A 60,948-nucleotide genomic window follows, 5' to 3' on the forward strand; every position below is an offset into this window, starting at 1 on the left:
CTGCAGATAAAGACATTTTTTCAAAAAGTGAATGCTGAAGCCATGAAACCGGGTAGAACTGTTTACGCAAAAAATGAAAACACATACAAAGGTTATTATATTCAACTAAAACTAAACTTAAAAACTAAAACTAGATGTGAAAAAAAAATTAAAAATACTTTTTAACAACCTAGTTTTTAAAACTGTTGTTCGGAGTCGTGGATCTGGAAATAAATCTACCGAGCCCAACTCTTACTTGAAAATGGAAAAACTATGCTTTCAATATGGACATATAGAAATATGTCTCATGAGGTTCGCATACAGATACGATATGATCCACAAGCAATGCTTTGTATGCATTTGTTTCACACTGAGAGTTGAACGCAGAAGGTGGAAGCATTAAATATGCCTCGAAACTGCACTTGGCCATGCCACATGATCTATACATGTCAGGCGATTTGTCCATATGTATTTAAGGTTTTGTGAGTGTGCGGGAGAGATGTCACAGGTATTTTTAGACATTTGTACAAACAGAAAGATTATTGAAAGTCAAAATGGTCAGATTCATGAAGCTGAAACTTTTTAAATTACATGTGGTCGGATTGCTTGGTATTTTTTTGTATATTGAAGCATGCCTGAGTTCTCAACGGTTTCACATAAATCATTGTACACATTTGAAAAGCTCAGTTTAAGCTTGTGGATCATATTGTATGAATTTTTATTTAAAAGTAGGCCTGCACGTAACACCTCAGCTCTGCTTTTCAAAATGTTCGTTGAACAGCTCTTAAAAAGTAAAAAAGCTCTTCTCCTTATTAAGACATCTTATTATTCTTGTATTAAGTAAATGTATTGTCCTTTCTGAATTGCATCATTTCTTACTCCCATCTGCACCACACAAACCACAGACACACACATGCACGTGTAGGTCTTTTTCTTCCAGTGTTCGGTCAGAGGGTCTGAAATGGCACTTTTGATGTTGAAGGTTCATGTATGTACGCCTGATCTAGACAGTGATAACCACATTATAATATCTGGCACACTATACCAAACTTTGTGACCTGTTATCAGTCTACAGCAATCCAAAAATGCACCTATTGTAATTTTATCACCACAGTGTGTTAAACTGTGCTGATAACTATAACTATAACTACATCAGATAACTATGTATTGTTTTTATCTGTGAAAACATTAAAGTGTAATCATAACCCATAAATCAGACTGTACGGCCACAAAGAATGAAAAAAAAAAAAGCATTAAACAACCTACCGTTACAGAAGAGATCTGTCTGTCTAACCTTTTCTGCTTCTGCACTACTAGCAGTAAGATTGTTTTCCTGTTTCTGCAGATAAGTCACTTCCTGTAGTGCAGAGGGGATTCTGAACACCCCTTTTATATGGTTAGATGAACACTTTCATTTCAACCTGGATCATGTGACTTCTTGTAAAGTGGTTTAGTGCCTCACTTACTTTCAGGGGATTCTAACTGCCTCTTCAATAAAGAACTACTATAACTTTATGTTCCACACAAATATGTGTAGGGTTTTTTTGTAAGAGAGAAGGCAAATAGCTCCAGTTATAGGTTTTCACAATTTATTATCAAAATGGTTAGAATTTCTAATTTTTTTACATGGCACCATGGACCTCGTCTCTGGTTCAGAGACAAAAGGCTGCCGTGTCTCTCTGCTCACTCAGGAGACACAAACAAACAAACAGCACCACACCAGGCAGCAAATAATTATCGGTGATAAACAGGATTTAAGGAGATTGGTCAAAAGTTGGAGAAGAGCCACAGTTCTCCTTATTTGACTGAGATCCAGCACTTTGGCTCATGTTTCTTCTTCTGATGCTTTGTTGGTATGTCTTTATGTGGAGATGCTCCTGTTACCATGAAAACCACCTCTTGTCTTCCTGTCAGGCCTGTAGAGTTAGAAGGGAGGGGGGGGGGGGGGGGGGGGGGATAGTGCATACTATCTCCTAACGCCTGATTTATGGCTGTAACAAACCCACAGCAGACCCGTGTGCATGTTCATGCTTTGCGGCATTCTTTATTTATATGCAAACACACACAGAGCTGCAGCTCTCTCCTGCTGCCAGCTCAACATTACCACCGCCAACACCACAGGACCCAGTGCCCTATTTAAGTCGGCGGGGGTGATTGCGGATGCCGTGCAGGTGCGTCCGCCTTCCCTGCACGGCACCGCAGGCCACGTCCCGCCACAATGGCCTTGGCTAACTTCCACAGACAAGAATGCTTCTCTCTGTTTATGTCTGTTAGTATCAGAGTAAGAGCCCCCCTTCAAGACATACTCACAGTACACTGTATGTAGCAAAGTATAAAACACACATATGTGATGCTAATTATGAGGTATTAGCCTTACAGATAAAAATAATTTGCAACACATGCAAACACAAAAATACTGCTGCTCAACTGTGTAATGTGCTTCAAAGGTGTAGTTTAAACAGTGTGCAGTAAGACTACAATTACTGTTTCTGTGTGGCCTAACCTACTTTCTTCTTAGGGGAAGGTTAAGGTTTTAGCTTTTGAGGTGTTTAGTTTTTGTGGTGTATAGAGGTTGAAGTGTCTCTAAACTGTGTGCTCTACAATAATTTGGAAGAAATGCTACTATGTTTTCCTTACGCTTGGTCTAGGACTGTGTCAGCAACTGCAATTAAGGTTCATAAACCCATTTTTGTGTGATAGTTTTAATGTACTTAGAGACAGTTTATACATATTAATGTGTTGGCTTACCAGGACATTTGCACTTGTGGTAACCACCTTTTTTCTTGGTTATACTGGAAATTTAAAATGGGTAAGTTTAATGAAACTACAAATATGGAGCAGCTTTTTTGCTATGCTAAAGCCCAACCAGTGGCCATCCAGTGGACTAACAAATTGAAATTGGTCCTATTCTTGTAAAAAAAAATAAAAATAAAAAAATAAATAAATAAATATATATATATATATATATATATATATATATATATATATATATATATATATATATATATATACTAAGAACTAAAGTATCCACTGCACTTGTTGAGGTCCTGTTAAAACAGTTCCTTTTGGAGGTGGATCCCTCTGATTCAGGAGTTGGTGCCATGCTCTCAAAGCAAAGAGATTTAATGTATCCTTGTGTCTTTTTCTCCTGTTGTCTCTACCACAGAATGTAATTATGACACTGGAGGAATGGAGACATTTGCTGGAGGATGCTGAGGAACCTTTTGTTATTTGGACAAAACTGTAAAAACCGTTTAGTGCAAAACTGTTTTCTGCAGATTAAAGACAGTTTGTTACAAAGTAAATGGTTGAAGGAATGTTATATCTAGTGTATAACAGCTAGATAATCTTGAAAATTGTAAATAAAAATATAAACAAGGGCGAATGTGAGAATAATAACTTTTTATATCCTACACACATACAGCCACACACACACACACACACAGACTTTGTGCTCTCTTAGGTGGACAAATTCCCTTTTACAGTTATCATCCTTTAAAATTGTCTAACATTTGAAGAGACAGAAAAAGCAACTATTGCTTTTAATTCTCTTTAGTTTCGTTTACTTTGCAGATTGGATTTCTTGTTTCAGTTTAGCTTTTATTGTTTGAAAATGTCATTTCACAATTTTTTTCTGCTTCTGTTCAACTGGCAGTGAGATTGTTTTCCTGTTTCCTACTACATATAACAGGAAAACCCCTTTGATACGGTTAGATGAACACTTTCATTTTCACTCAGCATCTTTACATTTTATTTTTTTGTGAAGGTTTTTAGTGCCTTTCAATATGTATTTACATGTAAATCTGTTAATAGTGTCTGTTTAAATGCTTTCCTGTGGTTATTTTCAGTAAGACTGCTGTCCTGTTACTGTAGATAAATCACTTTCTTTCCATATCTGAGCCAGTGTAGAGCAGGGCGGATTCTGGCCTCGCCCTTTTTATACCGTTAGATCAACACTTCATGGAACTTCCTGTAGAGTTTGTGAGAGCAAACTGCATCAGGTGATTTACTGCACAAATGCTTTCTGCAGATCTTGGTATCTGTTCTTCCCTATGTTTTGTTTCCAGCTTAACATCCTCCTTAGTCATTAGGTTAGTTATCTCTACCTGTTTCCATCCTCTTGTTATCCTGTGTATGATTATATATTGTCTCAGTCTTATCTTGCTCTTTGTCACATTCTCCTTCATGGCTGTGTTCCTCCTTGTTATGTCTTTCCCATGAGGAATAGAAGATTGATTATTTGCTCCTCACTTGCTTTAGTTAGTATTTGGTTAAAGCTCAGCCATAAACTGGTTTTAAGGTTATTTCCTCCTGCAGTCCTGCAATTTTGGTCCCACTCCTGCCTGTTACTGGCATTTCCAACTGGACCATTGTGCAGATACCTGACCAGGTACTGGGCAGGAAAAAATGTTTTTTTGAGGAATTTGCCTATAAAGGGACATTCATGATTTTGTTACCCCAGTCAGGGCTTACCTCTCCCACTTTTTTAAGCTTCTTCCACATCAGACATATGTAATTACCCTCCTTTAGCGTGGAAACTGGCGGTGTGGTCAAGTTAGGTGCAATAGGAAACAAAAGCTCAGGACAGAACAGTTATTAGGCATGTGTTGCATGTGCAAAGCTAGCATACATTTAAATTCATCTTGATAGTCTGGGTGGGACTAAAATTTTTATATTCAGAAACTTAAAGTATGTATGTATCAGCAGCAGAATGTACATGAAAATAAATGTCCATTTATTTTTCAGTTATATTAAGCATTGGAGTATTTTGGATTGGTAGTTCTGCTGTGTTTGTTGCATCATATTGCTGTAAATATTTATATGCTGTGTATATTTTGAGGTAAGTTGGTCTATAGTGTTGCATCACATTTTATAAGGATTTATGTGTTTCTGCCCAGTTTGACCCATTTAGCAGAAGTCAGCCTGTTTAAGGCTCTGATATCTATTCTGTATGATTTAAAGCAGTTATGATATGGTATGATTTTCTCTTGAGGGCCAGTGTCCTGCAGGTTTTAGATCTCACCCTGGGTCAACACACTTGAATCAAATGATTAGTTCATTACCAGGCCTCTGGAGAACTTCAACACATGTTGAGGAGGTAATTTAGCCATTTAAATCAGCTGTGTTGGATCAAGGACACATCTAAAACCTGCAGGACACCGACCCTCGAGGCCTGGAGTTGCCCACCCCTGTAATGAAGGAATATTTATTAGATCAGTCTACTCTTTGTTTTATCAAAAACATACTGTTATCACAGCTTGTAGAGTTTCTTTTTATGCTTATAAGTAAGCTTTCAGGCATATTCAGTAATGCTAACATATCTTAAAAGAACAACATTTGTCTATCATATATACAATACATCTATATATATCAGAGTGAAAATAATAAAAATTTTCACCTTTATTTATGCCAAAAAAATGCTGTATAAAATGTTTCTAGTGGCTAGTATCCAGATCCAGCAACACTGCCAGAGACTTCCTGTAATCTATTACAGTTGTAAAAGAAATGGTCCAGGAACAGGTCACGCAGGTTAATCCTGTGTGAACAATTGTAAATATTGTTTTTTGATCTTTAAATACTGTTGGTGTATTAGAAATATTCTTGTTTAGTTGTTATTGTTATTTACTTTATTGTCATCAAATAAAGCATTATGTTCATACATGTTTAAAATAGTTGTAAATAAAATGAGTTCAGTGACAATTACTGTTTGTTGTAATCAATTTATTCATAACATAAAACTTTTAAACTAATGCAACACATATAACAATGTGTGACGCTTCGTTAGTGGAGGCGGACCATATTAATAGCTGCAATATGGGTCCGAAAACACAAGCCAGAGCTCAGAAGATGGAGGTGGCAGAGGACTCTCTGGAGGAGGGCGCTGTAGGGGGAGTGCCCCTGATCTCGAAGCCTCAGGAGGAGCAGCTGCATCCTGAGACTACAGATTTGGTTTCTATTGCGGGGCTGCTGCAAGAGTGTGTACGCTTCCAGCGGGACATGAGTGACAGGTGGGAGAAAGAATCAATAAAGCTGGCGCCAGATGCAGATCCAAATGAATAACCTTCGAGATGAGTTGGAGCAGCAACAAAGTGCAGCGGACCAGCCCCAAGAGCCGTCCCCGCCCCAGCAGCAATTAAGAGAGGAAATGGTGATCCTGCCGAGTGTGCGAGAGACCAAGAAGGTCGGAGCTGGGGGAAAGCAGTGATACCAAAACTGGAGGTGGGCGATGACATTGAGCAGTACTTGATAACCTTTGAGAGGCTGGCGGTGGCGTATCAGTGGCCTGAAGTGGAGTGATCGGTGAGGCTGGTTCCTTACCAGTCAGGAAGAGCTCGAGCAGCTTATGTGGCCATGGCAGCAGAGGACACTGGGGATTACCAAAAGGTTAAGGAAGCAATTTTTTCAAAGTATGACATTAATGAAGAGGTGTACCGACAGCGGTTCCGAGACCCTGACATCCGGCCCGGCGAAAGTCCGAAAGAGTTTTGCAATCGTCTGAAAGACCTGTATGGCAAATGGATCCAACCAGAAAAGAAAACCAAGGAGCAGGTTGGAGACGCCATTATCCTTGAACAGTTTTATCGCTCGTTGACTCCAGAACTCCAGGTGTGGGTGAAAGAAAGGGGTCCAAAGTCAGCGCAGGAAGCTGCTCAGCTGGTGGAAACATTTCAAGCAGCAAGGCGAGGAGCTAGAAGCTTTCGATTTGGGGCTTTGGCCAAATCTTTCACTTCACATGGTAAGTCATCTGGGGTTGGGGTGGTCCTAAGGAGTTAGAGCCTTTGAAGTCGGGAGATGGGTTTGTAAAAACAAAGTTAACCACTAAACCTGTTTGTTTCTACACAGTGGTGTTGGGTGCCATCTCCAACAACGATGAGGCGGCCTACATGGATGAAGTGAAGAATCTGGCATCGTGGTGCCAGGACAACCACCTCCAGCTGAACGTCTGCAAGACCAAGGAGCTGGTGGTGGACTTCAGAAGGGGTCAGCACAGAGACTACAAGCCCATTATCATCAATGGAGCTCCAGTGGAGAGGGTGCAGTCCTTCAAGTATCTTGGTGTCCACATCTCCTCAGACCTGACATGGGCTGCCCACATTCAGGTCCAGACCAAAAAGGCTAGGCAGCGCCTGTCTCACCTACGACAACTGAGGAAGTTCAGGGTCTCTCCAAAGATCCTCAGGATTTTCTATACAGGCGCTGTGGAGAGCATCCTCACACAGAACATGACATCGTGGTTCGGGAACAGCTGTGTGAAGGACCAAAAAGCTCTCCAGAGAGTGATCCGTACAGCAGAACGCTGCTGCAGGATTGCTCTCCCCCCGCTTCAGGACACCTACACCAGGAGATGCCGGACTAGAGCAGCGCAGATACTGAAGGACCCGTCCCATCCTGGCAACAAACTGTTCCAACTTCTGCAATCTGGTAGAAGGTTCCGCATCTTCCGGGCAAGGACAGAGAGACTCAAGAGGAGCTTCTATCCCCAAGCCATCCGTGCCCTAAACACACACACCCGCCCTCTCACATCATCTATAATTGACTGAGACAGGACTCTTCCAGACACTAAACCAAGGCACAATGTACATTCCAAATTCCTTTAATTTTAAATATGTTTATATTGTCTATCCTGTAAAATAGTCAGATGTCTATTCATATTAATGTACAGAATTCACCTGCTTGCTGCTACTACTGCACATTCACCCAGTGTATATACTATATATATATATATATATATATATATATATATATATATAATGTTCTTCCTCTACACCCCCCCTCCCCCCCCAATTTTTTGCACATGTCGAGGAGCGTGTCAGGCTACATTTCACTGTGTGTTATACTTGTATAACTATGCATGTGACAAATAAAGAACCTTGAACCTTGAACCTTGAACCTTCTATTGTGGGGGGAGGGTCACATTAAGCCAGAGTGTCCTGTCAGAAAGGCTAGGGCAGCATATGTGTGTACCCTTCCAAGGCCCTGTGAGAATAAAGTTTGGGAAGGGAAGCAGCAAACCACCACTGTGAAAATAAATGGTAGGAAAGCCCAAGCCCTTCTGGACACTGGTATTGTGCAAACATTGATACACCCAACACTAGTCCAGCAAGAGTTGCCTCTGGATAAGCCTGTCCTTAATATTTCATGTGTACATGGTGATTGTAAGGCCTACCCCGTAACAGTAGTTTATCTAGAAGTTTCTGGGCAGAAGTACCTTATCTCAGTTGGGGTGGTGGAAAGCTTGTCATTTCCTGTAATTTTAGGTCAGGATGTGCCTATTCTGCAGGAGCTGGTACAAACTTGTAAACCTGTAAATATTGTCACAAGGTCACAGGGACAAAAGCAGAAGGAGGAGGAACAATGCAATGAGCAGGTGCCAAAGGCTGAGAGTGGTGTCAGTGCAGTCCCGAAGCTAATTAGTGAGCACATGTATGAGAATCAAAATGGGGCGGAGGACCAGAGCAAGCCATCTGACATTTTCTCGGAATTGCCATTTTTTGCGGAGGTGTTGCCAGAAGTTGCCATTAAAGCTAGGAAAAGCAAAAGACAAAGAAGAATAGACAAAATGACGGGGACGATTAAAAATATTGTTGAGCTGCCAGTTCCAGGTAGTGGAGAAACTGTCCAAGAAGACTATTCAGAGCTGCAGAAACAGGATGTGACATTGGAAGGCCCTTTTAAACAGGCAGCAGAAGTGCAGCCCAGTCAGTTGATAGAAGAGGATTAATACCTCAAAGGACAAATGTTGTACTACAAAGGCAGCAGGGATGACAAAGGGAAGTTAGTAGTCCCCCAGCAGTGGCGGGAGCAAGTTTTGAGACTGGGGCATAGTATTCCCTGGGCGGGTCATCTGGGAACGCAGAAAACAAGGGACTGAATAGCCAGCAGGTTCTTTTGGCCAGGTATGAACAGAGAGGTTGAGGAGTTTTGCCAGTCTTGCTCAATCTGTCAGCCAGCTAGGGATAAAAAAGTCCCAGTTTCCTTTATAGCCTTTACCTGTTATTGAGGTTCCATTTAGTCGTATTGCAATGGATATAGTGGGGCCGCTAGAGCGAACCCAGCCAGGTAATCGCTATATATTGGTGGTTTGTGATTACAGTACCAGATACCCAGAAGCTTTTCCCCTTAGGAATATTACAGCTAAACCGATAGCTTATGCCCTTTTGCAGCTTTTTTCCCGAGTGGGTATTCCGTCTGAGATTTTGACAGATCATGGAACAAACTTCCTTTCACATACCCTGAGGCAGGTTTATAAGCTTTTAGGTATTAGAAGTATCCAGACCACCCCAAACAGATGGCTTGGTGGAGAGATACAATCGAACTCTGAAAGCAATGTTGAAGAAGTTCATCTCAGCTAATACCAAAGACTGGGACAAGTGGCTTCCCTATTTGCTGTTTGCTTATAGGGAGGTGCCTCAAGCCTCAACTGGCTTTTCACCTTTTGAGCTCCTTTATGGCAGGCAGGTGAGAGGTCCATTGGATGTTCTGCAGGAATCCTGGGTGAAGCCGAGGAGAGAGGTGCACATTCTGCAATGCACAGTCTGAATTTGATGCTTTTCCTCTACCCAGGCTGGAAGATCTGATCGATCGTGTGGGACAAGCAAAGTTCCTCACTACGTTAGATCTATGTAAAGGATATTGGCAGGTGCCATTGTCGGATGCTGCAAAGCCTTTAACTGCGTTCAGAACAGGATGCTGTTTGGCCTGCATGGAGCGCCTGCGACCTTCCAAAGGTTAATGAATAAAGTGTTTGGCAGGTATGGAAAAATTTGCTGCGGCCTACCTGGATGACATTTTCATTCACAGTTCTTCGTGGGAGGAACATCTGACTCACTTGGAGGCAGTGTTTGGAAGAATCAAGGAAGCCGGCATGACAGTACACCCCAAAAAGTATATCCTGGCAAAGCAGGAGCTTGAGTATCTGGGTTACAACATTGGAAACGGTGAAATCAAGCCAGTCAAGGATAAAGTGGAGGCCATCCGGATGAGGGAGAGACCTCACACCCACAAACAGGTAAAGTCTTTCCTTGGACTATTGAGCTGGTACCGACGCTTCATTCCAAACTTTTCAGAGAGGGCGGCACCCTTGTCAGATCTCACCAGTACAGTAAAATCTAAACTGGTGAGGGGAGAGGAGCAAGAGAAGGCCTTCAAAGATTTGAAGGAGGCCCTGTGTTGTGAACCTGTGCTTCAGAGTCTCAACTTTGACTTGCCTTTTACGGTACAAACTGATGCTTCTAATCGAGGAATTGGAGCTGTCCTGTTGCAGGGCGTGGGAGAGAACCAGAGACCAGTGGCCTTTATTAGCAGAAAGCTCTTTCCATGGGAGACCCTGTATTCAGAAGTAGAGTTTGAGTGTTTGGCCGTGAAGTGGGCTATTGACACGCTGAAGTATTACCTGCTCGTGAGGAAGTTTGTCTTGGAGACAGATCATAAGGCGTTTCAGTGGTTGGAGCGGATGAAGGACACAAACAGCCGGATTACACGCTGGTTCCTGTCTCTACAACCATACCGGTTTATCATCCAATATCGACCGGGAAGGCATAATAAGGTGGCTGACTTTTTGTCTCGCGTGACAAAATGTGAGGGTGCTGGGGAGCATCTCCCTCACTAAATGATGTACGCACTCACGGTGTCTAATAGGAAGTTTTGATTTTGTTATGCTTTTGTTTTGAAGTCCATTAACCTCTCTCTCTCTCTCTCCCTTGAAGTCAACTTCCTGAAGGCCTTAGTCATGGAGTGCACACATGATTATGGCCTAATGATGTTCACCTGAAAGGAGTTCTCCAATCACCCACTGATAGTGGGTTGAACCATCTGATGAGAGCTGAGGGGGGAGTGGGTTGAATTTTCAGTTTGATTTGATTTAGTTAGTTGGGATATTGTTTAGCTGGGGGGTGTTTTGTAATCAGATATTTGTGAGGTGTGTCAAAATAACTGCAATGTTTCACTGTATAGGTTTTTGTAGCTGGGCTGTGTCGGGGTGGGAAGACCTTTTACATTTTATTGGTTGACCAGCATCTATTTAAGGAGGGGTTTGTTGAGAGGCTCGGGTGGTTATTTCTAGATGTGTTGCTGGTGGGCATGACAAAAAACCTCTGTACCAGAAATAAGAGAGAATATATTCAAAGCTTTGAAAACAATCGAAGGCTCGTGTGGTTGTTTTTTTCCATTTGGCCCCTTCACATTGCCTTGCCACCGCCACACAATGTAACAAATATATTCAAATAAATACATATTTTAATGCATAGCTTATTTTGGAACTAATCTTTCAGCAATTGAAATTAGTCTGTCCATCCTCTGCTCTCCTGCGCTCTCCCCTCCTCAGCCTCTCTTTGCTGCCTCGTGTCCTCTCTGATGAGGTCTTGCAGCTCATCAGCTGTCTCTTCACCTCTGTCTCCCTGTTGTGGGTGGCTGACTCCCTCATCGCTTTCGTTTTGGTCACCCACTGCTGCGCTTGGCCCTGGAGTGTCCTCAGGGAGAGAGGAAATTAGGACAGGAGCCTAATTGAAGGCATCTGTCCTATCACCTCATGCATGAGGGCAAACCAGGCCAAGCACAGCAGTGGGCTTCCCACTGACTCCCTCTCCTGAGCCTGGATACTTGCAATTCCAGTGTGTGAATGTGAGAGTGAATGAATAATGGAATTGTAAAGCGCTTTGGGTGCCTTGAAAAGCGCTATATAAATCCAATCCATTATTAATTCTAAAGGCAGAGGAAATCAAAAATGACGGTAGACAAATAAAAAAAAACACAACTCTTAGTAATTGTACATTTATTAACTTGTGTTCTTAAGAAGTATCTTTTTGATAACACACATATGTACTTTGTATTTGTTTTAGTTATTCTATTTCTTTCTAGCCTGCATGGGGGTGACTTTCCCCTGCAGGCCCATCTTCTCCAGAATTGTCCTGATCACGCACAAAAAATAAGAGAAGAGAGAAAACCATGGCAACTATGTTAATGCCTAAACCCAAACGTTTTCACAGCAGAACACCAGAGGACATCACAGGTTCTTTGCATCAGAAGGGTTAACAAAATCGTAGTCATATGAATATGATGTGTAAATTGATTTATTCCTGTACCTCCATGCCACAGTGGCCAAATTCTTCACCCCAGTGAAAACAGGATCATTTTTCCTCATTTCAACAACAAATCACAAAAAGGTTCATTTGAAAAAAAAAATCAAAATTCGAAGGATAAACCCGATCCATCCTTGAAATTCGTGGAAAACAGGGACACATTTGTCGCCACATTTGGAGGACTCTTCGAATTTGAATTCTTTCATTTATCTGTAAGTAGATTTCCCTGAACCAGTTCCCGAGTTTCCTGGATGACTGAGCATGTGTGTATGCCGAGGAGTGTAACCACCAGTCTGCGTGGAGAGTATCGGAGTACGGGAGTGGAGCGACTGAGCGAAAGAGTGGAACTTGTGGCGCGAACGGATCGAGGAGCGAGTGTGGAGTGTGTTTTTTCCCTCCCATCTGCCGTGGATCCCGTCCTCCCCTTTGTTATCCTGTCAAATGGCTGTGATGGGGTTGAACTAATTGAAGGCAGGTGTATTTGATTGCACTGATACTCTAGTCTACTTATAGCCCACACTATAAACACTGCTGTGATAGTTTGTCTCTCTGTGCAGGCCAGGGTCTACTACATGCTGCAGCCTAAAGGCAGAGTTGAGTTGCTGAGGCTGGAGTGATTACTGGCCTTCTAGTTACAGGGTGGTGTGTAGCGATGCCCAAACAAAGCTTTCTGTATTGAAATATTGAAGCTTGTGTTTAAAAATGGTTCATTACTTGAGGCTTTTCAACACAGTCATCTTTGGTGACATCCGGTGGCCAAAAATATGAAGACCAGCGTGAATCTACAAGTTAAAATGTACTGCTTCATTATAACTGCTCACTCTACAGAGTGGAGTTCACAATTCTGTCTGATACTGGGCTACCCCTGTATTGCTTTGAACATGTATTTTTGGGGTGAAAATTATCTATTTGTTTAATAAATTTGATCAATAAACTTTGCTTATTTAAACATGTGCCATGATAAGTATAAGTTTATTGAAACAAATACACATAACATAATTTTTTCACCCCCCCAAATACAAAAATGTTATTAAAGGTATAGTTTGTGACAAAAAAAACAGGTATTTTAAAACTTTACTTACAGTGTAGACACCACCACCACCATTGTCGCTTGTGTTTTGAAATGCATTCTGGGATACATGGCTGCCACAAGAGCCCTAAGTCCACGTGTGGCGGGCTGGGGGAGGGTTTGTGCTGGTGGACGTGGGTCACTGGCCTGGTAGCCAAGCTGCCCCTGGGTGTTCCGGGGCGGGCTTGGGTTTCTGGGGGTGCTCCACTTCCGGGCTGGGGCTCTGGCTGGCCCCTGGGGGCTCGGGTCCTGGTTGGTGTGTCGCTGGGGTTGTGGGTGGGTGGATGCACGGGGGCCCAGCCCTGGCGCAGGGGGATTCTAATGCGCCGGTGGAAATGGGGGCCTCTTCAACTGGCGGGTAAGATGTCACATCCTTGCAGGAGGTCTCTGCTTTCCAGGAATCAACTCTGCACGTAGGGGAGAGGTACAGGAAAGGTGGAGAATGAACTCAACCTGGGTGTCTATTGTCTTATGTAGTCTGGTACCTGATTGGATGTTGGGGTGGGTGTAGATTCCTCTGCGGTGGGGTTGGGTGGGCTCTGCTGGGCTTAGCGGTGCTGCTGCTGTGGGCCCCTGTCCAGATGGGCCAGATTCCCCCAGCCTTGGTGGATTCCTGGGAGAGGGGGTGCCTACTGGGGTCAGTAGGCACTGGACCCAGGGCACTGGGCCCAGTGCCCCACCCCCATTCCTTCCCTCTCCATTCCCAACTGCCTCCCTCTTCCTGCTCCATCACAACCACACATGCAGGGCCTTGGGGTACAGGTGTGTCACTGAGGTGCAGGGGAGGCATTCCTCCTCAGTCCTCTTCTGGTCATCTGTGCCTCAATTTTATTCCGCAATCTAGACATCCACATTACTCCTAGTGTCATAACACATACATATAGAGATTGACAGACTTTCGCGCATTGCATGCCGGGAACCTGTGGTAAAACAATCCAAGTACCGCATCAAATGCAAGCATTTGCAGCACCGCAAAACGTTCATTCTCCCGTTCCAATACCTTCTTGGTTTTTCTTTGCCCCTCAAAAAAGTAATGTACAAAACGAAGGAGAACAATGCCGGTCCATACAAAGACAGACTCGACGAAAAGGCAAAGAAAAGATATGAGGAAAAAATCAAAGGAGTGAAAGGGTTAGACCCTTACAAGCACACAGAGTGAACAAAATACGTTAGCGTGCTACCCAACTTTCACCACGCTAATATTTATAATTATACGGTTCTTGGAGTGAGTACATACACATACACAAGCCCGGGTACAGTTTACCGACGAATGGGTACAGGACCTTGAAATGCACCGTGCAGAACTAAAGACCATCGTACGAACAAAGGTAAGTTTACCTCACAAATCGTCTTCATAAATACAGATTCGTTAACCGTTTATTAATAGGACCTTTGAGCTCAACGGTAATTAATTAGTAGTGGAAATAATTTCTGGTAGCATTACAGAAATGTAGCAGTGACAATAATATTGTATGCTGTAATCGTACTGGGCAATTAGTGATACAAAAAACCTGTTTTATCCTGTGAATAAAAGTATATGTTTTTGTCAATGTACCATGGTAATAACAGAAGCGAAACGCAATATTCTGTCAGGACAATTTACTATTTATGCACAATAAATAAAGGAGCATAGCGCGACAATTTCTGTTCAGCGCCAGACTTGTTTGTAACCTATATCACCAATTATGTTATGAAGAATGATGTATTAACTACTACAAAACACTGACCTTTGTGGGAATGCTTGGAGCAGACTGGGAAGTTATATTTGGTCTTTGAATGGCTGCAATCCAGGCCATCCGTCGCCTCTTTGTTACTTCGGACTACATGGCTCGAACAATTTCTCTTCAACGACGTAATCCGATAACAACCGATCTCTTTACCCCTCGGCTTCCCGTGGCTGTCATGCGACCGGCTATTGCAGTTAATAATACAACAGCTTCTTGCCATTTTTTGTGTTTCTTTTTATTGCTGTGTAACTGATTTCAATTGAAAGCCTGGGTACGCTAGTACCTCTTTCCACGGGTTCCCAGAATCCTTTGCGGTTTTACCCCTGAATGACGTCACATTTTCAATCTCTATAGGGCTTTGGGAGTGGGCATGATATACGGCATCGAGAGTACAGTTTGTATATCCAATTTAACCTCTGGGACCGGTGTCCACCTCTCAATTTTAAATGCATGTAGACATTGAGGGTTTTTGGGAGGGGCCGTGCTGACACCTGCTGCTTTCTGGCAGGAAACACCATGCCCCTCCCATGGTTTAAATGCACTTTAGAACAGCACGCAGCAACATGACATATGAGCAGGCGGAGTGAGGATGTGGTCGTCACACCCCCGTTCTCTGTACACCATCGGGGCAGGGGACTGGGTGGAGTTGGCAGTCTGGCTGGGGTGTGGGATGCTGGGCCTCTCTGCGGCTGTCGGGCCAAGGGCGGTCTGCTTCCCTCCACCCCAAGTGTAGCATCTCGTGGGTCTGGGGTTGATTGCCCCCCTGTGGGAGTATAGAGTATGTTTGGGATGTGTGAATGGGTGTATAGTGTTCATATCTGTTCTGTCTCTAGGTTGGGTGAGTGCTGAGTAGGGATGGGTATCGTTTAGGTTTTATCCGATACCGGTGCCAAATCGGTACTTTTGAAACGGTGCCGGTGCTCAAACGGTGCTCAAACCGGTGCTTAAAGAATGGAGAACACAAAATTGGTCCAAAAACCTCTCATTTTCAGCTAGTTTTTTGTAAAAAGATAACAATGTTAGCCTTTTCTGCAGCTATGGGGCATATATGGTATCACTCTTGGCTGGAAGCAGTGCTTAACCAATGAAAAAACACAAACTTTGTCCAAAAACCTCTCATGTTTAACTGTTTTCCACTTTTTCTTTGGGCATTTTAGCCTTTTTGGCCACGGTGAAGGGAGTATCTGCCATCAAATAAGAAGACAGCCGCATGTAGCTATGATGATGTTTGCTAGTTCACCTTACATGCATTAATGTAATAACGTGGTTAGCCTACTCAATGTAAATTACACACGAACAACATTAAGCTACTCACGCAGAGAAGAACGGCGGCTGCTGCCATCATCATCCATCATCATTTCTGCTACACTGGCAGGGCTAGGGGCCAGGACTCTACTCTTCGGGTTTTTGGGGGATGTTGCTCCGGGTCCGATAACAGGCAACCCACCCGCAGTAGATGTGCACGGTGTGAGTTCTCGCAGCAAGCTATCATACGGCGCATTTCTGGGCTTTTAAAAAAAACGCTATGCGTCGCCAGGTGTTTCATCGGATTTGAGGTGTTACCTCCTTTGACAGTATCAGCTTAAAGCACTTGTTGCTGCTGAGTTTGCATCTTTTGCTGTGAAGTACAGCCAGACTTTGACTGGTCCTCCTTGGTCATTTTTAATCTCTAGCTCTGCTCTAAAAGAACGTACGTACCTGGCCCCGCCTACTATCCTCGGAAACGTAAAATGATTGGCTAGAAGTGTATCACAGCTCAGGAAAAAAAAGCACCGAAATAAAGCACCGAAATGTGCGCTGCTTTTCGGTCTGGTTACTACCGTTTATGTCAGAACCGGTGCCATCATGGCACCGGACACTGGTACCCATCCCTAGTGCTGAGTATTTGTATTTGTATGCATGAGGGTGGGAATGTATGCTTGTGTCTGTGTGTGCCAGTTTGTGTTTGTCTATATGTCAGGTCGAGTCTCCATCTCCTCCTCTCAGGCCCCCCAGGTGTGGAGGCCTGTCTCCACCCACCACACTTCCTGCCGGTGGCTGATGCCCTCAGTCGTCAGTGCGTTGGTGGTTCTCGGCGTTCGGGTTGGGCACACAGGTATGTACCTAGCTCACTCCCGGCGGCAGCCCTGGCGCCCATGGCCAGATGGGGTCCCTCGGATCTCAGGCCTTTGGGACCAGGGCTCAGTCCGCTCTGGGACGACTGGCTGCTGACAGGGCCTGCGGGCTTGTCACCACAGCCCCTTGTGGCTTCTGCACCATGGCTGCTCCTCAGCTGGGGCTCTCCTCAACTCTTCCAGGGAAATCGGCGCAGTTGCCTCTCCGATGGTCTTCCTTGGGCTTTCACGCTCTGGGAGGCCTGTCGATGTCCGGGCCTGGGTCTTGTCAAAATCCCAGTTCTTTGAATCTTTGGGCTGAAGGAAGGACAATACTCGGTGTATAAATGTTCAATCAACAATCATTTATTTCCATACAATTCAACACATAAGAGCATTACAACGTCCGGACGGGAGAGATGCCTGCAGAGGGTCAGCAGCATGTCTCAAAATGGTGACGGGTTGCTCAGCTTTTTATAGTCTCTAGTGGCCCCCCTCCTAGTCATAAAAGTCTAAACATTCACATTCTTTCTCTCTTACGGCGCCTAAATTATGACCTCGGCTCCTTGCTCCTTCTGCTCCCTGCAAAGGTGGGGGTATGGAATGTTGTCTATCTCCCTAGACACCAAGTCTCCTGCTTACAACCTTCTTTTGATGATTCAGCAGTAAAGCATGTCAAGAAAACAGTATAAGACATTCACAGCCGATCAAGGATACAGAATGATGCATACTTATCTAATGAACTACAAAATGATTATGTTCTTTTAACTCAAAAGTATAATGAGGACTAAACTACATACTGATCACACACTCTATATTAAAGGGTATAATATGATCTACAGCAGTATCATAATTCAACTACTTTGATTACATATATAAGGTAACATATGATAACAGAATAATCTCAACATTCCCCCTTTGATCTCTTTTCTCAAAGAGATCACTTACAACATACACTCTAATGTTGCAATGTCCATGTCTCCTTGGTCCTGAGGCCCTCTGTCCCCCTTTAACGGGTGGACCATATGTGGGATGACCTCTGTGTTCACGCGGTTCAGATGCAAGCAAAGTTAGATTTACAACCATGACATCAGTTACAGATGACACTCCCATCACTCCCCAATTTTCCCACAGCTTTATTTTTTATTGCTGCAGCTACCAATATCTTCCAGTTGGGTGATTCTCAGCTTCTTTCTTTGACCTCCGGGGTTAGACCACCCTTTAGTCGTTGCACAGTTCTGGGGATTATTCTGCCCCGATTTCAAACAAAGATCTATGTGTTTGGGGTCACCGCCGTGTCCCCTTTTTGCCCAGAGCCTCTCGAACCTTGTTGGTCTGGTGTTCCTGGTTTCCGCCAACCCCTTCATGTTTATTGCTGTGTTCATGGGATCCATCTTCTCAAGGAGCCCAAACGTCATGACACTTGACCCCAGTTGCTGTCTCGGCCGTCCCTACATCTGTCTCTGCTGTTAGGGGTCCTCATATCTCCGTGTCCCCGTCTGGTGTCTGTTCCTTTCTCTGCAAGAGACAGAAAACCAAAACACCTCTCTCCCTAGCCTTGATAATCTAATATTGTTATCCATTGTTCTTCTAATGATTCAAATTTGGTTTAAAATGTTATTCCGGACTTATTCTAATCATAATCTATGTGTGTGTAGAAGAAATCAAAAATTAATGAACCATTTCTAAGTCTAACACATTATAAGCTTAAGTTTTACCATAGCTAAATTATTAAACACACAAATAAACTCATGGAAATTTTCATATCACCAGTGTTTGATGTTCAAACTCAAATTCCACTTTTATTAGTATTCCTCCCTCCAATATTTGCAATTCCCCTCCTTTCGTGTGAAAACTGTTGGTGTGGTCAAGTGGGTGCTATAAAAAACAAAAGCTCAGGACAGAACAGTTATCAGTCATGTGCTTCATACAAAATTGGCATATCTCTATTTTGAATATGGCAAGTCTACCATTCCCCTGTTATTCATAAACATTGTTAAGGTTTTGGCGATTTTCCTCTATAAACTTTAACTGACTTTTTTACAGTGACCTTCTATGGTCAACAGTAACATATTCCAGTCATGAGTGATATCAAAAAATTTTTCCACTGTAGCATTTGGCATTCCCAATAATATAACATGATACCTTAATCAAAACAAAGCTAATATAGCACAGTTTTTCTTAATGCAAACATCAGTAACTCAAAATTAACAGCCAACGGTTTAAATCTGCAGTTCCACACTCGTCTGTGAAGCTACAGTCTCCTCCTCCAGTCTCTCTTATCCTCCTGCTCCTGCAAAAACAAAACAAAACAAAGCGAAGCATCCACCCTTCTCTTGCCGCCTGGGTGAATTGTTTGTTGGCATTTACTAATCCTAAAGTTGGTCCAGTCATTGTCTCAGTATCAAGTCAGTCAAAACTTTTAGTCCGTCCCTCACAGTCCAGTCACATGCATTCATTCACACACATTCATACCAGATGTTGCTGATAATCGAGTGTCACGCGCGACCTATTCGAGCATCCATCACCAGCAAGATGACGTCATCATTTTAAAAGGAAAACAATTCCTTGTTTTTTCTTTTTGGACCGGATTGACTCGCTGCAATCCTTTTAGACTGAGGACTTCTCATGTGATCAGTGTCCCCTATAAGTGAATTTCTCTCAAGCCAATTACAATCATGGAGAAGCACACTTTGCAACTGTTTACAGTAATAATATTTTATAGCGCTTTAAATCTCAATCTTTCAGGCCTGGTTTAAAGAGCTGATTGTTAAATCATGAACTCACAAAATATCACCACATCACCACCGGTGGATCACACCTCTCATTTGTTTTACCTCAGTGCACTGTAACAGAAACGAAAACAGACGTAACCAACAAAACACTAATAACAATAACACAAACTAGGGCCCGTTGCAGACATGTCCAAGCATAAAACTATCCCTCTCTCACTTACGAGAAAGAACACAAGCCAAAGCTCACTGATAAAATCAAGCTAGCGCTGAGCAAAACCAAACAATCAACCAGAAATTCACAGGAACGTTTTGCTTCCTGCCGGGACAATATTGTGTGGGAATGAGAACTTCAGGTGCCGTAACACCTTTTGTTCCTCTTTGAATTAAATCTCAATCACAGAAAATGCCGTACTCCTAAAACTTGCACCACTAATTCATCATCTTCACTCTGTGCCACTGTTCCTCCTCAGTGCTGTGTGAAGCACAGCAAAGAATTCAGTCAAGGCCTTGAGCCATAAACAGACATCACGCACAGACATTGTTTTCATAACCAAACCGTTTTAGACCTTATTAACTCTACATAAATGCCCTCTAGGTAACATATAACACATTCTAAGTAATCAATGGTAATCAATGGCTCCTCATAAAAATTATGTATTGGGATGTTTGTGTGCAGCATTTTGCATATCAGCATAAGCAAAGCATAAGCATTCTTCATTGCTTCAGCGTGTATGTGTGTGTGTGTGGATCACTTCTCAGTGAATCAGCATTCCAATGTGTGTGTGTGTGTGTGTGTGTGTGTGTGTGTGTGTGTGTGTGTGTGTGTGTGTGTGTGCGTGTGTGTCATTTCTCACTCAATCAACGAGTGCACATGTGTTCATGTGTGTATTTCACTTCATTCTGAATCTGTGTGTGTGTGTGTGTGTGTGTGTGTGTGTGTGTGTGTGTGTGTGTGTGTGTGTGTGTGTGTGTGTGTGTGTGTTCATCACTTCCCTGTTCTGGTGTTCTGGGTAAACCACGGCCTGAAGCGTGCCCTGGGGTCCTGCCCTCCTCCTTTTCAGTCTGTTTGCGACCATTGTTGCTGCTGCTGCTCAAAGTTCTGTCCGTCCTGGTTCTGACCCCAATTAAGGCAGTCCATTTCTCCAGTGTCGATGCTCACCGCAGGTGAAACCTGCATCTTCTTCTGTGTTTTTTGTCCATTCTGAGGTGCCTTCTGACCTCAGTTACTCCTCCTGTCTCGGTCACGCCCTTTTTGCTGCCCGATCATCCGTGTTGGTCCATCACTGTCCTGCACAGTGTAAATGCAGAGTTATCAAGGTCAGCATTCTTTTGCTCGGCCTTACTTTTCATTCGGGCTTGGCGGGCGTCTCGTCACAGCTCTGTCAGCTGAAGCTGACTGAGAATTTTCCCCCGTGTAGTGAAACGGGCCTTGGGTTTAGTGCTCTCCGTCTCTGCTGCATGAGATCACATTCCTGCAGCACTGTTGACATTTTCCGGTCGTTGTTGTGGGTCCAGCTGTTGCAGCATTTGGTCAGGGTCACGTAGAGGGGAGAGCAGGAGTCCAGTTCAGCCTCGGCTTTCAGGGCCGCAAAGCAGCCTGTTAATTAAGCATAAAGAGAAAAAACAAAAACAAAACAAAACAAAAACAAACGAAAAACAAAAACAAACGAACAGGAAAATGATGTTGTGTTGGCTGTGTTATTCAGAGGGGGAAACAACGGGGCCAGGCCCTGTGTCAGCCTTCTCTCCCCCTTTTTTTGTTTTGTTTTTTCTCACCATATAATCCACTCATGACCCACCAAGCTGACAGGACAACACAGGTACATATTAAAATTCTTAAGATCATGTTCAAAAGCCCAAAAATGGACTTTTCTTTCATTCAGAAATCACTTGTATTAATCAATCAGCAGAAAACATGTCACAATTTGACTCTTTTTACCACTAAATTTGTTGTGTCTTCACTGGTTGGTTAGACCAGTGTTTCTTTTTTTTTTTAGTTAAATTGTTGTCCTGCAACCCAGAGAGTTTCTTTGTCAGTAATATATAAACTTTATTATTTAACAACAGAAGTATGTTAAGTTTCGCTGCTTTAACCTTGTTGTAAAATCTTCACGTGTTCATGAGTGTAAGCTGTTTCTTCATTGCGTGTATGTGCGTTTGTAGGTGGGTTAATTTAACTTTTTCTCAAACTAGGCGTTACCTTAAAAGGAGCCTTTCTCTCACAGTTCTCTGCTTGTGTGTGTTTTTGTTTCACCTTTTGTTGTGATGCTCCGGACGCCTTCCCAACCTCCACAAGTCCGTTGGCCCCAAAATTCAACCCAATTTCATGTGCTCTTAAAACCTTCATTTCTCCTCTAATTCTCTCCTCGCTGCTGTCTGTTTCCCAGCTGCTAATTCGTGCTGGGTGTGGTTCCCATTACCTATAATTTTGCTTCGGCCGCTGTGCTTGTGGGGGCAGTTGGTCCAGGTCCGCAGCTTCCTGTGTTAACACACTAAGAGGTTTATTTAATTTCATTTTCATCACATGTTAAACAGATAAGCAGGCAACACGCCTACCTTGACAGCGTAAACTGCACGCCAGTCTCCCAACACATTCCTCTCTCTATCTCTCTTTTTTATTTTATTACACCACAGAGTAATACACCCAATTAGGCCCGTCTATCTCTATGTGGCTCCTAATTCCCTCTTTACTTAATTTCACACTCGTCAGGGGACAGGCACACAACAATTTCTCTCACCCCCGTTCTCTGCGACCTGCTGGAGCAGGGGGGCTAGGACTAGGAGGAGGAGTTGACCGTCCGACTGCGGTCTGGAGTGTGGAGCCTTCCTGCTGCTGCGGAGTCGGGGCGGTCTGCCTCCCCCCACCGCAGGGAAAAGGGAAACACCACCTGGGTCTGGGTGCAGTTCCCCCCTCCAGGGGCGGGGGCACCTAGACCCGGTTTGTAGAGTACGCTTGGGGAGTGTGATCGTGTGTACAACGTCTCTTTATGTCTGTCTCCACGTTGGTTGAGTGTGGAGTAAGTGCATATGAGAGCATGAGGGTGGGAATGGATGTTTGTATCTGTGTGTGCCTGTATGTCTGTGTCTATATGTCAGGTTGGGTGTCAGGCGCCACCTCTCTGGGGACATCTCAGGCCCTCCAAGGTTTGGAGGCCTATCTCCCCCTACCACCACTTTCCCTGCCAGTGGCGGACCCCCTCAGACATCGGTGCGTTGGTGGTTCTTTGTGTCCGGGGATGGGCGTCCAGGTACACACCGGCTCACTCCTTGGCGGCCGCTTATCGGGGCCTGGAGCCTGGGGCTCGCTCGGGCCACTTCGGAGGTGGGGTGCCCCCGGCCTCTCGGCCTGGGGCTCGGTCACTCAGGCGCAGCTGGCTGCCGGCGGAGCTCACGGGCGCGTCACTGCAACTCCCCCTGGCTTCTGCTCCGCGGCTGCTGAGTGAGCCCTCATCTGGGACTCTCCTCAGCTCTTTCCGGGACAGTGGCGCGGCTGCCCCTCTGTTGGTCTTCCTTGGTCTCTTGTGTTCTGGGGGCCTCTGGATGTCTGGAGTTTTGATCTCCTCCACACCTGCTTCACGCCCTGGAGGACGGGGCTGTGGCCCCCCCACACCCTCTAGCAGATTATTACATGAAGGAACCTTTTAAAAAAACAAAAAACAAGCGCGTCCATGCTCACAGGTGTACACACGGGTGATCACACCCACAAACTACACCCTTTTTGGCTCCTACCTCAAAGCACACTGTGTTCTGTTGATCTTATGTGCTGCACAATAATGTTTAACATTTAGTATTTACTGTCATATTCCCATATATCATTGTGATGTTGTTTATTCTATTACTCTTGTTCTCTTCTGCTTGCTTTCTTTTTTCTTTCTCAGCAGGTGATCCAGGTGATTGATAGATGCATTTTTTTTTCTCTGCCCGTTCTGTTGGTTTTTGTCTTTTGCCCTTCTCCCCCGTCCCTCTTCTCAGCTGTTTCTCTTTCCCTCTTTCTTTCTCCCCTTCTTTCCCCCAGTCAAGTCTGTCCCGTATTCAGTAAGTGAAAATAAAATAAACAATAAAAGGTGAATCAAATGGACCATTACGGCAAGGCTGGGATGGTCAGTTTGGTAAAGTAAATCCGTTGGGCATCTTTCTTTGCCTTTAGACAACAATTCTGATGGCAAAAGAGCCAAACGGGACAGGCCAAAAAAAAAAAAAAAAAAAAAAGTAATGTATAAACTTTATTATTTAACAACAGAAGTATGTTAAGTTTCGCTGCTTTAACCTTGTTGTAAAATCTTCACGTGTTCATGAGTGTAAGCTGTTTCTTCATTGCGTGTATGTGCGTTTGTAGGTGGGTTAATTTAACTTTTTCTCAAACTAGGCGTTACCTTAAAAGGAGCCTTTCTCTCACAGTTCTCTGCTTGTGTGTGTTTTTGTTTCACCTTTTGTTGTGATGCTCCGGACGCCTTCCCAACCTCCACAAGTCCGTTGGCCCCAAAATTCAACCCAATTTCATGTGCTCTTAAAACCTTCATTTCTCCTCTAATTCTCTCCTCGCTGCTGTCTGTTTCCCAGCTGCTAATTCGTGCTGGGTGTGGTTCCCATTACCTATAATTTTGCTTCGGCCGCTGTGCTTGTGGGGGCAGTTGGTCCAGGTCCGCAGCTTCCTGTATTAACACACTAAGAGATTTATTTAATTTCATTTTCATCACATGTTAAACAGATAAGCAGGCAACACGCCTACCTTGACAGCGTAAACTGCACGCCAGTCTCCCAACACATTCCTCTCTCTATCTCTCTTTTTTATTTTATTACACCACAGAGTAATACACCCAATTAGGCCCGTCTATCTCTATGTGGCTCCTAATTCCCTCTTTACTTAATTTCACACTCGTCAGGGGACAGGCACACAACAATTTCAACCACTGAAACGAGGAATTCAACCTTTTTATTTCTTTACTAATCTAGACGCAAATGTGTCTTGTTCTAGTCCGGAATAAATGTGAACCCGTGATTACGCTGCGGTTCCAGTGTTACTCCGGGGCTCTGCGGGAGTCCTCAGTTCCCAAGTTGCCACCTTAGCATCCAGACGCCGCTGGTCCTGGCCACGCGTCCACGACCAGGAGGGTCGCCACACCTTGAACAAAATTTCCACAGGTACACTAGGCATCAACCTTTGATCCTAAAATGTGTCTTTGCTCTAATGTCCTCCTATTCTAACACATCAACCGTCACTGTCACTGTGTTCACACTTCACACTCACAAAAACACACTCAGAGCGCGCCTCACTCCCACTCAAAACAGCACCCAGAGCGCGCTTTACACACAAAACAGCACCCAGAGCGCGCCTTGCAGCTTCGCACACACTCACCCACAGTGAGACACACAGAGAGCGCTCCTCATCAGCGGAAATTTGCACAGAAACCTGTGAGCTCAACTGTTAGAATTCTTTTGAAACACAACAACCAAAGACCAAATACCCCTGTCTCTGCGTTATGACCGCCACAACGGGGCAAAGTCGCATCATAAAAGTGATGCCTGCGTCCCCTGAAGTTATACCCGACACCATAAACCAGGTTTTGCTCTATGTACTTCTTGGCAAGTAAAATTTTACTTTATTTTACGGCCGTAGCCCTTAAAACTCGACAGACACCATAAACCACCGTCAAACCTCTATTCAATGTACTGAAACCAGCACCAACCACTACTGCACTTCACGGCCGTACCACCGGAACACGGCCGTATCATAAACCAAAACCTACGGACGTGTTGCGCTTTCGGCGTTGCCAGCGTTTAACTGCACCGTGAGCCAGCATCTGCTTTTCCTTAAATCAACTTCTATTTCATAGCCGGCAAAGAGCAAGGACTTGACAGACACCATAAACAAACTTCAAAACCTCGACTTCAATGTACTGAGCTTATGGCCGCGTCTCCAGAAGAAATTCTAATGTATTATTGCTACAGAAGCCAGTTTTAGACTAAGTTAAATGTGGATGGTAAAGTGGGCTGCAACTAGTCCAACGTAGTGTGTTATTAGTATCTCGGTAGAAGCAGTTTACTGCAACTAGTCCAACGTAGTATGTTATTAGTATCTCGGTAGAAGCAGTTTACTCAATAAACTGGAATTTAGCCTCAACTTATGTTGTTAGTATCTTGCGCCAAAAACCAGACACCGACAATTTAATGTGAAAATACGTGTAACTCAGTGAACAGATTAATTTGGAAAAGCCCAATATGCACATTCGGTATAATACAACAGGTTGTGCTTACCTTTCTGATTTTAAATGTGTGTGTGTATGTGTCCAGAGTTCAGCTGAGACAGTGTCCTTCGCCCTGCCAGGCTAAGTAAACAGTCTTCCAGCCAACCCAGGTGGCCTTGCATGGAAGGGGAAGAACAGTCAAAACACAGTCGTTATCAGAGTGTTGTTGTTCAGCTCCAGCCTTGCAGCTGGCGCCGAAAGGGTATCCGCATAAGTGATGGTGCTTTTTACTTTAGTGCGAACAGCTCATATGAATTTCCAAGCAGTTCTACAGTCCAACACTGGTCTCTCAATCTCCCGTTGGAGAGCCGCGAGCTTCGCCATACTTGCATTCTGTGATGTTGTCATTCTTGTGCCCAAAGAGCCGATTCTGAGAACTCACGACAGTGTGCCTCCCCGAGATGTCATCCAATTTGCGCCCAGAGATGTTATTCCGAGCCAGCCCTTCCGAGATGTATCCAGTCTGCAGTCAGAGATCTTATTCTGAGTATTCACAGCACGTAAGCCTTTCTTGGGTGGCTGTAGCTCAGGTGGCAGAGCAGGTCAGCCACTAATCAGAAGGTCGGTGGTTCGATCCCAGGCTGCACCCTGGCTGCATGCCAAATATCCTTGGGCAAGATACTAACCCCGTGTTTGCCTACTGGTGGTGGTCAGAGGGCCCGGTGGCGCCTGTGTCCGGCAGCCTCGCCTCTGTCAGTGCGCCCCAGGGCAGCTGTGGCTACAAAGTAGCTTGCTATCGCCAGTGTGTGAATGTGTGTGTGAATGGGTGAATGACTGAATGTAGTGTAAAGCGCTTTGGGGTCCTATGGACTAGAAAAGCGCTATACAAATGCAGGCCATTTACCATTCTAAGATCTTATCCGTGCTGCACTCAATGAGCCCATACACTTGGACACTGCTAGCATAATGGACAGGTTTTTGATGGGGCGCCCACAGAAACGGCCCATAAAAGGCCCAAATGCTGCGTTTTCAAACATACCCGTGTAGGTGTGGACGTAGCGTAAAAGAGTTAGTAGTTTATTTTATTACTACCAATAATTTATTGCAGATTACTTGTATTTGCTTAATTGTTTACCAAATGTTTGAGGTGTGAAATAAACCTCAATGGAGCAAAATATGGGTGTGTGGGGGGCGCGAACATTTTTCTACTTATAGCTACTGGTGGTTCATAGTAAACATAAATATTTTTGAATAGCATTATGTTTACTTGACATCTTCCATTTATTAATTGGGGTAAAATAAAACAAAAAAAAAGATGTTAGACAAGCTGTAATGCCAGCATTGACCCCGCCCCCTGGGTTTGATGGATGAGGCTGACAGATAACATTAGACAGTGCCAAAATAAATTAAATAAATACATCATTAAATAATTAATTAAATGTATCAATAATTAATTAAATAAATGTGTGTAATTAATTAAATGAGTAATTAATTAAACTTGGAAATCAATCAATCAATAATTTATTAAATGTTTTAAATGAAATAATATGTAATGAAATATATATCTAATTCCAACTTTAATTAATTAATGAAACATTTAGTTATTATTTAATTGCGTATTTAATTATTCAAATTTGTCATTTCTGACCCTCCATTCTGGTGGTTCAGTCTGACGTCACTAGCAGTGTCTGGGTCTAAACTCCGCTGCAGGTCCATATATCAAACGATCACTATGGCATTACTGAGAGTTGAAAAACTGTCTAAAGTCTTTCATCTTTAATAAAATGATCAGCGTTCTGCTCTACCAGGTGTAACAATTGAGTTTAACATCCAGGCATCCATGAAAACGGAATTTATGACATTTAACGGAGTTAGAAGTTAGCAGGAAGTTAGCTCGCTAGCTTCTATCTAAATACAATATAGCATGTCCTGACTGCGGGGTTTTGGAAACAAATTAAAACGTACAGCTCTGCTATCACTTCCAACATAAATGAAGACAGAAAGCTAAACAGCAGTGACGTTTGTAGGGTTACTGAAGTTTGGCTAGCTGGTATATAATGATGTGCTACGTGACCGCTAGCGACACAGCTATGTTAGCATAATATAAACAAGCTAACTTTTTTTCCACTCGATAAAAGTTAACGTGAGTGTTCTCGGTGGTCAGGAACAAATGTAATCGCATGGCAGGATGCTGTAAAAGGACCAAACTTCAGCCAGGAGAACAACTGAGATAATCCATCCACAATACGAGGTTAGTCATTCATATACTGCTGCATGGGCTGGGCTGTAGCTACATCCTAAGGTTTTAAAAACTGAGCTTAAATAAATGATTAGCGGTAATAAAAGCCGAGGGAGAACAGTGATCACTGACTGTTTTAGGAGCTTTTTGAGATTAAATAGAAGAAAATACAAAACATTAAACATGTTAACAACACAAAAGCCATATTAAACGCAGACTACTTTAGGCACGGAAGTAGGATTCGTCACGTCATCACTTAACAATCGGATAGGTCATGAATAGGGCTGGGTATCGTCACTGATTTCTAGAATCGATTCAATTCCGATTCACAAGGTCCCGAATCGTTTCGATCCACGATTCGATTTAATTCGATTCAATTCGATTTAAATCTGGGAAATTTTGACAGTCAGAAATATAATTCAGATCAGTACATTTACATATTTTTGGATCTATAAAAAGGAAGCTGACACTCGCAAGACTTTATCCAAGGTGTGAGCATCGCAGCAGATGCCTTTGTGTCAAAGTAGCTGAGGATAAAACACAGAAAAACATGAAGGTGATTTTCCTGGCCTGGGATTTTATAAAAATATTCTGCAGTACATCAAAAACGAAAGAAAACCATTAATTAATGAACATTACCTCTGACGTTACAGCGCTTTTATTAGACACACGGCTAAGCATTTTGCATTTTGAATAATTTTAAAAAGTTTAAATTTGTTCAGTATTGAACAGCAGAAATGAGGTTTTCTTTTCGGAAGAATGTAAAAGGGAAAAAAACAGCGGCCGACAGCCTGTAAGCAACAGTAGACTTGTGCGTAACAAGCAAGCGAATAATGAAGAAAGCGAAACTGTTCGAGAGAGAGAGAGGGGGGGGGGAGAGAGAGAGCTGCGCATCGCGATGGAAGCAAAACAGTAAAAGAGTGAATTCATGATGATGTTTATGTGAAGCGTTTGGATCTTCTTTTGCTGCTGGTTCGGTCAATATTGTTTGGAGAGAGATCAAACTAACAGGTTTAGAATCAGCGCATAAAGGGCGTGAACACAAAGCGCGGACCCGGATCAGCGAGCTGTCGGCTTTCAGCCCCGACTGTGAGAAAGGCGATATCTAACTGATCCTGATCCGCGGGTCGCGCTGTGTGTTTAAGTCTATGTGCAGAATCCCTGTACCTGCTCTCATTTACTGTTTGGTGGTTCTTGAAATTTTGTGAGATGTCACCTGAGATTCTGGCATTTCGGGCAAAATAAATTTATATTAAAAAATCGATTCAGGATTTTAATGAATCGATTTTACGCTATCCAAGCCAGAATCGATTTTAATCGATGAATTGATTATAAAAACCCACCCCTAGTCATGAATTGGTTGTTGGGGTATTTTACCATTCAGTTTTAGTGTTGATCTGTCTGTGTGGGAAAGAGATGTATGTGGACACACATTTGAAGATTCATTGTCATCTATATTAAGACAAATTAAAACAACACATACACATCACTGTGACACGTCACTTAACACTTTACAATGGCAAAGACTCAAAGCTCAAAAAACTGTGACGAGCAGACATAACTGAGGTCTTTAGGATTAGAACTAAGTGCCTAAATGTAATTGACTCAATTTGTGGATCTCACCAGATGGAAAATGAATCCTATAAGTCCTTTAAAAACTGTGTAAGATCAGATATGTCAATAAAAGTAAAGCTCATTCTAAATTCTGCGAAACAAAATCACATAGTCAAAGGAATAAAGAAGGTGTTTATAGTAAGATGATCTAAAACACAAAACAATTAAATATTTGACATCATAATCCCCACAGAAACAAAAAAATATATTATCTAAGAGACATTTTTAATTTCCTTTTCTATTTAACCATTCAAAGAAAATGTGAATATATAGAAAAAATCAATCAATCAATAAAAGTCAATAATTAAAGTAAATAATAATTCAATGTTTACATGCATCTTCCAGTGTCTATCCGCCCCACCCCCACCCACACACACACACGTTGAAGGTAATCAGCACTTTTTTTTTGTTTTATTGAAAGCCAAACTGGTTACGTCTCTGTTTACTAAGAATAGCTTTGACCTTTGACCTCCACAAAACAATATCTGTAATATTTTCTCATGTAAGGTTCCAGTCATCCCCAAACCCTGAATTGGAAAGTTACTTGATGTAAAAATGATTATTTGACCTCCATGGTGTGATGCAGGTGGCAGAAAGGAGGTAAAACCACTGAAGATGAGACATATGTCTCACCTCCAAGAAGCTCAGTCACAAACCTGTAGTAGACAGTTCAAGAAAGTAATTATTAATCTCCACAATAACTGTCAACTATAGAGCTTTTTGAAGAAACAGTAACAACATGTTAAAAAATTGTTTTATTTACCTGCATGGCTCAACTACAGTCACCAGCTTTTGGAGTTTTATCAGCTCTGATGGAGTAAAAATGACTAGTTTGTGCTTTTGTTTATCTAAAGCAGCAAAAAAAAGCCTCTTGATTCTTTAGTAGGCAAGAAACTATATTCATCGTTGAATTTCACCGAGTGGAAACATCCTGTATGAGTGGATCTTTCTGTTGCTCCAGTCTTGTTTGCTCCTGTTTGTTTGTTCCTCCATATTAGCAGGATTTTCTGTAATGCATCCAATTTGGCTTGCTTTTTAGTGTCATAAAGCTGTTGAATTTTACTTGAAATAGTCTTTCGACATGGCAGTTGGAAAGATGAATCACCTGACTATCACATTGCTAATAACCTTCTTCTTCTACCACTGATAGTGCTCTGCAGTCCATTTGTCAGTTTGTCTGATGTTGACTTACTAATTGTGGTCCTGAAGCCAGTCATTTCATCAAGTTTGGGCTGCCGACACCTTTTGTTGGTACTCGGACTGCTAGCTCTAACAGCTCCCACAGTTTCTGTGCTCGCTGCAACATCTTTTGCATTTAGATGGTAGCATAAGGTTGAAGTGCTTCGGTGGTATGCAGATTTTTGTTTGCATAAAACCACGCTTTTATCAAGTCCTCCTTTGGGTAGTCTTTTGAAATGAAATTTGCCTCCGATCAGTCCTGCAGTCAGTATGCCAGTAAATTGTGCATTGACAAAAGTTGCGCTTAAATGCACTTTTTTAAATGCTTTAAATTCACACTTCTAATTAAAATATGTTAAAAACACAACAGCCTCAATAAACGCAGAGTAGTTTGGACCCAGAAGCAGGGTTCATACATCATCACTCAAAGACTAGATGGTTTATGAGGAAATGAATCATTCACAGGATTTGTGGAGTGTTTTTTTGTTTGTTTGTTTGTTTGTTTGTTTGGGGTTTTTTTTTTGCCTGTCCTGTTTGGCTCTTTTGCCATTAGAATTATTATCTAAAGGTGAAGAAAGATGCCCAACAGATTTACTTTACCAAATGGACCACCCCAGCCTTGACATAATGGTCTATTTGATTCACCTTTTATTGAAGAAAGAGGGAAAGAAAAACAGCTGAGAAGAGGGACGGGGATAAAGGGCAAAAAACAAAAACCAACAGAATAAGCAGAGAAAAAAAATACATATATCGATCACCTGCATCACCTGTTGAGAAAGAAAAAAGAAAACAAGCAAAGAAAATGAGAGCAATAGAATAAACAACATCATGATGATATATGGGAATATAACAGTAAATACTAAATATTAAACATTATTGTGCAGCACGTAAGATCAACAGAACACAGTGTGCTTTGAGGTAGGAGCCAAAAAGGGGTGTAGTTTGTGTGTGTGATCACCCGTGTGTACACCTGTGAGCATAAGCGCGCTTGTTTTTAAAAGGTTCCTTCATGCAATGATCTGCTAGAGGGTGTGGGGGGGCCACAGCCCCGTCCTCCAGGGCATGAAGCATGTATGGAGGAGAGCCAGGCTCCAGACATCCAGAGGCCCCCAGAACACAGGAAACCAAGGAAGACCAACAGAGGGGCAGCCGCGCCACTGTCCCAGAAAGAGCTGAGGAGAGTCCCAGATGAGGGGTCACTCAGCAGCCGTGGAGCAGAAGCCAGGGGGAGTTGCAGTGACGTGCCCATGAGCTCCGCCGGAAACCATTCAGGTGGGAGGCTTGGGCTAGGGCAGGTATCAACCAGGTGGTGGATTTATTTGGACAGACTGGCATGAAATCATTTGCGGAATTTAATCTGGATCCAAGGGAAAGAAGCTGGTTTCATCATGGTATGTTTGTTCACGTGAAGCACAATCTCAGTTTATCCAATACAAGTTGCTTCACAGAAATTACTGGACTCCCAGTAAGCTAGTCAGGTTGAAGCTTGCTGACACTGACACCTGCTGGAAATGTCAGGAAGACATTTTTTCTTTTGGTTTTCTTTAGCTATTGTTAGCTCTTATTTGTTTGTTGATACTGAGAAATGGACAGAGAACTAACAATATTATTACTCCTGTTGTATATGCTTATATGTTTCTGTCCATCCAAAACATGAATAATAAAAAAAAAAGAACTAGCAGGGAATAACGGCATAAAAGACTAATCAACTTGCACAAGACACTTAAGCACATTTTTATACTCCTATTCAAAAGTTTTCTTCTATTGAAGGGAGCATGAACATAGAGCCCACTCAGACCAGACAGCAACTGGTCGATGCTGCTTTGGTGAACATGATTGTGAAGGACTTGCAACCCTTTTTCCATAATTGCGGATGCTGCTTTCAGAGACTTTGTTGGTGTCTTGGACACAGCCTACACAACAGCCACCAGAAAAGCTCTAAAGGAAATGGTGGTGGAAAAGTTCAGGGAGGAAAAGAAGAAGGCGAAGAGAGAACTGGAGAAGGCTACAGCTGTTAGTCTCACCAGTGACATGTGGACATCCATTCATATGGATGGGTTCTTGGCTGTGACCTGTCATTTTGTTAATGAACAGGATACACTGTCCACAGTGTTGCTAGGAGTGGGACATTTTCCTAAGACACATACAGCAGAAAATATTGCTGAGGTGAAGAAGGCTTTGATGGAGGAGTGGGGCATCCAAAATAAGGTCAGATGCTTTGTCACAGATGCAGCACCAAACATGATTTCATGTTGGAAAATATTGAAAGTGTGCCACACAAAGTCCATTGCACATACTTTGAAGCTAATTGTCGGAAAATCAATTGATAACACACCTGGACTTGAGGAGCTCAGAGGTAAGGCTCAGAAGATAGTAAGCTATTTCTGGTCTAGCACAACAGCAAAGAAGCTCTGCCAAATGCAGCAGCAGATGGGCAGACCACATCTAAAGCTCCTGTAGGAGGTGGAATGGCACATACACCATGCTGCAGCATTTGAATGAGGAAAGAGAGCCAGTTAGTGCTGAAGTTCCAAAATGAATTAAATAAATACATAATTAAATAATTCATAAATGTCTCAATAATGAATTAACTACATAATGAATTTAATAAATAAAATTGAAAACAAGTAAATGATTTATTCAATGTTTTAAATGAAATAAATTAGCATTTAATTAATTATTGAAACATTTATATAATTAATTAATGGCATATTTAATTATTTCATTTTGTCACATCTGGCCCTCTATAGTACAGGAATTTGTTGCTGGGGGTATTTTACCATTCAGTTTTAGTGTCGATCAGTCTGTAAGGGAAGGTGTTATGACCCGGGTCATTTGTTGCGGTACGGTGTTGTTATTGTTTGTATTTGTATTCAGTGACGCTTGTTATGCAAGTTTCCAGGTGGAGGCCGCCCATTGGTGGAGGAAGGAACGAGGCCAGCTACAAAAGGGGTTGGACTGGACCGGCGAGAAGACTTCCTGGTTTCCCGTGAGCTGTGTGTCTGGGGACCGTCGTGGCGTGTGACTGCACGGGGCTGCAATATAAATGTTGAGAAAGGGTTGTACCTGGGCCTGGTAGCTGTAGGGGTGGGAAGCCATTTTCTTTTATTCCCCTCTTTTCTCCTGTTTCGGGTAGGGAGACAGGTTAGAGAATTGTGTTTTGTTTTGAATCGTGGGAGGTAAGTTAGCTCTGTTTTTCTTTCTAGTGTGTTCTGTTTGTTGTTTTGGCATTGCCCACCCTGAAGCTCGCTACCTGTTCAGTCAATAAATTAACTAATCCTCGTCAATCTGCCGCGGTGTGATTTATTTTGTCGTTATTATGTATAGGGTTTATCTTTTTGTTGTGTTGCACCCCGGCCTTGGGCCGGTGTGTAACATAAATGGGGGCTCGTCCGTTTGAGGGATTTCGGGGTCGTTTGTGTGTGGTGGGGTTCGTGTGGGTGTGTGGGGTTGTTTTTTGTGTTTTTGGGGGTTGTTTGTGTGGTTGGCTCTGGCTCTGGTTTCTGCCAGAGCGGGTGGTTGTTTATTTGAACGAACAAAAGGTCGTTTCCCTCGCGAAAGCGGCGGTTCTGGCAGATGAGTTTGCTTTGACGCACAAGAGGGGGTTTTCCCCTCCGTTACGTCGGGGTTCTAGAGTTTTGCCTGAGGTGGGGGGGGGGGCGTTCTCCCCCGCTCTCGCGGCGTAGCCCTACGGTGGCCGCTGGGGACCGCCGATGTTTGTCATGAGTTCGGTCATCTCGTTGCTTCTTGTCCCGTGCTGAGGGCGAAGGAGGTGACGCGGACCAACATTTCGGGGGGGGGCCGTGCAGTGTTGTTCTGCGGTACCCCGCCCTAGCTTAATGCCGGTTGGCGTCGTTCCGCGGGGGATAGATGAGGTGTTTCGACCATTTGTTTCGACGGGGTTTTTATCGTTGTCTGGTGATGCGGGGGACCGGGTTCCGATCACCATCTTGAGGGGTACGGGGGCGAAGCATTCTGTGGCGCGGCGGGGAGTCGTGCCTTTTTCTCAGCAGTCGTACTGTGGTTCTGATTTGCTGGTGTGGGGAATCAAGATGAGTATTTTACGCATGCCACTCCATACGGTTACTTTGACCTCGTCCTTCGTATCGGGCGCTGTGCGGGTGGGGGTTCAAGATCAGCTGCCATTTGAAGGCATTGATCTTATTTTGGGAAATGACTTGGCCAGGGGAAAAGTGTTTCTGGCTACTCCGGAAGTTACTGAGTGTCCTACTTCGGATCGGTTATGCCAATTCCCGTTGGAGCTGGGCGACTCCACAGTTTTTCCGGCATGTGTGGTTACTCGTGCTCAAGCTCGTCGCTTGGGTGGTGTGGTGGACATATCCGAAATGTTTCCGGACGGCTCTGAGCCGCATGATAGTTCTGTTCCGGGGGTAGATGGTGAGACGGCGAAGGTTTTTAGTGTGGTGTCGGAGGATTTGTGCCTGGCGGTAAACAGGGAGCAGCTCATTGCGGCTCAACAGGCTGATGATACGTTGTCTGCCTGTCGAGCTGCTGCCCTGCAGCCAGGGGCGTTGCCTGGTCCTGCATCTTATGAAGTTGACCACGGGGTTCTGTTATGCAATTGGGCTCCGGTGGGTGGGTTGGGGGGTGAGGTGGTCACTCAGGTGGTGGTGCCGACGGAGTACCGACCCCAGGTTTTGAGTCTGGCCCATGAGCATCATCTGTCAGGCCACAAGGGGATTAAAAAAACATATGGCCGAGTGCTTCGTTATTTTTTTTGGCCGGGGCTTAAGTCTGATGTGGCGTGTTATTGTCAGTCCTGTCATGTGTGCCAGGTGTCGGGTAAGCCCAATCAGGTCATTCCACCCGCCCCGTTACATCCAATTCCTGCAATAAGGGAGCCCTTCGAGCATGTTATTGTGGACTGTGTAGGGCCGTTACCGAAAACTAAGGCAGGTTACCAGTATGTACTTACCATAATGTGTGCGGCCACACGGTTTCCAGAAGCTATTCCCCTGCGATCGCTTAGGGCTAAGGCCGTGGTGAAAGCCTTAGTGCAGTTCTTTTCTACATTTGGGTTACCGAAGTACATTCAGACCGATCAGGGCTCAAATTTCCTGTCGGGGGTTTTTGCTCAGGTGATGACTGAGTTGTCGGTTAAGCACCGGGTGTCTAGTGCTTATCACCCAGAAACGCAGGGGGCATTGGAGCGATTCCATCAGACCCTGAAGGCCATGTTGCGGAAGTACTGCTTTGAAACTGATTCCGAATGGGATGTGGGCCTGCCGTTATTGCTGTTTGCCATTCGAGAGACCACACAAGAGTCCCTGGGTTTTAGCCCGGCGGAGTTGGTTTTTGGGCACACCGTGCGTGGACCCCTACGTCTGCTCCAGGAGGGGTGGCTCGCGCAGCCCGACCAGCCGCGGCCCGTGCACAATGTGCTTGATTATGTAAGTTTGTTTAGGGAGAGGCTGCACGCTGCATGTGAGTTAGCGCGCAGGTCGCTTTCCGGTGCTCAGGAGAAGATGAAAGAGAGGTATGATAGGAAGACCCTCAAGCGCACCTTTTTGCCTGGTGGGCGTGTTTTAGTTTTCCTACCCGTTGTGGGTTCATGTCTTCAAGCTCGTTTTAGTGGTCCTTATGAGATCGAGCGCCAAGTTAGTGACACAGATTACCTGATTAAAACCCCGGATAGGCGGAAGAAGTCCCGGGTTTGTCATGTTAATATGCTCAAGAAATATGTGGACCGGAACCAGAGTCAGACTAACTTGGTTTCACCTGTGGTGACGGTGGGTTCACCCTCCTACCAACCGGAGGTGGATGGGTTGCGTGAACACCAGGGACCCAGCTTGGAGAATTCTAAGATCTTGGAGGACCTTGAGGCTCATTTGCTTTATTTGGATGAGCCCCACAGGCAGGACATTTACAATCTGATCTGTGGTCATGTTGTGCTCTTTAGTGACAAGCCGACTCAAACCACTATGCTTGAGCATGATATCGATGTTGGCGACCACCGGCCCATTAAGCAGCACGCCTATCGGGTCAATCCCGGAAAGCGGGCGATCATGAAAAAGGAGGTGGAATACCTGTTGGAGAATGGTTTTGCTGTGCCCAGCTTCAGTCCATGGAGCTCTCCTACCCTCTTGGTGCCTAAATCTGATCAAACCCCACGTTTTTGTAATGATTATCGCAAAGTAAATGCCATCACTAAACCAGACTCTTTTCCGCTCCCCCGTATGGATGACTGTGTTGATAGGGTGGGTTCAGCCAAATTTGTCACCAAGCTAGATCTTTTGAAAGGTTTTTGGCAGGTGCCCCTGTCACAACGGGCGGCGGAAATTTCAGCTTTTGTGACACCAGACCGTTTCCTGCAATACACGGTGATGCCGTTTGGGTTGAGAAATGCTCCCGCCACGTTTCAAAGACTGATGAACACGGTGCTACTGGGTGTTCACGGATGCGAGGTCTACTTAGATGATATTGTGGTTTACTCGCTGACCTGGTTAGAGCACATGGAGACGCTACGGGAGGTTTTTGCCCGGTTGAAGGGTGCCTGTTTGACAGTCAATCTTGCCAAATGCGAGTTTGGCAAAGCTGTGGTTACCTACCTGGGGAAGCAGGTGGGACAGGGGCAGGTACGCCCTCTCATGGCCAAAGTCCAGGCCGTTTTGGATTTCCCTGTACCAACTACGCGGCGTCAGCTTCACCGTTTTTTGGGAATGTGTGGCTACTATCGAGGGTTCTGCAAAAATTTCGCCACCGTGGTTATTGCCCTGACAGCGCTGACAAGTCCGTCGCGCCTGTTTTTGTGGAACTCTGATTGTCAGGATGCCTTTGACTCAGCCAAAGCCCTGTTATGCAGTGCCCCAGTGTTAGGTGCCCCTGACTTCACTCGTGTGTTCAAGTTAGAGGTGGATGCCAGTGCGCATGGTGCGGGTGCTGTACTTCTGCAGGAGGATGACCAGGGTATTGATCACCCAGTGTGTTACTTCTCGAGAAAATTCAATAAACATCAGATGAATTATAGTACCATCGAGAAGGAAACTTTAGCGTTACTCTTGGCCCTCCAACATTTTGAGGTGTATGTCAGTTCCAGCCCCGCCCCAACCGTTGTGTATACGGACCACAACCCCTTGGTTTTCCTTTCTCGCATGAGGAATAACAACCAGCGTCTCATGCGTTGGTCTTTGTTACTGCAGGATTTTAACATTGACATCCATCATCTCCGAGGGGCCGATAATATTGTGGCCGATGCCCTATCCCGGGTGGAGACCTAGATCCAGCATCTCTCTAAAGAGATGCTTGATTTTAGGGGGGGGGGTGTTATGACCCGGGTCAGTTGTTGTGGTACGTTGTTGTTATTGTTTGTATTTGTATTCAGTGACGCTTGTTATGCAAGTTTCCAGGTGGAGGCCGCCCATTGGTGGAGGAAGGAACGAGGCCAGCTACAAAAGGGGTTGGACTGGGCCGGCGAGAAGACTTCCTGGTTTCCCGTGAGCTGTGTGTCTGGGGACTGTCGTGGCGTGTGACTGCACGGGGCTGCAATATAAATGTTGAGAAAGGGTTGTACCTGGGCCTGGTAGCTGTAGGGGTGGGAAGCCGTTTTCTTTTATTCCCCTCTTTTCTCCTGTTTCGGGTAGGGAGACAGGTTAGAGAATTGTGTTTTGTTTTGAATCGTGGGAGGTAAGTTAGCTCTGTTTTTCTTTCTAGTGTGTTCTGTTTGTTGTTTTGGCATTGCCCACCCTGAAGCTGCTACCTGTTCAGTCAATAAATTAACTAATCCTCGTCAATCTGCCGCGGTGTGATTTATTTTGTCGTTATTATGTATAGGGTTTATCTTTTTGTTGTGTTGCACCCCGGCCTTGGGCCGGTGTGTAACAGAAGGTTCTGACCTGAACTGTGACCAGTGTTTACTAGTCCAGATGTATGTGGACACACACATTGGAAGCTTCGTTGTCATATATTTGGGGATGAATTTAGTTTATTTAACGCCAACACATTAAAACTCATACAAATCAAAACAACACATACACATGACTGAGATCATGTGTCTCGTTACTTAACACTTTACAATGGCAAAGACTCAAAAACTGTGACAAATAGACATAACTCAATTTGTTGCGCTCATCAGATAGAAAATGAATCCCGTAAGTCCTTTAAAAAGTTTGTGTAAGATCAGATATGTCAGTAAAAGAAAAGCTCATTCTAAATTCTGCAAAACAAAGTCACTTACTCAAAGGATTAAAGAAAATGTTTATACTAACATGATCTAAACACGAAACAATTAAATAGTTGAACCATAATCCTCACAGAAGTAAAAATTATATATTGAGTCTTTTTTTTAAATTTCCTTTTCTATTTAAGTCATTCGAAACAAAATTGTGAATATCTGACAAAAAAATTTAATCAATCAATAAACATATATGTATATATCACATATCACATCTATTTAATAATTTAAAGAAAATTATTATTCAATGTTTACATGCATTTTCCCAGTATCTACTATAGTGCCATCAATGAACCCCCAACACACACACACACACACACACACACACACACACACACACACTACAAATACTATATCTGTGCTATTTTCTCCTGTGAGGTTCTAGTCATCCCCACAACCCTGAATTGGAAAGTTACTTGATGTAAAATGATTCTTTGAGACTTTTTTCTGCCTGTTCTTTCTTTATTTTTTTCCAAGCTTCTGGAATGACAGCAGGTACTGCTTGATATTCTTTGGCAAATCTACTGTTGTATTTTCTCATAACATATCTCCAGTAGTCTGATGCCTCCAGGCTCTCGTCTGGTTGAATTTTCCAGTCTTTAAAAATGTCCTTGTAATCCTTATAAGGGTGTGGTTCATGTTTTGTTTCACTGCAGCTAAATGTTCTGTCACTTTTCACATTGGACGAGCATAACTCAGTGAGAAGTATACCTGTTGCAGAGTATCTGTATGTACCCAGACCCTGTGGCCTGTGCAGTGAAACAAAGTGCTCAGTATGGGCTTTTCCTCCTGCATCACAGGGGGCTTCGCAGAATGGACACTGTTTGCCACAACCAATCAACTGGCTAAAAAGCTCATTCTGAGGCTCTACACAGAGATGTTGTAGTTTCTTTTCAAATGTAGATTCTTTAAACTCATTCCTGAGAGTTTCTGTCATGTCATTCACAGATGTTGTGAGCCAGTCAGCAAACTGTTCCTTGTCAGCATTGTTCAGTATCATGAAAGCACCAAGAGCATCTTGGGAAATGACCAGTTTATCACCAAGTTCTTTACAAATTTCTTCAACAAAAGCCTTGAAGTCATCACGCTCTCTGGTTTTGGCCTTTTCAATGGCAGAATTTATGCTGTCAATACATGACCGTAAATGTCGCTCCTCAAACTCAAAAACGGTCAACTTATTTGAGAAGCGCTTCTTTATCTGTTCAAGTATCCATGTCTTTACATATTTCTCATATGAGCGAATGTAGCTCACATAGTTTTGAAAATCATCCTTGAAGAGCAAATCCAGTAAAATTGAATACTGTAAAGACATTCTTGTGCTGAACTGCTCGAGATTCCTCATTTCATCAATGATATCAGGGCCCAGGGAGCGATTAATGAAGTCTTCAACAGCAGGCTTCAAACATCGATTTGTGAATTCTTCTGCCTTCTTCTGACACTGGTCTCGTTCATGAAACACATCTTTGAAATCATCATGAAACCTTTCCTTGTTTTTAATCAGACATCTGTACGGATCATTTTCTTCTATGAAATCGTCGTGCATTTTCTGAAACTCTCTGGCTGCAAATCCACAGATGTGCTGTTTTAGAGAAACTTCAAACTCGATGTTTATCTTGACATCTTTATTGTTTTGCAGCTTCTCATCAATCATGTGGAGGATCTCCTGGATGTAAGTGTCATGGTAATTGTTTTTGCTTTTCACTCGTTTATTCACAAAGTCTGTGCAAATGTCTATAATTCTGTCAGCCAGATGTTGTGCAGCCATTATGTGATCCTGACCAGTAAAGAACTTTTTTGTTCCGTGTTTAATTTTGTTGCACCATCCTTCAGATATATATTTGAATGACTCGTTTCCACAACTTTTCAGACTCTTTTCACTTAATAACTCATTTGCACGGCTACCCTTATGTTTCAGATTTTCTCTCAGACAGTAGGACACTCTGTCTGTGACATTCGAGGTTTGTTGTTCAGAGAAAGAAAGTTTTTGTAAAGTTTCCCTCCACATCTTCTCAAACTCTTTATCCAACTCTTCGTCTGTCATTTGGACTTTTTTCTTTCGACATTCATCAATTAATGCACACACAGCTTTTTCAATCTCTTTTCTGTGACTTTCTTTGATTTTATTAATTTCTGTCATTCCCTGTCTGATTCCTGCTGCTGCTTCAAGCTGATACATTACAGCATTTTCTATTTCACGACGAAGGACCTTTGCACTGTTTGAGAATTCCTCTTTGTATCCTTCAACCAGATACACATGACCCTCTGTTTGCTTGAAATATTGTGTCAGATTATCCAGAATCTTTGTCTCCCATGCAGACAGCACTGTGGAGGCTTCACTTTTCAAAGATCTGAGAAATTCTCTCATGTCAGATGTTTCAGATTTTGCTGCAATGGTACCAAAATTGGAAATTTTAGTTTCTGCATTTCTTACCCAGGTGTACATTTCTTTTCTGAACTCCCACTCCCATTTATTGAACTCTGTGCAGAGCTTCATGTATGCATCAGCTACGAGGCTGTTTCTGAAGCTGAAGATGAAGTTTTCATGCTTTACTGCATTCCACAGACTTTTCACCCACTTTTTAAACTCCATGACATTATTAGCAGATGACTCACAGTTTCTCAGTAGTTGGATGATGTTTTTCTTGAGCTCATATACAGCCTCACTGTATCCTGCACTGACTGGTGCCATTGGTGGGTTTCCATTCCACAGTCCAGGAATGTACCAGTTCCCAGTGTCTGGACTGTACTCCATCACATCAGTGAAATTCTTGTTCTCCTCTTTCTTTTCCATTTTGGCTGCTGCCTGGGTCATCTCATTTAACTGATCCAGGAGCAGTTTCCTGTCTCGTAAGTTATTGTCATGGGCTGAAACATCCGACACATTCTGGTGAACAAAATGACATTTAGGCTTTTTGCCCACCTCCTTCATCCTGAGAAAAGCGTGCACAACTATTTGTAGGATGTCTTTCATTTCAATTAAATTCTCCATTGCAATGTTCACTATGGTGACATCACTCAGCCCAACAACAAGTGTAGCAAGCTCATTGTCGTGCTCATAGCTGTTGTCCAGTTGTGCAAGTTCTGGTGACTTTAGGCCCTCAGTGTCAATGATCACCATGAAGTCACAGTTTAGGACTTTTTTCATGTCTTCATTGATTTTGATGAGCAACATAAAGGCACCTCGAGTACATCGACCACTGCTGACTGCAAACTGCACTCCAAACATGGTGTTAAGGAGAGTGGACTTTCCTGTGCTCTGAACTCCAAGAACTGTGACTACTCGTATCTTTCTGCTTGGAGACACCAGGTCACTGAGCTGAGAGAGAACATCACTCACCCATCTGAGAGGGATGTTGGATGCATCTCCATCTACAAGCTCAAGAGGAAATCCATCAAGCAACAACTCTGCACACAGTTTGGGCAGATGCTGCAATTGTTGACGTGATCTGTCTGTTTTTGGAAGAGACAGCGAAGCTTCATAGATCTGACCCATTTCACGGAAGAAGTGTTCAGTCCCCAGTGAGCTGTTGGAAATTTGTTTATCAATTTCTTTGATCTCCTCTTTGTTCTCAGATTTCTTGCATTTTTCTTTATATTTCTCCCTGAGTTCAGACAGTTTTATACGAGACACATTATCGAGGTTCATTCGCATCCATTTCAGGAAATAAAACCTCTCTGTTCCTGGGCTTGATATCCCAGTGATGAAGTTTGTCATAGCTGTTGACATCTCATAAGAGTTCTGCTTTTTTCGCAGTTCTTCTTTCTGTTTCTGAAGATCACTTTTGTAGACATCTATATTTTTAGACCCAACATTTCGAAGTCGAAACTCTTCCTTCTCTAAGCATGTCAGTGTTTTCCATATGTGGCCTTGTCGGGGAAGCTGATCTTCTTTGTATTTATGGATGTCTTGAATTCCTGCGATGATGGTTTTTGCATTTTTCTTTGCAGTCTGGCACTCTGGAGCATCTTCATCAACCAGGATTCCCAGTTCATGGGCAACATCCACCATCTTCTTTATTTTCATCTTCAGCTCTGATTTCTCAACCACATTTCTGACAGTTTTCCTCAAATCTTTTACAAAGTCTGCATCATTTATCTCCTTTGTCTTAATAATGATGTTGTTTTCAGTTAGATCCAACTCAGTTGCTACTTTTTCCAAAGCATCTAAATTGAAGCGCTTGCTCTCATAGTTTCCCACCAAGAAGATCTGTGCTTTGTGGTGTTGGCTTTTAAGCAGATTGATCACAGACTCAGACTCCAAATCCAAATGCTCAAAGAAAACAAAAACTGATGCAGATGTCTGACACAAAAAGGAGTATTGTGTTTCAAATGAAGCAATGTCTCCGCGAAGATTAGCTACAGCCACTGGCTGACTGAAAATATCAATGTTTATGTTTCCACCAGGAAGGTACCAAGTAATTTCAGTCAGCCCGTTGGAAATTCTTCTTGGACTGTCACCACACTCCATGTTGTGGTGAACAAAGGTGTCGTGGTACTGCTGAGAATTGCTCAGAAGCTTATTGAGAATCTCTGACTTGGACAAGGAGCACTCACCCAGTCTGACAAAAGAGACCATTGGAAGGTCAGAGAGAACGATTCTTTCTTCAATGAAGCCCTTTGACTGTGAAAGAGACTGAGGTCTGTACTTCTTAACAATGTCTCTCATGGCCCACAGCATGAGTGTGCACTGTCCTGTGTCACAATTAGGAAGCAGCAGAGGGACAGAGAACTGACACATGGACATTTTTAGTGCCATTTCCTGCTGTAGAAAACCATCAGAACACAGAAAGAGAGCAGTGATTATGTCGAGGGGGTTCACCATGTTGTCTTTTTTTTGACTCCTGACCCGATTTTTAAGATTGAACTTTTTAGTTCCCGATTTATCATCACTGTTTGATTCAGGCACTGAGGTACATTTCACATTCCTAGCAGTGACATTAAACATCATTACCTTTTTTAGAAAATACCATGGTAGGTCTGATTTACAGTTGAGAGGTATATCAGTGATGGTCCTCATGTCAATTTCAAGTATTCTTTTTAGTGATAGCTTCACCCTGTAATACTGCTTCAAGCCCAGTTCTTCCAATAAGCTCTCCAGGTGTTTCACTGTTGATATGAGAATTAAAAATTATTGCTTTCTGTTGTATCCTGTTTTTATTTACATTTTAACCAGTATACCAACTTTTTTGTAATTGGTGTTAACATTTACTTGTGTAAACAAGTAATAGACTGACCTTTGTTTTCATCCTTCATGTCTTCAGGAGCCTGGCTGGACTTTTCTTCATCCGTTTTCAGGTTGTCGGGCTCTGAGCTGCTCATGTCTGTCGACTCTTGCTCAGTTTCTTCCTCAATGCATGTAATCACGGTGTAGTTCTCACTTTCACCAGCAGGAGTGTCCACATGCTGAGACACTAACTCACTGCTGATATTAATCACTGTTGTCTTCATATGACAACAAGAAGCTGTTGGGATAATAATAGTAATACTGATAATATTAAGAATGGATTCATTTACAGACCTTACATCATATCAGGTCTTTCTGCTGTATCAATAAAAAGCATAAAGCTGACTTTTACCTCCTGCAACAATCTGCTGACAGTCATCCTTGCAGGTAGAACATGGTGCTGATGGAAAGTCATTTACTTCCTCACAGTATAGCTCAACAACTAAATCTTCATCATTGTTTTCCTTTTTTACAAATGATGATAAAGAGAGAAAAAATACACATATAAACACAATTTTTTGCAAACACAATGTCTCCAAAGAACAATATTTCCGTTTCATATATTTTACCTTCATTGTTGATACAGAATTTGTCATCCAACATTTGTTCCAGGTTATTCAGTCGGTTTCTCCCTGAAAGTAATGAGTGGAAAATATATAACTATTTATGCCCCAAAGACAGTTTAATATTTCACATTTTGAAAAAGACTACAAACTCTCTGCCTCTCCCCTTCATCTCACAAACAATTTGAGCACTTTCAAAAAAATTTAAGCAATAGAAAGCAAATAAACAAAGCACTGTGCATGATTTTCATACTTTGCAGCCCTGTGACCTAAAACATGTGGGTCCATGCAAGTGTCAATACAATAACAAACACCATGTTTTAACATTATCCATAAGTGCACATGGCACCAGGACAAACTGGGTCACGGGTCAGTAATCAAATTTGTAATTATGTCATTGGCTCTGTTGCCATATGTTCTGCACGCTTGGTTGAAGAGAGTAGCTGAGCTGTCAGCTGATCACCATCTGGTGGTGAGTAGGATCAGGTGGTGGGGAAGCTACTGGACCGACCAGCACCTCCAGCAGAACTTTTGATGGAGGCTGGGGACAAGCAAAATGTGGCTCAGCCAGTAGCTGAAACAAAAACTCAACAATTTTCTGTTGTACTACTGCTGTAAATCAGCAGTCCCCAACCTTTTTTGCGCCACGGACCGGTTTATGCCCGACAATGTTTTCACGGACCGGCCTTTAAGGTGTCGCGGATAAATACAACAAAATAAAACTAGTACCGGTACCGGAAAGAAGAAGATTAATTCATAACACACGTGAAAAGACCCAGGAAAACAGAGTTAACGACAAAAACGATAACAAAATAACGCTGAAAACCGATAAAAACCCTGAAAACCATACATTTCACACCTGAGCCTCAACTCTCGCGGCCCGGTACCAAACGACTCACGGACCGGTACCGGTCCGAGGCCCGGGGGTTGGGGACCGCTGATGTAAATCACTACCTTTCAGTTCTTCAGGCAGTGTAGTGCAGCAGGCTGTCTGACCACTCCTCTACTACTTTTAGATGAACACTTTCGTTTTCACTCAGGATCATGTAACCTTATTTAAAGGTGTTTAGTGACTCAATTCCTTTTAATCTGTAAGGCAGTGTAGTTCACCTTTGGTGCTGTACAAACTGTTAGATGACCACTTTCAATTTTACTCAGGTTTCTCTGATTTGTTGTACAGCTTTTACAGTAATTTGCCTCAGATTACTTAGTGTACAAATGTTTTCTGAGGATTAAAGACATTTCAACACAGGGCAGAAGAAACTGTCACGGTCTGACAGGCATGGTTACAACAACAGTACAACAAATAAAACCAGCACCGTTACCAAAACAAAAAAAGATTTATTCGTAACACACGGGAAAAGACCCAGGGAAACCGAATTAACGATAAAAACAATAAAAAAAAAATAACAATAAAAACTGATAAAGACCCTGAAAACCATAAATTTCACCCGAGCCTCAACTCTCGCACCCCAGTGCCAAACAACTACCGGACTGTGCTGATCCATCAGATAACTCTATATTGTTTATATCTGTGAAAGCTTTAAGGTTCAATGACAACGCATATATCAGACTGTACAGACAGAAAGAATGAAAAAAACAAGTATTAAACAACCTACCATTACAGAAGAGATCTGCCCGTCTAACTTTTTCTGCTTCTGTACTATTGGCAGTAAGATTCTTCAGATAGTGTAGTGCAGCGGGGATTGGTAACACCCCTTTTATACTGTTAGGTGAACACTTTCATTTTCACTCAGGATCATGTGATTTCTTGTAAAGGAGTTTAATGCCTGACTTACTTTCACTTTCATTCTGTAAGGTAGTGTACCACAGAGGGGATTCTGACTGCCTCTTCAGTCAAGCGTAAACATGAGAATTACAATAACTTCATGTTACACACAAACAGGCAAACAAAAATAATGCTACCCAACTGCGTAATTCAAAGGTTAAATTTAAATAATGTGCAAAAAGTTAGAGAACGATTGTTTTTCTGTGTGGGCTAACCAACTTTCTTTTTGGGGTAGGATTAAGGGTTTTGTCAGTTTCTCAGTTTGGGTTTTGAGTTCTTATGTTATCTCTTGAGAAAATATTTAGAGTTGTAGGATTATTATTTGTTTGCCTTGAGTTTAGTTTGAGTTTTTTTCAATCTTGGTCTGTTTTCTTTCCTTCTATGTCACGTCAGACATGTTTCTCATGATTTGATTTCATGTTTTCTGTTTCATACCTTTTTTCATGTTCCTGCTAGACGTCATGTTCAATGCAATTCAATTCAATTCAATTTTATTTATATAGCACCAAATCACAGCAGCAGTCACCTCAAGGCGCTTTATATTGTACAGTAGATACAGAGAAAAGTCCAACAATCATATGACCCCCTATGAGCAGGCACTTTGGCGACAGTGGGAAGGAAAAACTCCCTTTTAACAGGAAGAAACCTCCGGCAGAACCAGGCTCAGGGAGGGGCGGGGCCATCTGCTGCGACCGGTGGGGTGAGAGAAGGAAGACAGGTGAGTGAGAAAGGTAAATGGTAAATGGCCTGTATTTATATAGCGCTTTTACTAGTCCCTAAGGACCCCAAAGTGCTTTACATATCCAGTCATCCACCCATTCACACACTGGTGATGGCAAGCTACATTGTAGCCACAGCCACCCTGGGGCGCACTGACAGAGGCGAGGCTGCCGGACACTGGCGCCACCGGGCCCTCTGACCACCACCAGTAGGCAACGGATGAAGTGTCTTGCCCAAGGACACTACGACTGAGACAGTCCAAGCCGGGGCTCGAACCGGCAACCTTCCGATTACAAGGCGAACTCCTAACTCTTGAGCCACAATTAGTGATGGTGAGATGAACCCTCATGATGAACTGAAGCTTCCCATCCAACTGGTCGACTCATGGTTCGAAGCATTGTGATGATTCATTTGCGCTACTGCGCCATCAAGTGGACAATTCAAGTGAAACGGGCTCAATGATTATAATGATGTGATGTGTAAACCGCTAAACCGAATAAATAAATTGTTTTTCATGGTTATTTATCCCGAATATTGTCTCAGTATGTCTGATACAAAAGAGAAAGTGGAAACTATCAGTACACAGTTTTTGGGATGATTGTGTAACTGTGTAATCATGCTTATGTACATCTCAATAATGACACAAACTAGTGTGTGGCACTTCAAGTTGAATGAATAAAGGAATTACTATTGTTCATGACACCAATAACTGAACTCTAAATATTAGTTATATTTAATATTATACTAATTTTATATTATATTAATTTAATTAATGTTTGTGTATAATAAATTGGCAGCTTAACACAGGAATGTACATGGAAACAAAAAGGGAGGGAGTTGTGATGTGAATGTGCTTGTGACTTTATAACAGTGCTCATGACACTAGGGAAAAGTTTTCATTTGTTTTTATTCAAAAATAGCAGCTTTTCCACAGTGCTGGGCTTAAGACGGTTCCTCTTTTTTGAGAGGATTTCTCCTGCTTTTGAAAATATCCTCTCACAGGGCACAGATGAAGCAGGGGTTGCAAGAAAAACCACAGCAAGTTTATACAAGTTTGGATAAAGAAATTTGTGTCCAGTACTCCAGTAGCTATGTAGCACGTACGTAATCCAATTCCACAACACGATGTGATGGGGGAATCAGCTGTGTTTTGCTGCCCATTTTATTTCGAATCTGGCGCGAACCGGTGAACCAGTTCCCGAATCAGTCACGTGGTACGGACTGCCCGCGAGGCCTCGAACGTCACTGCATACGTAATCAACGCAAGCCTCGATACGTGCTTCAGAAAAACGCCCCCGCGATTATCCGACGCGCGATTCGAAGCTTCGACACACAGGACACATCACTAGCCACAATCGCCCCCAGGTGACTGGAAAGGAAAAACTCAATGCATCATGAGAATCCCTGGCAGCCTGCGTCTATTGCAGCATAACTAAGGGAGGATTCAAGGTCACCTGGTCCAGCCCTAACTATATGCTTTAGCAAAAAGGAAAGTTTTTGTGAGGAGAAAATTGTTAGAAGGCAAAGAAACTCAGACTCAGATATCTTTTTTACATGACATATACATGGGCGATCCCCCGTCACGGTCCGATCTGTTCTGCACCAACGTGTGCACAACAGATGTGACACAGAGGAAAACCGCCCAGGGCTCTCAGCACATTCTTTATTTATACATCAAGTAAGTTTCAACAGCAGTAGGAGTGGCATGTATGGAACTGATAATATTTCCTTAAAAGGAGAGACCTTTAGCTTGTCTGTTGAAACAGGAGATAGCATGGTATGTCACAGCATTTTTTCTGCACATGGTCTCACTCCCTTTTCCTGTGGTGGTTCCAATTCACAAGCTCTTCTTCCTTTAAATGAAGCTACAAATAAACATAACATAAAACTAAAAAATCTTTCATCATTCCCTCCTGTTTGTAGCTGAAATTAAAAAGATACATCAATGTGTTTCAGACACAGACCCTACATTGTGAGTGCTTTCGGTCTGGTCGTCATAAAATGTGTATCATTCAAACATAATCATTCATCACATTAGTTTCATTAGCTTCTCCTTCTTCCTCGTCTGGCACAGTGACATATGCAACAAGAGACTGGGATATCATTCTTGATACCATTCCTCTTACACAGGGGATAATGCATGTAGTAAAGATACAAAACATGATAAGTATTAGGCCAATAAACATCAAAACCTAAAACATCAATGTTCTCCATGAGCCGCTCATAAGCCAATCCCACCAATTACTTTGTGAATTTTCCCAATCGGTTACCTGTGCCTGTTGAACTTTTCTAAGTAATTGTAGAGCATTTGTCATATTATCAGAATGCACATTGTCTGGAATATATGTACAACAAGTTGTATTGAACAAAACACACAGTCCACCCTTTTCTGCCAAGATCATGTCCAGAGCAACTCAGTGTTGCATAACAGTCATTCTTATGGCATCAATTTCCTGATTTTGCTCTTTGTTGATGCTGGTCGATGCATTTAAAAACAGCCCAAAACGATAGTCCAATAGTCAGGGAGTCGCTGTGGTTTAGGACAATTCCTGAATATTGATAACCTGGACTGGCAAAGCTTGCTGCGCATGTCACTTGAGTCATGTTCATAGGTCTGCCATATAATGTAGCATGTTGTGTTGTAACAGGCATGTGTGAGCATATATAACAATCTTTGCCTTCTGTGCGATTATATATGTATCTATACCAGGCGTTGTTCATCCAGGGATGGATGTGGTCCTGTGTCACTTCAGCCAGGTGTGAGTTGTCATGTGTCCATGCCCTTCTATGCAAGTTGGCTTCTTGATCCTTTAAGTGCATCAGGGTCCATGCTGTAAGCAGCAGGGCCAAGGTAGTAAGCAGAATAATCTTCATGATAACCAGACACCGATTTGCTCTGGTGAGTAGACTACAGGCGAGAAGTAGAAGGCGGGATATACCCAATCAGCCCTCCCTTCACCTGTAGATCACCAAAGGGTCGGGGTGGTGGTGTCTCTGCTTCGCCGGGTCCAGCCTCGGCCTCTGCTTCAGCTTCGCCGGGGCCGGCCTCAGCTTTGCCTGGGCCGGCCTCAGCTTTGCCTGGTCCGGCTTCTGCCTCTGCTTCAGCTGCGCCTGGTCCAGCCTCAGCTTCTGCTTCACCTGGTTCAGCTTCAGCTTCTGCTTCGCCTGGTTCTGCGGCTGCCACGTCATCGCGCCAGCCACGTCTGGACGTCATCGCTGGCGTGGCCGCCCACCGGACCTGCACAGCAGCCACCGCCGTCTTCCTCGCGGCTGCCCACCTGAACTGTCTCGTCTCGGTCACGGGCCGCGTGGACACCCACCTGAACTGTCTCGTCTCGGCCACGGGCCGCGTGGACGCCCAACTGAACTGTCTCGTCTCGGCCACGGGCCACGTGGACGCCCACCTGAGCTGTCTCGGTGTGGACTCCGTCCCTCCGTTCTGGGCCCCCTCCGCCCGTCCTGTTCTGGTCTTTTTTCTCTTTTGGCCGTCGGGTGCCGGCCGTTGAAGGGGGGGGTATTGTCAGGGTTCCTGGGTCGGTGACCCAGTGTTTTCAGTTTTGTTCATGTTCAGTTTATTTTGCCACTTCCATGTTCTCACTTCCTGCTTTTCCTGTGTCAGCTCGTCTCGTGTCATTAGCCAGATTATGTTCAGCTGTGTACTCACCGGTCTCTCATTATCATCCTCATCAGTCTGTGTATTTAAGCCCTCTGTTTCTACTCATTCACTGTCATGTCATTGATGTTGATGTTCATGTGTTGTCCTTCCCGTGTGTTCCCTCAGTTCAGTCAGCCATTCAGTTGTCCAGCCAGTCAGTGTCCGTTCACCCTCTGTTCATCCACTCCTTATAATAAATCCTCACCAGTCTTCACCTTCCTGCGAGTCCTGCGTTTGGGTTCCTCCTTCTCTCATCCACGACACTAATCCTGACACTGAGCACACACACCAGCCTTCAATATGTGGTAAATTGTACTTGTAAACATGTAGGGCAATTCTTTCAACTTGAACTTTGCTCCATAGATCAGTCGAACTCGCGCTGGCTGTAGCTTCAAACCATTAATTAACTTGACCTAGCTTATATGTGTATAACATGATTACAGTTGCACCTGCAATGAAAGATTATTATGTGCTTATGCTAACACCTGAAATACAGACTTTAATATAACATCAACAGTTTCAATAAATGTGTCACAAAAATGATAATAATAATAAATCATAAGTGATGCCACAGTAATAATAGTGATTATGAATAGTAACACTATTTCATCCCGACACTAACTAAGACAGAATTCAGTCTCTTCTGATTTCCAAAGTAGTGGCACGCCTGAATAAAGTACTTGATTCTATTTGCATGAAAATATGTTGCTGGAAAAAGTCACCATAGCAAATGTTGTTTTAACCCCAGAGTTTAACAGCGACTTTGTTCTGGTTCTGGCTGGTAAACTTGGTGAACCTTATATTTAAAGCCTCCGATCTTACTGAAGGCTGAAGAATATGAGCCCATAATGAGTTTGTTATCTGTGCCCTTTCTACCTCTGTTTCTGCATTTAGTGGCTCTCGAAGTTTCACTTGGGTGTAGGGCCAAACAATTGAATTTGTTCTTTTATGGAATCAGTACAATGCCACCTTGAGACGAAACCGAAAAAAATATTGTAACTGAAATAAATGTACTGAAAAATCTTGTATTGAAACCGAAAACAAAAAAATTACAGTTTCAATTAATTGTTTTTCACTATAAATTTTTTTTTCGGTTTCAATACAAGATTTTTCAGTACATTTATTTCAGTTACAATATTTTTTTTCGGTTTCAATATTTTTTTCAGTTTCGTTTCAAGGTGGCATCGTTCTGATTCCATATTCTTTGAGCTTCATAAAATGCAGGTGAAACACATCTGACAAGCATATAGAAGTCTGACATCCAATAGCCACCAGATTTCTCGTTGGCCCTGCCAAATAGACCATGCAGACTAATATGTCGCCGTTTTCATTTATCCTCACATTAATGTGTGCACATTCAATTCAATTCAATTCAATTTTATTTATATAGCGCCAAATCACAACAAAAGTCGCCTCAAGGCGCTTCATAGATACAGAGAAAAACCCAACAATCATATGACCCCCTATGAGCAAGCACTGTGGCGACAGTGGGAAGGAAAAACTCCCTTTTAACAGGAAGAAACCTCCGGCAGAACCAGGCTCAGGGAGGGGCGGGGCCATCTGCTGCGACCGGTTGGGGTGAGAGAAGCAAGACAGGATAAAAGACATGCTGTGGAAGAGAGACAGAGGTTAATAACAGATATGATTCAATGCAGAGAGGTCTGTTAATACATAGTGAGTGAGAAAGGTGACTGGAAAGGAAAAACTCAATGCATCATGGGAATCCCCCGGCAGCCTACATCTATTGCAGCATAACTAAGGGAGGATTCAGGGTCACTTCCAGCCCTAACTATATGCTTTAGCAAAAAGGAAAGCTTTAAGCCTAATCTTAAAAGTAGAGGTAGTGTCTGTCTCCCGAATCCAAACTGGAAGCTGGTTCCACAGAAGAGGGGCCTGAAAACTGAAGGCTCTCCCTCCCATTCTACTTTTAAATACTCTAGGAACAACAAGTAGGCCTGCAGAGCGAGAGCGAAGTGCTCTAATAGGGTGATATGGTACTACAAGGTCATTAAGATAAGATGGGGCCTGATTATTTAAGACCTTGTATGTGAGGAGCAGGATTTTGAATTCAATTCTGGATTTAACAGGAAGCCAATGAAGGGAAGCCAAAACAGGAGAAATATGCTCTCTCTTTCTAGTCCCTGTCAGTACTCTTGCTGCAGCATTTTGGCTGAAGGCTTTTCAGCGAGTTTTTTGGACATCCTGATAATAATGAATTACAGTAGTCCAGCCTGGAAGTAATAAATGCATGAACTAGTTTTTCAGCGTCACTCTGAGACAGGATATTTCTAATTTTAGAGATGTTGCGCAAATGGAAGAATGCAGTCTTACATATTTGTTTAATATGAGCGTTGAAGGACATGTCCTGGTCGAAAATGACTCCAAGGTTCCTCACAGCATTACTGGAGGCCAAGGTATCTGTCTAATGACAGATTAAATACCATGTTGAGGCTGTCATTTTTAGCATCTACATGGATGTTAAAATCACCCACAATAATTATTTTATCTGAGCTCAGAACTAAATTAGATATAAAGTCTGAGAAATCAGACAGAAACTCTGTGTAAGGCCCAGGTGGACGATAGATGATAACAAGTAAGACTGGTTTCTGAGTTTTACAGCTGGGGTGGACAATGTTAAGCATCAGGCTTTCAAATGAATTAAAAGTCAGTCTTGGTCTTTCATTAATTAATAGGCTGGTGTAAAAAATTGCTGCCACACCGCCCCCTCGGCCTGTGCTTCGAGATTTCTGGTAGTTAGAATGACTCGGGGGTGTTGATTCATTTAAACTAACATAATCATCCTGCTGCAACCAGGTTTCTGTAAGGCAGAGTAAATCAATTTGTTGATCAATTATTAAGTCATGTACTAACAGAGACCTAATATTTAATAATCCACATTTCACTGTTTTACTCTTTGGTTCAGATGTGGATACTGTATTGTTCTTTCTTTGTGATTGTTTATGTTTAAGTTGTTTGTTGCTGGTTTTTAGTTTGTTTTTTGTCTTTTTGGAAGCTGACACAGTCTCTATGGAGATGGGTTTTTGGGGGGGTAGCAGGAGGAGAGAAGCTGCAGAGAGGCGTGTAAGACTGCAACTCTGCTTCCTGGTCCCAACTCTGGATAGTCATATTTTGGGGGGTTTAATAAATTTGTCCATATTTCTAGAAATGAGAGCTGCTCCATCCAAAGTGGGATGGATGCCGTCTCTCCTAACAAGACCAGGTTTCCTCCAGAAGGTTTGCCAATTATCTATGAAGCCCACATCGTTTCTGGGACACCACTCAGACAGCCAGCAATTTAAGGAGAACATGCGGCTAAACATGTCACTCCTGGTCTGATTGGGGAGGGGACCAGAGAAAACTACAGAGTCCGACATTGTTTTGGCAAAGTTGCACACCGATTCAATATTGATTTTAGTGACCTCCAATTGGCGTAGTTGTTAATTAAATTGCTAAGCAAATAAGCTACTCAGAAACACCACTGTGTTTGAGCAGGAACAGGAAGTGATACTCTACCACAGAGCGAGTGAACACCAAGTGACAGTGTATTGAAACAATACATCTTTGTATGTATTGTTTCAACCTGTAACGTCTTCTGTAAGACGCTTTTCTGTCCACCACTCGTGTCCTTCGAAAGCTCTTTGGTCTTGGCCATGGCGGAGTTTGGAGTCTGACTGTTTGAGGCTGTGGACAGGTGTCTTTTATACAGATGATGAGTTCAAACAGGTGCCATTCATACAGGTAACGAGTGGGGGACAGAAAAGCTTCTTACAGAAGACGTTACAGGTCTGTGAGGGCCAGAGATTTTCCTTGTTTGAGGTGACCAAATACTTATTTTCCACCCTGATTTACGAATAAATTCTTTACAAATCCTACCATGTGAATTCATGGATTTTTTTTTCACATTCTGTCTCTCACAGTTGAAGTGTACCTCTGGTGCAAATTACTGACCTCTGTCATCATTTTAAGTGGGGGAACTTGCACAATCGGTGGCTGATTAAATACTTTTTTGCCCCACTGTACATCCTGGGAGCATGAGAAGAGGTCGTACCTTGTTTATTGTTTTATGGCAGGATAAACATGGCTGTATCTGTTTTAGGTTAAGTGCCTTTTGTTTAGATGAACTATTGGATTTCCCAGACCAGCAGGTTTAGGGAAGTCGTTTATGGGGTCACACTCTGACCCCACACACACACACACACACACACACACACACACACACACACACACACACACAGTATTCTTTGTTCACATGTATACCTATGTAAGATGTTATATGTTAATGACCCTATGCATATTCATGTAACCACAATAAAAGGAGTGCTATGGGGAACCTGGCTGAGAGTCTGACGGAGGTCAAGTGGTGGGACGACACTTGGCTCCAGGCAGGTCTCCCTCATGCATGAGTAACACAAAGAACTTTGGTGCCTTGAGTCTTGGTTTTTGCTGCGTAGCAAATTGTCCTTAACGTTCCAGCGAATAGGTTTACGTTACAAACCTATCATAATGCCTAGTAAGATTCCACAAAAGGCAGCAAAAACTAAGAAAAAATCCTTAAAAACATTTTGAACATCAGACCTCGAATCTTTCCCCTGACCATTGAAAAAAAAATGTTCATAATTATTGTTGGGCACAGTTTTGACAGTCCAGTAAATGCTGTCCGACAAGTTTAAATGATCAGCTTGCTGATTAAAATTGCTCCTTGGCCCACAAATAAAACAGCAGATCTAAGTGTTTCCCCTAACCCTCTGTCAGTATCTTCCTTGCTCTGTTCTTCATTTCTCCCTAGACTGTGACTTTTCAGACGCAGTACTTACAGGTGGCTAAGTTTTCTCACAAATAACAATGTGTTTGAAGTCCACTGACTTATCATTTTGAAGACTGTCATGAAGCATAACAGCAGCAATATGTCAGGTCAAGTCAAAGGTTATTCCCATAGCATATTTTAAACAAACTCAGCTGACCAGAGTGCTGTACAAGTCATATAATATAGACACTAAAAAAGTCACTAAACAACAATAAATATACACCAAAAAAAATGACATAAAACGAGAGAATGCATTTCCTGAAGAAAATGTGGTGTGAATGTTAAAACGTTGTTTTTACTCAATTTTAACTGAAATTGTTGAATCAGCTGAAATACACAGAATCATTCACCTGAAGGCTAAAATGCAGAACTGGTGAAAGCTGAAGTTCACGCAAAAGAAGAAGTTTTAAAGTTTTAAAGAAAAGCAGGTGAATATCCTTAAATTGTATACTACAAAAAGCTGTCTAATTGAAAAACTATACTTAGACTGAGAAAAATTCTGAATGAATATTGAAAGCTCACAGACCTTATATCACTTTAAGACTGGAATTATGTATTTTACTGTCTAAATCGGCTGTCTCTCACCCTTTACCCACCCCTGTTGCTTGTCATGTGTTTCTTTGGTGTATTAAGAGTTTTTTCATGTGCTATGTGCAGAGAGTTATTTTTTTCTCGTTATCTTTCCTCATGTGGTGCATTTTCCATTGTAATACCACTCTGACCTGTCTTCCCCATGTGATGTTTTTGTGTAACGTATGTATGGTCTGAGAGTAAGATGGCGCCGCCATTGCGTGCAATAGGTCGGCAGCCTGAACATGAAATTTCCCACTCGTGGGATTAATAAAGTTTGCATAGTTTGAAAGAACACAATAGTCCTAAGTTTTGAGGGTAAAACAATGTCTGTAGAGTGAAAACTGTGGAAACTGCGGCGGTTGAAAGACACATTTTTCACATTATATTTTCCATCAAATATCATATTTAACCTCTGATCTCACTTTTACATTTCACATCTGCCTATCTTTCAAGTTGACCCGAAGATTTGTTGTTTTTACTGCACTACAAACTTCCTAAAATATCTCTAAAGAGAAAAAAGAAATCAAAATGTTTATATACAAAATTACTTGATTCACATAAAAAGTAAATAATGCTCAGATAGTGAGCTGCCGTGGTGGAGGTTTGCGCTCTCAGGGTGCTTCTTTAGCTTAGTCACAGGACAATATGATGACTCTCCACTAGGTGGAGCTGGTGTGCTTTATGTCTGAGCTCACATGAGAAGAAGAATGAACCTTAACTCTTCCTGTTGAAGAGGACAGAGCAGAACACAGAAGTAAATGTTTATTGATGATACCAAAATCGCCCAATCAGGGAAGGTGACAGTGTCTGGGGCCGATGTTGACGCTCAGGTGCGTTTTGGGATCATCTGCAAAGTTTCTGGTCTCGTTCCCAGCTTTGAGGCACAACACCAGGCTGCAAAACAGGTATGCTGTTGCTGTTGTTCTTGATTATTCTTACAGCTGTGAGCTAGCCTTTGTAACAAAGTGTCATGGATTTGCAAATTTTGGGTTATAACCAAAGAGTTAAGAGTTGGTTCAAATACTGATTTATTTGTAGGTTTTGTTTTACAGATGTCTACCTGTCCTTGAAAGCCACAGTGAGTGCAGTGAGCTGCAGTCAGTAACTGTATAACAGAGTAGTAAGAGCAGTAGTTAATGATCAGCTGTGGTGGTGGTTGACCTGAACGTTTTCTTCAGCCTGCAGCTGAAAAACAACCTCTTCTCTGCGCAGCATGTCCGGCTCACTTCGCCCGCTGGCCGCTGTCTGTCAGGTGACAGCCACCCCTGACAAAGAGGCCAACTTCTCTGCCTGCAAACAGCTGGTGGAGGAAGCCAAGCAGCGAGGGGCCAGCATGGTCTTCCTGCCTGAGGGCTTTGACTACATTGGATCCAGCAGAGAGGAGACGCTGGCGCTGTCAGAGAGCCTGGCAGGAGACACGATCTCCAGATACACTCAGCTGGCCAGGTAAACACACAGCCTTCAGTCTGTTTTATCCAGCGCCAACAATGAAACGCACTGGAGAGATTAACTTCTCACTAACTGCTTAAGTGCAATGTTGGTAAAATCAGCTTGTTAAGGCAAAATGTGCTCTTGGTTTCATAATGTGCATGAACTGGAGTCAGCTGGAAACGTGTGGATAAGTATTTAAATCGCTGTTTCTTTCAGGAAGTTGGAGTTGTGGTTGTCTCTTGGAGGATTTCATGAGAGGGGACACGACTGGGAGGCTGACCGACGGATCTACAACAGTCACGTCATAATTAACGACAGAGGTGCTTTTCCGCTGTCTGCCCTCCCTCCCTGTCTCTGTTTAAAGCCCTTTAAAATAAATCTAGTTCATTCACGCTGACACGCTGTCGTTTCCTCCACAGGTGACATCGTTTCAGTCTACAGGAAGTCCCACTTGTTCGATGTGGAGCTGCCAGAAAAAGGCGTGTCCCTCAAAGAAAGCGCTTTCACCATTCCTGGACCCTCCCTCGTGGCCCCAGTCCAGACTCCAATCGGAAAGGTGTCACTTTAAGAGATTTTAAACATGCAAATTAATTTTAATTCCTCTTATTAAATTAAACATTTAGTTATTTAGGGGTTCAAATGTAAGCTAAGGGTGCTATAATCATGGGAATCCAGTCAGAATGCAAAAGAAAGCAGTGATTCTGCAGCTGGTTTTATTTTACAGTCCTTACATGTGTGCCAGGTGAGTTCAGTTAAGATAAAAGAAACTCAGAGAGGAAATGAGGGAAAGATGACAACTGAGAAAAAAGGTAAATGAAATAAGAATATTTACTACAGTTTTCATGCTGGTTTCACAGAAACTTGAAGTTTCTCTTTACATTTGATGTTAAATATCCACCAAAAGTAATTCAGGGTTATTTATCCTACAAGGTCTTGTTTGGACTACTTCAAAGATGATGATTTGCAGTGTTTGAAACACCAAAGCACTGATTAAGTGCAGTAACATTAAGGTGGGCACGTGCACTTTGTGTTTCTACTGACCCTGTGCTTAATCCAGGTGGGCTTGGGCATCTGCTACGATCTAAGATTTCCTGAATTGTCAGTCGCCCTGCAGAGACACGGGGCTGAGATCCTGACATACCCGTCAGCCTTTACTGTAGCCACAGGAGCTGCTCACTGGGAGGTGAGCTGGCTCATTGTAGGACAGCTGGATTGCTGTGAGATATAAACCAACATAAAAATGTCCCTTTAAATGCATTCACACTCAGGTGTTACTACGTGCCCGGGCAATTGAGACCCAGTGCTTCGTCCTGGCAGCGGCACAAGTTGGACGCCACCACGAGAAGCGCTCGTCATACGGACACGCCCTGGCCGTGGACCCCTGGGGCGAGGTGCTGGGTGACTGCGGGGAGGAGAAGCCAGGTTTGGTGCTTGTGGAGGTGGACCTGGGGAAAGTTAGAAGCACAAGGAGGAACATGCCGGTCCAGCAGCACCGCAGAGACGATGCCTTCTACCGCAGCCTGCCTCAAACCTGAGAAGAATGTGGGAGGTGTTTAATGATGGATCCACAAATCAGGATGTCTGTAACAGCCGGCAGAATAAGGTGTCCTTTTTTCACTTCAGACTTCAAGCATTAACAGGAGATCAAAAAAGACATCATTGTGAGCTCAGAATCAACAAACCGAGGTGGTGGAAATTTTTCTTTCCTGTGTGGAAAGAAACCGTCAGTGTTTTTACATCAGTAGTTGACAGAAATTGAGGAAGTTCAAATTAGTTTTCTCTGCTCATGATGGAGAAATCTGAGATGTATTGATTTAAACTCTGAGTCATCAGTGTAGTAGGTCATCTTATTTCCAGTTATTAAAGCTCACTCAGCCTTTTAGCTCTTCCGATAAAGAAAATAATTCTAAAATCATCCCACGAGTCTGTAAGTGACATTACTCCTTCTCATCAATAGGTGGTGCTGTTGGCCAATAAGAGCACAGGAAGGGAGGAAAGCAAAATCTTTCAGTAAGAGAAGATATTGTGAAAGATGTGATGAGAAACAGCGGGGTTAAAACTGAATTGTCTTTCACACTTAATTTATTAAAATGTGAATTATCTAAAAACACGACACTGTTTGTTTTCTTGTGTTCACTAATAAAAAAATGAGTCTTTGCTTTTCTGCAGTGATGACTTGTTTCTGTCTGATAGGTCAAAATCCCAGTTCCAGCAAGAAACTTATGCATACAGTTAAACATGTATAACAGCTCTAAATATGAATATTAATACGAGCAGTCATGCACTAAGGTTTAATGCTTGTTGGTGTAGTTTTTTTAAATTGGAAAAAACAAAAAACACAGCATGTTTTCAGGTCCATGGGTGTATCCACAAATCTTTGCTTCATATTTGGGTAATATTCTTGCCTTATTTATTTTTGTAGGACAAAGTGACCACACAATAAAAACCCACATGCAACCAGAAACACACACAATCAAATAAAATCAAATATTAACTAAATGAACCTGGATGAACACATTCAAGAGGTGTAAAAAAACCAAAACAAAACACCTTTATTCTCAGAAATGTTTGGTTTTGAAAACATGACCAAACCATGAATGTAAGTTGTTTGTTTTTTTCTTAATTGAAGCCCAGTATTTTATTGAAGAACAGCTGACAGCTGAAAATCGTTGCAACTTCCAGCAACCTCTAAAAGCTTGAAATTCCTATTTTCATCATATACATGGCTGCTGTTAGGGAATACATATTTTTCTCCAGGGATCGGTGTGATCGGTGTTTGCCAACCATTCTCCTAGGCCAGTGTGAGTGCGGCTTTAACCAGACAGACTGACACAAAAGAGGACAGAGACAACAATCCCGATCTGTCGCTTACCTGGAGTCAAGTGGGTAAGAGACAAAACACAACTTTACTTTAAAGTTGTGTTTTATTTTAATTTTAGTCAACAAGCTTAATTTAGGGCTTTATTTGTGGATTTAATTGCCACTTTTTCCATTAACTATGTCCGATTATAGTGTGTCCGTCCATCCCAGTGTCATGATTTGCTCTCTTGAAGGCCTCAGGGGAATTCCTTCACATCTGGGACAAAGTTCACTCAGACTGA

The 60,948-nt window shown here is 42.9% G+C and overlaps 2 protein-coding genes and 1 pseudogene across 3 annotated transcripts; 2 read left to right on the forward strand and 1 right to left on the reverse strand.

The window, feature by feature from the left end:
• The first annotated feature begins 32,672 nt into the window (after window positions 1–32,672).
• On the forward strand, window positions 32,673–33,357 carry LOC146636263 (E3 SUMO-protein ligase ZBED1-like; annotated as a pseudogene).
• Window positions 33,358–39,500: 6,143 nt separating this feature from the next.
• On the reverse strand, window positions 39,501–44,356 carry LOC146636264 (up-regulator of cell proliferation-like). Its single transcript, XM_085350758.1, has 2 exons — window positions 44,323–44,356; window positions 39,501–44,194 (listed from the first exon to the last, which is right to left on the reverse strand). The coding sequence occupies exons 1-2, from the start codon at window positions 44,339–44,341 to the stop codon at window positions 39,501–39,503; spliced, it is 4,713 nt and encodes a 1,570-aa protein (XP_085206884.1). The 5' UTR covers window positions 44,342–44,356.
• A 12,771-nt stretch (window positions 44,357–57,127) lies between these two features.
• nit1 (nitrilase 1) lies at window positions 57,128–59,955 on the forward strand. 2 transcript variants are annotated; one of them, XM_085350759.1, is made up of 6 exons: window positions 57,128–57,321; window positions 57,629–57,862; window positions 58,064–58,167; window positions 58,267–58,403; window positions 58,905–59,030; window positions 59,116–59,955. In XM_085350759.1, the coding sequence occupies exons 1-6, from the start codon at window positions 57,233–57,235 to the stop codon at window positions 59,380–59,382; spliced, it is 957 nt and encodes a 318-aa protein (XP_085206885.1). In that variant the 5' UTR covers window positions 57,128–57,232; the 3' UTR covers window positions 59,383–59,955. The 2 variants fall into 2 exon arrangements, with proteins under 2 accessions (XP_085206885.1, XP_085206886.1); XM_085350760.1 differs by having other exon boundaries at window positions 57,265–57,321; window positions 57,595–57,862.
• Window positions 59,956–60,948: the final 993 nt, after the last annotated feature.

The sequence above is a fragment of the Diplotaxodon limnothrissa genome, linkage group LG3 (genome assembly GCF_057381915.1).
Source record: "Diplotaxodon limnothrissa isolate DT_005_m linkage group LG3, D_limnothrissa_male_GT1.1, whole genome shotgun sequence".
Lineage (NCBI taxonomy): Eukaryota > Metazoa > Chordata > Actinopteri > Cichliformes > Cichlidae > Diplotaxodon > Diplotaxodon limnothrissa.

Bases quoted from the DNA above. Each gene is read 5' to 3' on its own strand.
- nit1 (XM_085350759.1), top strand. From the start codon at position 57,233: ATGTTGACGCTCAGGTGCGTTTTGGGATCATCTGCAAAGTTTCTGGTC. The intron at 57,322-57,628 runs GTATGCTGTTGC...TTCTCTGCGCAG, and splicing joins AACACCAGGCTGCAAAACAG to CATGTCCGGCTCACTTCGCC. The intron at 59,031-59,115 runs GTGAGCTGGCTC...ATTCACACTCAG, and splicing joins CAGGAGCTGCTCACTGGGAG to GTGTTACTACGTGCCCGGGC.